At 41.1% G+C, this 61,560-nt stretch overlaps 1 protein-coding gene across 2 annotated transcripts; it reads left to right on the plus strand.

The window, feature by feature from the left end:
• Positions 1 to 11,717: 11,717 nt before the first annotated feature.
• cyp39a1 (cytochrome P450, family 39, subfamily A, polypeptide 1) lies at positions 11,718 to 59,042 on the plus strand. 2 transcript variants are annotated; one of them, XM_043682803.2, is made up of 12 exons: positions 11,718 to 13,013; positions 21,050 to 21,185; positions 23,721 to 23,895; positions 24,811 to 24,960; positions 34,806 to 34,899; positions 38,576 to 38,671; positions 40,349 to 40,439; positions 48,828 to 48,961; positions 51,381 to 51,476; positions 52,368 to 52,456; positions 56,670 to 56,757; positions 58,793 to 59,042. In XM_043682803.2, exons 1-12 carry the CDS (start codon positions 12,825 to 12,827, stop codon positions 58,859 to 58,861), a joined length of 1,407 nt encoding a protein of 468 aa, XP_043538738.2. In that variant the 5' UTR covers positions 11,718 to 12,824; the 3' UTR covers positions 58,862 to 59,042. The 2 variants fall into 2 exon arrangements, with proteins under 2 accessions (XP_043538738.2, XP_043538749.2); XM_043682814.2 differs by lacking the exon at positions 38,576 to 38,671.
• The last annotated feature ends 2,518 nt before the right edge of the window (positions 59,043 to 61,560 follow it).

The following is a 61,560-nucleotide window of genomic DNA, read 5'->3' on the forward strand; positions in this document are numbered from 1 at the left end:
ATATCTTTCCCCTCTCACCCTAAACCTATGCCGTCTAGTTCTGGACTCCCAGACTATCCATGCCCCTCATAATTTTGTAAACCTCTATAAGGTCACCCCTCAGTCTCCGACGCTCCAGGGAAAACAGCCGCAGCCTGTTCAGCCTCTCCCTGTAGCTCAGATCTTCCAACCCTGGCAACATACTTGTACATCTTTTCTGAACCCTTTCAAATTTCACAATATCTTTCTGATAGAAAGGAGACCAGAATTGCACGCAATATTCCAACAATGGCCTAACCAATGTCCTGTACAGCCGCAACAAGACCTCCCAACTCCTGTACTCAATACTCTGACCCATAAAGGAAAGCATACCAGACGCCTTCTTCACTATCCTATCTACCTGCGACTCCACTTTCAAGGAGCTATGAACCTGCACTCCAAGGTCTCTTTGTTCAGCAACACTCCCGAGGACCTTACTATTAAGTGTATAAGTCCTGCTAATATTTGCTTTCTCAAGATACAGCACCTCGCATTTATCTGAATTAAACTCCATCTGCCACTTCTCAGCCCATTGGCCCATCTGGTCCAGATCCTGTTGTAATCTTAGGTAACCCTCTTCGCTGTCCACTACACCTCCAATTTTGGTGTCATCTGCAAACTTACTAACTGTGTACCTGTTATGCTCGCATCCAATCATTTATGTAAATGACAAAAAGCAGAGGGCCCAGCACAGATCCTTGTGGCACTCCACTGGTCACAGGCCTCCAGTCTGAAAAACAACCCTCTACCACCGCTCTCCGTCTTCTACCTTTGAGCCAGTTCTGTATCCAATTTGCTAGTTCTCCCTGTATTCCATGAGATCTAACCTTGCTAATCAGTCTCCCATGGGGAACCTTGTCAAACGCCTTACTGAAGTCCATATAGATCACATCTACTGCTCTGCCCTCATCAATCTTCTTTGTTACTTCTTCAAAAAACTCAATCAAGTTTGTGAGACATGATTTCTCATGCACAAAGCCATGTTGACTATCCCTAATCAGCCCTTGCCTTTCAAAATACGTGTACATCCTGTCCCTCAGGATTCCCTCCAACAACTTGCCCACCACCAAGATCAGGCTCACTGGTCTATAGTTCCCTGGCTTGTCCTTACTACCCTTTTTAAATAGTGGCACTGCGTGAGGCAACCTCCAGTCTTCCGGCACCTCACCTGTGCCTATCGATGATACAAATATCTCAGCAAGAGGCCTAGCAATCACTTCTCTAGCTCACCACAGAGTTCTCGGGTACACCTGATCAGGTCCTGGGGATTTATCCACTTTTAACCGTTTCAATGTTGAATGTTGTTAAATGGCTCCAATAAATCTGACCTAATGGATTTCTTTTAAAACTGGATTTCAAAGAATTTCTTTTTTTGTAAACAGAAGTGTTTTTACATGATAGTGCAGCTTCTACTTCAAACTTATGTGAAAGTCCCAATTTTTATTTCATTTTCTGTAATATTTTTAAGAAATAGTTTGTTTGCTTTTTTCATTTCTTGGTTGGCTGTCTGCTAAAATTCTTAAATGTGATTGTCTGCTTGGCAAGCTTGAAATATCACTTTAGCCCTATACTAAGATAAATAAGTTTACAATCAAAAGCACAGAGATGGGTGATCGCCATAAATATCACATTTCCAATTTGTTCTTCAGATTTTGCAATTTTTATTTTTATTCTCTGGATGATTTTAACTTTTGCTTGTGTATGGCAGTATCTGGTGGTAGCAATTGATTACTACAATAATAAATGCAACGTCTTTTACCATTGAAAGCTTTTTTTCCCAAAGTGCTAAGATTTAGGTATTCGAGTAATGGCATATAAACCCATTTCATATACATTCACTTCCATTTATAGCTGGTATATTCCTGTGAAAGTCATATTTCCACTATACACAATATCTGGCATATCTGACCCTCCCCTATCTCATTTTTTCACACTTCCTTCAAAGCACAATCATTGAACACCTACAGTGTTGAAACCGGCCATTTGGCCCATCAAGTCCACACTGACCATCCAAAGAGTGTCCCATGAGACACGTGCTTATCCTTCCCTGTAACCCCCATGGCTAATCTACCTAAGCCTACACGTCCCTCAACACTGCAGAGCATTTTAGCATGGCTAATCCACCTAACCTGCACATCCTTGGACTGTGGGAGGAAACCCACACAGACACTGAGAGAATGTACAAACTCCACACAGACAGTTGCCCAAGAGTGGAATCAAACCTGGGTACTGTGCCACCTAGATTTCCATCTTCTATCATTTCTCCTCTTCTTCCCCACCCCAGCTTCCCATTTAGCTTATTCCAAATGCTCTTTTCTTTTTTGTACAATCTCTCTCTATATTGTCCTTAAAATCACTGACTAACTTTTCTTCCTTCCATCCCCATTTTGCGCGGTCCAACTTCTCCAGACTCTCCGCCTCTTTTTGTTCTCAACTGCTCCTTCTACCATTCACTCTCCTTTTCGCCCTTCCTCTCCCATTACCATTCTTTCCTCCCTTCCACTTTACAAAATTGGCTTGATGCCAGGAGACAGGGTGGTGGTAGAGGATATTTCTTGGACTGGGTGTTCTGCAGAGATTGGTTCTGGGTCCATTGTTGTTTATCACTTATATTAACGATTTGAACGAGAATATAGGAAGCATGGTTAGTAAATTTGTGGATGACACCAAACTTGGTGGTATAGCAGACAGTGAAGAAAGGTATCCAAAAGTAAAATGAGATCTTGAATAGCTAGGCCAATGGGCTGAGGAGTGGCAGATGGAGTTTAATTTGGATAAATGTGAGTGTTACATTTTTGTCAGACAAGCCAGACAGGTAGGGTCCTGGTGTGTGTTGTTAAATAGAAAGACCTAGAGGTTCAGGTACATATTTCCCTGAAAGTGGCATCACAGGTAGACAGGGTGACAAAGAAAGCATTAGGCATGCTTGCCTTCATTAGTCAAAGCATTGCATATAGGAGTTGGGGTATCCTGTTGTGGCTGTACAGGACATGGGTGAGGCCAATTTTGGAGTATTGCATAAGTTCTGGCTGCCCTGCTATAAGAACGATATTGTTAAATTGGGAAGGGTACAGAAAAGATTTATAAGGATGTTACTGGAGGGTTTGAGTTATAAGCAGAGGCTGGATAGATAGGCTGGAACTTCTTTCCGTGGAGCCTAGGAGGTTAAGTGGTGACCTTATAGAGGTTTATAAAACGATGAGGAGCACAGATAAGGTGATTGGCAAGGTCTTTTCCCGAGGAGAGAGGAATTCAAAACTTGAGGGCATAGTTTTATGGTGAGAGGGGAAAATTTTAAAACAAACCTGAGGGGCAACCTTTTTTACACAGAGTGTATAGAATGAGCTGTCAGTGGAAGTGTAGATGCAGGTACAGTTGCGACATCTAGAAGACTTAGGGACAAGTACAAGAATAGGAAAGGTGTAGAAAGACATGGGCCAAACACAGGCAAATGTGACTAGTTGTTTGGGATACCTGGTCGGCATGGATGAGTTGGACCAAAGGCTCTGTTTCTTTGTTGTATGACTTTTACTTAGCTCTCCTAACCTTGTTTTTCTGTCAACATCTCCTTAAAGGTACCTCACTTCCACCTTGTTCTCCTTCTTCCCCTCTTTCGTTCCTTTTCTTTCTGTTCTATTATGTTCTTGTGCAGTGTCCATATTAAATAAAACAGTTCCACAGTTAGAACTTACCCAAATCAACCTGCGCCCGATGACCTGTTCTCTATTGAAAATGTGGTCCTTTTTATATTACCAATAATTCTGAATGTAGCACTCTTGATCATTAAACTAAGTACAACAGCCCAACATCATCAATCATTTGTTGTTGCCACCAGAAATAGTTTCAGATGGGCTTGGGGATATTCTTTTTTTACAAAGAGAAGATCCGACTATTTTAAAAAAAAATCAAAAAACACTTCAAAATGTGAGAAATTAGAAATGAAGGTGGAAAATTCTAGGAGCACACAGGACAGCGAGCATTCTTGGAGAAAGTAGTCAGTTAGCACAACACTTAAAATTGCGTATTTACTTCAAATTGGAAATTGAAAAAAAAAATCAAATTGAATTGGTGAATCAAGAAAAAGAAGCAGGGTATAGTAGGAAATATTGGAATACAGATTTTCAGGGTTAAAATCAACATCATTGTTTCAATCCAGCAATGGGAAAAGAATTTGAGTAAAGTACATGAATACCTTAGACAATGAGGCGTATTAAAAAAAGATAAATTGAAAACACAGGGACAATAGGTCAGAACTGAAATTTTAAAAGGTTGGTAATATATGTGTGGGTCTGCCAGTTCTGTGAAATAGGAAGCACAAGAGTTTACAGTTCCCCAAATCCACACTGGTATTTCAAAATTCAACATGCACCTTTCCAAACCCCTTCCACATCTCACTGCCCAGCTGCCTTCATCTATCACCAATATCCTCTCTTTTTAAAGAAGATGATTAGTACTAAACTCAGTACTTAGTCCAGACTGTGATGCTGGAAACGCACAGCTGGTCAGGCAGCATCCAACAAGCAGGAGAATGGATGTTTTGGGCAAAAGCACTTCATCAGGAATGAGGCTTGGGAGCCGAGGGGGTGTAGAAATAAATGGGGAGGGGGGATGGGACTCGGGGGGAAGGTAGCTGAGAGTGCGATAGATAGATGTAGGTGGGGGTAATGGTGATAGGTCAGAGAGGAGGGTGGAGCGGATAGGTGTGAAGTAAAATAGACAGGTAGGACAGGTCATGGTGGCGGTGCTGAGTTGGAAGGTTGGATCTTGGGTAAGGGGAAATGAGGAAACTGGTGAAATCCACATTGATCCAACGTGATTGGAGGGTTGCAAAGTAGAAGATGAGGGTGTTCTTACTCCAGGCGTCGGGTATTAGGGTTTGGCAATGGACTTAGTCCAGGTGGCTGAAGAATACCCAGAGACAGACTGGCCTGAATCTTCTGAGCTGGATTGGAATCCTTATTTCTATCCAAAATCAATTGCCCATGTACCTTCAGAAGATTTTTCAAACTGGACTTCCGATGTAAAACACAAAAAACAGTCCAATAAACCATATAGACACGAGAGTCATAGAGATGTACAGCAGGGACCCTTCGGTCAAACCCTTCCATGCTGACCAGATATCCCAACCCAATCTAGTCCCACCTGCCAGCACCCGGCCCATATCCCTCCAAACCCTTCCTATTCATATACCCATCCAAATGCCTCTTAAATGTTGCAATTGTACCAGCCTCCACCACTTCCTCTGGCAGCTCATTCCATACACGTACCACCCTCTGTGTGAAAAGGTTGCCCCTTAGATCTCTTTTATATCTTTCCCCTCTCACCTTAAACCTATGCCCTCTAGTTCTGGACTCCCCGACTCCAGGCAAAAGACTTTGTCTATTTATCCTATCCACACCCCTCATAATTTTGTAAACCTCTATAAGGTCACCCTCAGTCTCCGACACTCCAGGGAAAACAGCTCCAGCCCGTTCAGCCTCTCCCTGTAGCTCAGATCCTCCAACCCTGGCAACATTCTTTTAATCTTTTCTGAGCCCTTTCAAGTTTCAGAACATCTTTCTGCTAGGAAGGAGACCAGAATTGCACGCAATATTCCAACAGTGGCCTAACCAATGTCCTGTACAGCCACAACATGACCTCCCAACTCCTGTACTCAATACTCTGACCAATAAAGGAAAGCATACCAAACGCTTTCTTCACCATCCTATCTACCTGCGACTCCACTTTCAAGGAGCTATGAACCTGCACTCCAAAGTCTCTTTGTTCAGCAACACTCCTGAGGACCTTACTATTAAGTGTATAAGTCCTGCTAATATTTGCTTTCCCAAAATGCAGCACCTCGCATTTATCTGAATTAAGCTCCATCTGCCACTTCTCAGCCCATTGGCCCATCTGGTCCAGATCCTATTGTAATCTGAGGTAACCCTCTTCGCTGTCCACTACACCTCTAATTTTGGTGTCATCTGCAAACTTACTAACTGTACCTCTTATGCTTGCATCCAAATCATTTATGTAAATGACAAAAAGCAGAGGGCCCAGCGCCGATCCTTGTGGCACTCCACTGGTCACAGGCCTCCAGTCTGAAAAACAACCCTCTACCACCACCCTCAGTCTTCTACCTTTGAGCCAGTTCTGTATCCAAATTGCTAGTTCTCCCTGTATTCCATGAGATCTAACCTTGCTAATCAGTCTCCCATGGAGAACCTTGTCGAACGCCTTACTGAAGTCCATATAGATCACATCTACTGCTCTGCCCTCATCAATCTTCTTTGTTACTTTTTCAAAAAACTCAATCAAGTTTGTGAGACGATTTCCCACGCACAAAGCCATGTTGACTATCCCTAATCAGTCTTTGCCTTTCCAAATACATGTACATCCTGTCCCTCAGGATTCCCTCCAACAACCTGCCCACCACCGAGATCAGGCTCACTGGTCTATAGTTCCCTGGCTTGTCCTTACTGGAATGGGCCTTCACAGAAATCATGTTTCTTTTCCAGCAATAATTGCTTTATTCCAGTGGGGTATAATTTTTAAGTGTTCCAAAGATACTGAGGGAAAGAACGTATATAAGGTTGGGGGGGTGGGGGAAGAGTGGCAAGTACGTGGGATGATGAGGTGGTTGAGGATGTAGCATGGCAAACAAAGGGGTGTGAGGTTAGGGTGCCTGGTGGGTAAGGTGCCAGAAGGATAAAAGGGTAGGTTGGGTCAGGTATCTAGGGATTGTCAAATGTCCATGAGAGGGTTTGTCAATTATCTATCCATGGCGGGTAGCCAATTGGTTGGATGCATTGGCCCGGAGGGTCAGTTATTCGTCCATGGAGTGGAGAAATGACAGCTGAATGGGATACGGGACCAGTTAGAGTCATTGGGAGCTGTTTTTAATCACTCTAAACGAGTTGTTAGTTAATTTTCCGAAACGTCGATTTTTCCTGCTCCTCAGATGCTGCCTGACCTGCTGTGCTTTTCCAGCACCACTAATCCAGAATCTGGTTTCCAGTATCTGCAGTCCTTGTTTTTACCTAGTTGATTTTAACCCTACTGCGAATCCTCTTGCAAAGATGCCTGCCTTGAAGAAGTTTTCCTCCTCTCTCTACAAACATCTCAGTGAGTCTCTCTCTCACTGCAACCCCCAGGTCATCTCCTCTGACTCTATGCTACTTTCTCCCCACCCCCACCCCCCTCTCATTTATCTCTCCACCCTGCAGGCTCCTTGCCTCTATTCCTGATGTAGGGCTTTTGCCCGAAACGTCGATTTTCCTGCTCCTCGGATGCTGCCTGACCTGCTGTGCTTTTTAGATTAGATTACTTACAGTGTGGAAACAGGCCCTTCAGCCCAACAAGTCCACACCGACCCGCCAAAGCGCAACCCACCCAGACCCATTCCCCTACATTTACCCCTTCACCTAACACTACGGGCAATTTAGCATGGCCAATTCACCTAACCTGCACATTTTTGGATTGTGGGAGGAAACCGGAGCACCCGGAGGAAACCCACGCAGACACGGGGAGAATGTGCAAACTCCACACAGTCACCTGAGATGGGAATTGAACCCGGGTCTCTGGCGCTGTCAGGCAGCAGTACTAACCACCGTGCTGCCCACACCACTTTTCCAGCACCACTCTAATCAGACTCTGGTTTTCAGCATCTGCAGTCCTTGTTTTTAACCTAATAATTTAGGTAAGTCAGTCAGAACTCACTGAAGTCTCCAATTCTCAGAATTGGGGCTTTTCTGGAGGGATCCAGATGCTGGATATTTGCCCCTCAGAAGTTGAATTAGTATAATCATTGTAGTCATTGTGCTGGGCCCTCTGTGAGGATCAGATGCAGCTTTCAGGGTATGTCTGGTCTCTGATTATCTGGACAGCTGGAGGTCAAGTTTGCTTCCTACAGGCTTAAGTGTCTATGTGATTGGAAAAATCAAAAAGTGTCTCACAGGGCAGTGTTTGCCCTGTATTTGGTAAAATAGTTACCTTTTTGGTATTCCCCATAGAGGTGTGGGATATAGGTAGTGTTACTTCTGCAATCATAATTACTTATGCAAGGTAAATGAACTCACACTAGTGTATAATTGTTTCAGCCAAGAGCTGAGTCAACAAGAATGAAAACTAAGTGAAGGAAATACATAATTGTTTTTGTATTAGCTAAAATGTGCATACAAGAATGAAATGTGTCTGCAAATAATGGTAGATGTTACAGACAAATAGATAAGGTGCTGTGAGGGGACGGGGTTAAGCTATATGCCTGTACAAACAGTAGTTATAAGCAGCTATTTCCCGCTTCTGCAAAAACAAGAACAAACCACAATCAAGAAGTCATGAGGTCATAAGGTCATAACAAGTAAGGGAAACAGATGGCAGTAAAGGAGGATATACCTAACAATGGACCACAGCAGGATGTGGTCAAATGGCCTTGTGAGGCCAGAATAAGCATTTTGTCACAGATAAGGCCAGTTAAGGCAAGAGATAAACAAGAGTAATAGGCGCCGGTCTTAGAGAAATGGGAGATGTAAACAGGGGAGAAGCAATGGGAGGAGAGAAGAGAAACAAATTACATAAATATTGTGTACTAGTTGAATTCAGTGTGTGTGTGTAACTGCCTTTGTACACAGTAGACACCACACCCCTCTTGCAAGAGCGAAATAAATGACACTACTGATTCAGATCTTGTCTCGGACTGAAATTATTGAAGTGAGCAAGCTTCATTTCTCACAATTGGGGGCTCGTCCGGGATATTCTTCCATCACTGGGGGGAGTGGCTGGCCCTGGACACTGGGAAGACGCATCCCGTTCCCGATTGAGGAGCGGTCTCGTGTCCCGGTTTGGCCTGCTCCCTTGGGCAACTGGTATGAATCCCACAAGAGAGACATCTGAATCACACAGTGAAAGGAGGTTGATAGGAAATATGGCAAAAAGGGGCCAGGCAACTCTGTGCACAGACCAAGGTAAGAAAATTGACTTTTAAGTACTGCCTTGGTGACTGGGATTGAGTTTTAGTAGTTAATAAGGGACTAACAAAGGAACCCAATATCGGCTGTGCTGTGGGTAACACTCACAGGAAAACAAAAGAAGAAAAAGGCAATGGAAATGGAGGCGGGGTCCCTTACAACATATCTCCAGAAAGTCCGTTGGGCAGGATGTTGTGGAATTGGAAAAATAATACTTGTACAAGGGAGAAAGATAGGAAAAAGATGATTAAATATTGTTGCTTTGTATGGACTAAGGAATCCATTCTTCATCCCGCTGTCTTCTGGCCAAAGTACGGGTCGGACAAAGACTGGGTTTGTAAATACTTGAATTTATATGTCAATAAAAAACAGCTTTACAGTCAGGAGGAATCAGATTATGCTTCAAGTCGGAAGGGCTAGTAGCTGAAGGGCTACTGAGGGTACACTTTGTAACTAAATCATGGCCAGATATCCAGAAAAATATTCAAAAGATAGAGGGGTGAAGCAAGGAGCACCTAGAGATGTTGTTGCAGCAAGCTCAGAAAGTGTCTGTGAGATATGGTGTGTGAGAGAGAGAGAGAAAGAAAAGAGCTGTACAGCTGGTAGAAAGCTTAACTCTTTGTGATTCGGTTTGAATGCACATTTGTTTGTTGGTGATTGAGTGTTTGTGCTTTGTTCCCTGGAGCTTGAGATCCAGGACTGTTTTGAATCTGATTTTTATTATGGAAATTTAACATAATTTCTTTTAAGGTTAAGGATTTTACAGTGATTATGAAATAAAATGTTAACTCATGTTCTTTTTACAGGTCATGACTGCCTTACTATCAGTTTCTGACTAAGCTCTTTTATCCTTCCATAAAAGCGATTTATGGAGGACAGTTGAAGTTTCAGTTCAACATTAGATTGTAATATTAAAAAAAATCCTATGGTTAATATCTGTGACCTTGGATTCGGCCATTATTCATGTGTTAGAAGTTATTTTTTCTAACTTGAATAGACAAATAAGGCAGCTCCGATTATTTCACGACCTATAGCATTGTAATTGAGCAATGATTGGTCAGGACTACTTAAGAAACATAATTTTGGATTTAAATTAAGGGACTAAAACTGGGGTAATTATAGTGGATTTCAAAGTTGGGAACTGTATGCATTTTACATTTTAAATATTGAATACTGAATAAGTGAATTTATAATATATAAATATATTTACAAGTTAGGAACAGGCTTTAAAGTTAGACAAGCATAAATTGATGAATTGGTATTTGAAGTTATCGGGAGCAAGAAATATTGCAATATTTCTTAAAAAAAATTTCAAGGTCTAAATAAAACATTGGGTGATGAAGAATGGCCATTAGGTGGCCCTAAGGCTGTTCAGTTGGTTAAATCGGGTCAGCAATTGATCTGGCAACGTAACATAAGAAGTAGAAACAAAAGGCAAAAATAATGATAGCCACAATTGATGAGATAATAAAGAAAAGGGACAAAACTAAAAGGAGAAAGAAACCGGCATGGTCGAGGAGGAGATGTTAAGGGGTCTGGTGGACAGGAACAAGGATCAAAGTGGAAATCCCCACAGGCCGGATGTTGTTACTGTGGAAAGACAGGTCACTTTAAGAGAACGTGTCCAGATTTGAAAAAGGAAGTAAAGGCAGTACCGTTTATGAACCTTGATGAAAATTGGAGGTGTCAGGGGTTCCTGCCCCCGGGGACCCACCAGGAACCCTTGATAAATTTAAAGGTGGGACTTTATAAAGAGGATGTAGTTTTCCTAGTCGATACGGGGGCAGCAAGGTCATCCTTAAAATTTAAGCCCAAGGCAGCGGGAACGAAAGAGTTAATTGGATTATGGCGACAGTTTTGTAATGAGAGGCACGAAGAATCAGTTTTGCACTCATGACAAAATACTGCCACCAAATTGGGATTGAATTAACTGCAAATGGTGCTATGAAATCTGTTGAGGTTCTTAAAAATGAATGTGCTCGAGCAAAACAATGACAGAAACAGAATGAGAAGTCACAAGTGACTAGTAAACAAACAGAACTGTGCAATTACAGTTTTGAAAATGTTTTAGTCATTTGTTGCATTTCCACCCTGAATTACAGATAATGATTTTTATATTTATATAATATATAATTAATAATTAATATTTATAATCGATTGTGCTATCCTGAATCAATATTAATTGGCAGGATCCCTTCACACAGTCTCAGTGACCTGTCATATTGATTCATGGTTAATTTAAAACATGACTGCATTAATTCATTAATTTTAACCCTACTGCGAATCCTCTTGCAAGGATGCCTGCCTTGAAGAAGTTTTCCTCCTCTCTCTACAAGAATCTCAGGGAGTCTCTCTCTCACTGCAACTCCCAGGTCATTTCCTCAGACTCTCTCCCCACCCCCACCCTCCTCTAGCTTATCTCTCCATGCTTCAGGCTCTCTGCCTTTATTCCTGATGAAGGGCTTTTGCCCGAAACGTCGATTTTGCCTGTCCTCGGATGCTGCCTGAATTGCTGTGCTCTTCCAGCACCACTAATCCAGAATCTGGTTTCCAGCATCTGCAGTCATTGTTTTTACCTCGTTGATTTTAACCCTACTGCGAATCCTCTTGCAAGGATGCCTGCCTTGAAGAAGTTTTCCCCCTCTCTCTACAGGAATCTCAGGGAGTCTCTCTCTCACTGCAACTCCCAGGTCATTTCCTCAGACTCTCTCCCCACCCCCACCCTCCTCTAGCTTATCTCTCCATGCTTCAGGCTCTCTGCCTTTATTCCTGATGAAGGGCTTTTGCCCGAAACGTCGATTTTGCCTGTCCTCGGATGCTGCCTGAATTGCTGTGCTCTTCCAGCACCACTAATCCAGAATGCATTAATTCATTGTTAATTAAAGAATGGAAAGCTACATTACTGGCTGATGAGGTAACTAAAGAAACAGCTCTGAATCCACAGGAAGCGGTGGTTTATTCCTCAATACCTACTGTCCCAAGTCCTTGGGAAGCTCCTATCTCTGGCCACTGCTAATCCCAGAAACTAAAGATTTGTTGTTAAAAAAGTATAAACTGGGCTTGTCCTCCTCTTTGCCTTTCCTCAGGAAACAGGGTTTATTGGCACAGACTCCACCCCTTGAATTCACTGTTCATCCGATTCGACCGGGAGATTGGGTCTTAGTTAAATCATAGACAGAGACTAAATTGCAACCGGACTGGGAAGGGCCATACCAGGCTCTTTTGACCACTGAAACAGCGATAAGAACAGCAGAAAAAGGCTGGACTCACTACAGTAGACACCACACCCCTCTTGCAAGAGCACACTACTGATTCAGATCTTGTCTTGGACTGAAATTATTGAAGTGAGTGAGCTTCGTTTCTCACAGAGGGCACACACGTCTGAACGTATTATCATAAATATATGTGGCAGATAGCACTTGAACTCGAAACTGTAGTTTAAGATACAGTTGTTTATACAGGGTTGTTTATATTTGCTAAACACAGTGTACACGTTATCCCTGCAAAGACACTACTTCAATCCCGAGAGTTTAGGTCATTTTGGTAGCATGAAGGTTTGGAGACAGTGCCAATGTGGATCGGGGATTTTGCTGGCTAACAATCGGGTGAAATTGAGACTATTTGGTCATTTGATTATATATGACAATAAAATGACACATTTGGAATATCTTTCCGAATTCAGTAATATGTCCTAATGGTGCTGTGTAATGGTATGCAGTAGACTGCTTTTTCAGCTGGAGGCTGGCTCTGCAGAATCTGGTTGGTTTCCTTCCACAAGTACTCCACTCTCCCGTCAATCATTTGCTGTGGGCGGCTCGGCCCTAAACTCGCTCTGGGTCTTTGCAAACTGCTGGCGTCGCAATGGCGAGTGTGAGTTGTGTTTTGTTCTTGCTTCCCATTCTGCTGGCTCTACTGCACTGGCTGTTGAAGCAGAGGGAGACAGGCAAGCATTCGGCTCCTCCGTGCATTAGCGGCTGGATTCCCTGGATCAGGGCTTCTATCCGCTTCGGAAAAGCTCCGCTTGAATTTATCGAACAAGCCAGAGCACAGGTAAAAATCCCAAGTATCACCATTTAAACAAAATGTCTCCATCAATATATAAACAATAATCACATTGTTGACTGTAGATGTCGCCGCCAATCCGGTTAAACTTGGATGAGAAGATTGCATTTGCTACTTTTAATTTCTAATGATACAAGCAGCTTGATTTCTGATATAAAACATCGTCAAGAATCTCACTTAGACAAACTATAATTTTGTTTCAGTTAATCTTACCAAAACGGAGCCTAACATTTGTACATAGATTTGTTGTTTACTGCGCCTCACAAGTCCCTCTGCTGGGTCAATTAATAATGACATTGCTTCACGCGGACGTGTCCAAAATCACGAAGGTACCAACTTTTATGTTCCCATGTTTTCTAAATAACCTGTCCAGAAATGTTACTGAACACCTCTGTATAACCCTGTCCTCCTGGATCAGCAGTAGGGACACTACTACTGTGCCACAAGAGCGTCCACGTTTGTATATTGCTCCTACTGCCAACTAACCAAATAAATTCCAGAGGACAGTACAGCAGCGCTTTACAAGAGGCCACAAAGCGCTGAAGATGTCACCTACAGAGAGGGTGAAACGTCTGCAAATCTACTTCTCAGCTTGGAGAACATCCCCACAACCACAACAACTGGCACCCAAGCTACAGATCTTTACACAGACCCAGAAACATTTTTAATCAGTAAGAGAATCATTGAGAAAGAGTAGGAAAGTGGAGTTGAGGATGATTAGGTTAACCATGATCTCATTGAATAGAAGAGCTGATTTGATGGCCTATTTCTGTTCTGTTTCTTCTGGTCTCTTATGGTCCAGATCACCTTGTCTCTGGATCATCAATATGGCATGTCTGACCCAACATGTGCGCTGGATAAGACCCACACACTGACTTTGTGGGAATTGTGATGTGGAGGTGCTAGTGTTGGACTGGAGAGAACAAAGTCAGAAGTCACACAACATAGGTTGCAGTCCAACAGGTTTATTTGATAATCACAAGCTTTCAGATTGCTGCTCCTTCGTCACTTCACCTGACAAACAAGCAACGTTCTGAAAGCTTATGCTTTCAAATAAACTTGTTGGACTCTGGATGTAGGTTTGCTTGCTGAGCTGGAAGGTTCATTTCCAGATGTTCGTCACCCTATTTATATGTTTGGGTTTCTTTGGGTTGATGTTGTCATTTCCTGTGGTGATGTCATTTCTGTTCTTTTTCTGAGGGAGTGGTAGATGGGGTCTAACTCAGTGTGTCTGTTGATAGAGTTCTGACTGGAATGCCATGCTTCTAGGAATTCTCATGCATGTCTCTATTTGGCTTGACCTAAGATGGATGTGTTGTCCCAGTCGAAGTGGTGTCCTTCCTTATCTGTATGTAAGGATACTAGTGAGAAAGGGTCATGTCATTTTGTGGCTCGTTGATGTTTATGTATCCTGGTGGCTAGTTTTCTGCCTATTTGTCCAATGTCGTATTTGTTACAGTTCTTGCATGGTATTTTGTAAATGACATTTGTTTTGCTTGTCTGTATAGGGTCTTTCAAGTTCATTAGCTGCTATTTTAGTTAGTGGATTTGTGGGCTACCATGATGCCAAGGGGTCTGAGTAGTCTGGCAGTCATTTCCAAGATGTCTTTGATGTAGGGGAGAGTGGCTAGGGTTCTGGACGTGTTTTGTCTGCTTGTTTGGGTTTGGTGCTGAGAAATCAGTGGACCGTGTTCATTGGGTACTCATTCTTTTTGAATACAGAGTATAGGTGATTTTCCCCTGCTCTGCGTAGTTCCTTTGTGCTGCAGTGTGTGTTGGCTCGTTGAAATAATGTTCTGATGCAGCTTCGTTTGTGGATGTCGGGATGATTGATTAGATTAGATTAGATTACAGTGTGGAAACAGGCCCTTCGGCCCAACAAGTCCACACCGACCCGCCGAAGCGCAACCCACCCATACCCCTACATTTACCCCTTACCTAACACTACGGGCAATTTAGCATGGCCAATTCACCTGACCTGCACATCTTTGGACTGTGGGAGGAAACCGGAGCACCCAGAGGAAACCCACGCAGACACGGGGAGAACGTGCAAACTCCACACAGTCAGTCGCCTGAGGCGGGAATTGAACCCGTGTCTCCGGCGCTGTGAGGCAGCAGTGCTAACCACTGTGCCACCGTGCCGCCCACAGATTGCTTCTGTAGTTCAATATTTGGTCCAGTAAATGCTGGTTTGAAGTTCCCATTGGCTGTTCACTCTATTGTGACATCTAGGAATGGCAGTTTATTGTTGTCTTCCTCCTTTTTAGTGAATTTTATGCCACCAAGGGTATTATTGATGGTCTTGAATGCAGCAATGCAGAGACTCTAACAAACAGCTCTGCCAACCATCCAACCCAAACTTTGGGTCCGCTGCATGGATAACACCTTGGTCATCACTAAACGAAACAAATTAGTGGAAACATTCAAGGTCAATAAGACTTTGTGGGAATTGCCCATAAAGTTTGAACCTCTGACAGGTGATTCCCTGGGACCCTTCACTTTGGACAGTTAATTTCATGGGACTTAACAGACAGTTACATGTTAGGTTCAAACTTTGATAACTGCAGAACTGATTCACCACGCTGCCTTCGTCAATCTTCTTGATCACTTCAAAAAAAAACTCAAATCAAGTTAGTGAGACATGATTTCCTTTACACAATGTCATGTTGACTCTCCCTAATCGGTCCTTGCCTTTCCGAATAAGTGTACAGAGGAAACTCGATTATGCAAATACTGATTATCCGAAAATTGGATTATCTGAAGAAGATGGAGGTCCCAATAGAAACATTACATCAAAGACATGTTTCCAGCAGTGATCGTGTCATTTGTTTACAGTGATTAAACAGGCAGAGTCTCCAAATGACTGACCTCTCACCCTCTCTCAACACTTTCCCTGGGGTTCTACAGAGGAGTGTACCCCTAACGCCCCCTCCATGCTTCCCAGGAATAATCTCTCCAACATTATCCGGTACAGGGGAAACATAGAACCTGTGAAAAATTTGCAGCAAAAAGTTGTTTGTGGCTGTGTGTGTGCATCTTTGTGCTATTTGGAGACTTACCCCACAAAGGCAGCAGCGTTGTTGTTGGTGTGCAGTCCAGATGCCCCGGAGAGGGGTGGGGGTGGACAGGGGGCTCAGAGGGGTGGGGGACAGGGTTGAACCGGGTTGGGGGAGCGGGTTTGGACCGGGTTGGGGGATGGGTTTGGGAGCGGGGTACGGGGTTGAACAGAGTTGGGAGGTGGGGTTAGGAGCAAGGGGCGGGTTTGGACTGGGTTGGGGGTGGGTACTCGCGTGCTTTGTGCTGGGGAACAGGGCGGTGTTGGATCAGGTTGCGGGGCGGGGTCTCACGTGCTGTGCTGTTGCAGTCTCCTGAGTAGGGAGCAGACTTTAAAACTTTGAGCCCCAGAAGAAAGGCATTTAATCGATTTTCCGAATAATCGATTATCCTAACGAAATAGTGCCCGCCCATCACGTTTGGATAACTGAGTTTCCACTGTAAATCCTATCACTCAGAATCACCTCCAATAACTTAACCACTGACGTCAGGCTCACTGGTCAATAGTTCCCTGGCTTTTCCTTACCACCTTTCTTAAATAGTAACATTGCATTTGTCAGCCTCCAGTCTTCTGCCAATTCACTTGTGGCTGTTGATGAATCAAATATCTCAGCAAGGGGCCCAGCAAACACTTTCCTAACTTCCCCCAAAGTTCCTGGGTACACCTGATCAGATCCTGGAGATTTATCTACCTTTGTGCATTTTCAAAAGTCCAGCAGCTCCTCCTCTGTAATGTGGACAGTATTCAAGATATCACTATTTATTCCCCCAAGTTCTCTAGCTTCTATGTCCTTTCCAACTGTAAACATTAATGCAAAATACTCATTTAGTATCTCACTGATCTCCTACTGTTCCACACATAGGTGGCCTTGCTGATCTTTAAAGGGTCTTATTCTCTCCCTTGTTATTCTTTTGTCCTTAATGTATTCTCAAAACAGTTCTTGCACCCGAGGAATCAACCTAGTGAACCTGAGTTGCCTTTCATGCAAGTAGATCTTTCTTTAAAGAGACTAAAACTGTATGCAGTACTCCAGGAAGGCCCCACCAATGCCCTCTACAGTTGTAACAACACTTTCATATTTCATTCCCCTTGCAAAAAAGATCATAGTGTCACTTTGATTGGGCTTCACTTTCCTCTCCTGCACCATTATCTCTATTGTCCCCTAAGGATTCATCCTGAACCCCTCATATTTCTCTTGCACATTGTCCCTCAGCAACATCATCAGGATTCACAAGATTGGTTTTCAGATGTATATTGATGATACCCAGTTCTATCTCACCACCACCTATCTCTACTGCACTGTTATCAGTCTGTTTACCCCAATTCAGTACTGACAGAGCTGAAATTTGCAGCTGTTAAGTATTGGGAATTTTGAACCATATTTTAGGCCTTGCTCCAAATTCTTACTTCTTCACTTCTACTTGCATCTTTCTTTCCGACAGTTGTCTAAGGGTAAAACAGCCTATTTGCACTCTTGGTGTTATATGTAATGGGGAATTTTTTGCACATGTATTCATGCCACCACCTATTTTGACTTCCATAACATTATCCTGTGCCTCACCTCATCATCTGCTCAAATCCTCAATCATGTTTCTGTTTTCTCTTCACTGGAGTCTCCCATGTTATACTCATATCAAGTCTAATTCTCCCTTATTTAATTGGCAGAGTTACATTCCTGTCAAGCAATATTTTGATTTTAAAATTATCCTTCTTGCTTACAAATCCATCTTGGGCCTGTCCCTTGTTCTATTTGTAATCTTCTCCAGCCCCAGAATAATGTGAGGTACTTGTAGTGGTCTAATCCTGGCCTCTTGAATATCTCTGATTGCAATTGTGGTACCATCGGTGGTTATGACCTCTTCACCCCAGGCATCAAGCTCTGGATTCCCTCCCAAAGCCTCTCTGCCTGTTTACCTCACTTTTCTCCTGTAAAACATTTCTCAAAATCTAGCTTTTGATCTTCTAACCTAAATCTCCTTATTGTCATATTATGATATGTAACGCTCATGTTATGTGGCTTGGGATGTTTGATTACATTAAAGGTACTGCATGAATTTATATTGTTATTGTTAAACTGCAGAATTTCATTAAAGATCCTCAGATAGCACCTTCGAAACTCACGACCACTTCCATCTAGAAGGACAAGGGCAGCAGATACATGGGAACACCATCACCTGTAAGGTCCCCTCCAAGCCACTCACCATCCTGGTTTGAAACTATATCACCATTCCTTCACTGTCACCAGGTCAAAATCCTGGAATTCCTTCCCTAATAGCATTGTGGGTCAACCCACAAAAGATGGACTGTAGTGGTTCAAGAAGGCAGCTCATCACCACCATCCCTAGGGCAACTAGGGATGAGCCGACAAGAGGGGAGGTCACACTGTATCTGGTGCTTGGTAATGAACCAAACCAGGTATTTGATTTAGTTATAGGTGAGCACTTTGGAGAGAGTGACCATAATTCAATTACGTTTAGTTTAGCGATGGAAGAGATAGGTACATACCACAATTATGGATGGGGCAAGGACAATTAAAATGTGATTAGGCAAGAATTAGGATGTATAGAATGGAGTAGCAAAATGCAGGAGGTGCGGACAATGGAAATGTGGAGCTGGTTTAAGGAACAGATATTGCATGTCCTTGATACATATGTCCCTGTCAGGCAGGGAGGAAGTGATAAGGTAAGGGAACCGTGGTTTACTGCAGAAATTGCATCTCTTGTTAAGAAGAAAGAGGCTTATGTGTTGATGAGGCAAGATGGTACAGATGAGGCGATGGAGAGTTACAGATCAGGTGGGAAAGATTTAAAGAGAGAGTTAAGAAGAGCAAAGAGAGGATACGAGCAGTCTTTAGCAAATAGAATAAAGGAGCACCCTAAAGCTTTCTATAGGTATGTGAGGAATAAAAGGATGATTAGGGTAGGAATAGGGCCAATCAAAGAGAAGTGGGAAGTTGAGTGTGGACCCTGTAGAGATCTGAGAGGTGCTAAATGAACATTTCTCATCGGTGTTCAGTCAGGAAGAGGAGAATATTATAGAGGAGAAGGATGAGGTACGAGATATTAGACTAGAAAAGGATGGAGATTAGTTACGCACAGGTGTTATCAATTCTAGAAGGAGTGAAAGTAGACAAGTCCCCTGGGCTAGGTGGGATTTATCCTCTGGGAAGAGATAGCAGAGCCTTTGGCTTTGATATTTGAGTCATCATTGTCTACAGGATTAGTACCAGAGGACTGGAGGATTGAAAATGTTGTGCCCTTGTTCAAGAAGGGCAGTAGAGATGACCCAGGTAATTATAGACCAGTGAGCCTTACTTCTGTTTGGAAAGGATTGTGAGAGATAAGATTTATAATCATCTAGCAAGCAACAATTTGATTTCAGATATTCAACATGGTTTCGTCAAGGACAGGTCGTGTCTCACAAACCTCATTGAGTTTTTTGAGAAGGTGACCATGCATGTAGATGAGGGTAGGGCAGTTGACATGGTATACTTGGACTTTAATAAAGCCTTTGATAAGGTTCCACATGGTAGGCTGTTGGAGAAAATGCAGAGGCATGGAATGGAGGGTGATTTAGCAGTTTGGATTAGAAACTGGCTTTCTTGAAGAAGGCAGTGAGTGGTGGTTGATGGAAAATATTCACAGCCTGGAGTCTGGTTACTAGTGGTGTGCCACAAGGATCTGTTTTGGGACCACTGCTGTTTGTCATTTTTATAAATGATTTAGACGCAGGCATAGGTGGATGAATTAGTAAATTTGCAGATGACACTAAATTCAGTGGAGTAGTGGACAGTTTGGAAGAATGCTACAGGTTGCAGGGGGACTTGGATAAACTGCAGAATTGGGTTGAGAGGTGGCAAATGGAGTTCAATGCCACGAAATGTGAGGTGATGCACTTTGGGAAGAATAAGAGGAAGGCAGAGTACTGGGTCAATGGAAAGATTCTTGTTAGTGTGGATGTGCAGAGGGATCTTGGAGTCCATGTACATAGATCCCTGAAAGTTGCCACCCAGGTGGATAGTGCTGTTAAGAAGGCATACAGCATGTTAGGTTTCATTGGTAGAGGGATTGAGTTCTGGAGCCACAATTATACAAAACACTGGTGCGGCCACACTTGGAATATTGTGTACAGTTCTGGTCGCCCCATTACAGAAAGGATGTGGAAGCATTGGAGAAGGTGCAGAGGAGATTTACCAGGATGTTGTCTGGTCTGGAGGGAAGTTCTTATGAGGTAAGGCTAAGAGACTTGGGTCTGTTCTCATTGCAAAGAAGGCGGCGAAGGGGAGATTTGATAGAGATACAAGATGATCAGAGGATTAGAAAGGGTAGACAGTGAAAGACTTTTTCCTAGGATGATGACGTCAGCTTGTACGAGCGGGCATAACTACAAATTGAGGGGCGATAGATTTAAGACAGATGTCAGAGGCAAGTTCTTTATGCAGAGAATGGTAAGGGCGTGGAATGCCCTACCTGCTAAGGTAGTCAACTCAGCCACATTAGGGAGATTTAAACAATCCTTAGATAATCAAATGGATGATTTTGGGTAGTGTAGGGGGGCAAGCTGAGAATAGTTCACAGGTCGGTGCAACATCAAGGGCTGAAGGGCCTGTTCTGTGCTGTATTGTTCTATGTTCTAAATGCTGGCCAGCCAATGACACCCACATCCTACAAAGGAATTTTTTTAAAAATGCTATATTATCCTCTGCAAGCCTGGGCTAGAAAGGCAATAATCAAAATTAACCAGGATTTCTGCTTTCAGGAAAACAGAAGGCTCAGTTTAAATTCATGGCTCGGATCGTGAACTGAGCAACAACCTTCTTGCATGTGTTGAATTAGTTCGCAAAGTCCTAAAAGACAGGATAAGTTAAAGGAAATTTTCCTGTTGTATATCTATTAATTGTAATTGTACAATATGAAGAAAGTTTTCAGATGGTGTTCATTCATTACTTATAAAATGCTTTAATTCCTAGTACGGAGCAGTTTTTACTGTGGTAGCTGCTGGGAAGAGACTCACTTTTATTACAGAGGAGGAAGATTTTGAGATATTCTTTAAATCTAAAGATGTTGATTTCCAAGAGGCAGTACAAGAAGCTGTATGGCGTACCGGTAAGGAATAAGTTGGAAAGTGTAACTAAGCGTTCAAGATTTCTGTAATCAGAATATGCATTTCAGTCACTCAAAACTTTCAGATTCTATTAGAGCAGTTTAACCCAAGTTCTACCACATTCTTTGTGTGTAGCAAGGAGGAAGAGGAAATTGGGCCAGATTGTGTTATAGAGGCCAACAGGAAGGTGCAAACATGGGGTCGTATTAACACTTTTTCTGATAATACTCCTTCTGAATTATATATGTCCTCATCTCTCAACAAAGATTGATTTACTCCCATATCTCAACATTTTAAATTTCTTTACTTCCTTCTTCTGTCATACATGAGTAAACCAGGTAAGCACATTCTTTCAAGAGATCTGGCACTTACTTCTCAACCAAGATCTGACCAGGTTGTACATTCTTTTGCAGCTTTTTAGCTTCTACTGTGCCTTCCTTTACCACCAAAAAGGTTCAGTTGCTTACCCTGTTTTCCCACATCCATCTTATCAGTGCTTTTTCAAAACCACCAACACTGCAACTTCAAGTAGCCTACTTTATTCCAGTGAAACACCTGAGCTTCTTTAATTCTCTTGCCCCCCCACCATGAGTTCTCTTTTTACCCTGCGGTGTACCATCTTTAATATCTGCAATGAGATCTCATTTTTCCTTACCATCGGAGGATTTCTTTCCCCCAAATTTCTATTCATTACGGATTGAAATTGATGTTGGAAGCCAAACTTTGATTTATGAACCAACTCAATCAGCTGCCATTTCTGCTGTTAATATTGCCGTCTTAACTCTCTGCTCTTGCGCAAGTCCTCATTACTTCAGGAAGTAAATTTTTTTGAACTTCTCCAAAATAAGCTGTTCTTTAAGTGTTTGATCTAATATCAATGCCTTTATTCACCTATTAAAATTACACTGACCCTTTCTCACAATGTACATTTGACCACATTCCTTCCTTAGATTCCTAAGGCATTGTCTGTAGGCTTCTGGCACTAGTTCATACACATTTAAGATGGTTTCTTTCAGCTCATCATACTCCCCAGATACCTCTTCTGATAGTGATGCAAATGCCTCACCAGCTGTACCTTCTAACTTTGTTTGGATCAATAATGCCCGCATGGTCGCTGGCCACTTCATTTGTTTAGCAATTTTCTCAAATTAAATGAAAAAAGGCTTAAATACATCCAAGCATTGTCAAACTTAGGCAGTGCTTGGACAGGATTTAAAAAGATTCCCTAGGAGACAGTGAGCCCTACAGATGCTGGAGATCAGAGTGCAGAGTGTGTTGCTGGAAAAGCACAGCAGGTCAGGTAGCATCCCAGGAGCAGGGAAAAAAAAACGATGTTTCGGGCCGGAGCCCTTTGTCAGGAATGATTCCTGACGAAGGGCTCCAGCCCAAAACACTGATTTTTTTTTTCCCTCCTGCTCCTCGGATGCTGCCTGACCTGCTGTGCTTTTCCAGCAACACACAACTTTAAACAGATTCCCACCAGGCCTTTGACTATGATGGGATTACTCTCCATCGCTGTTCCTACCTTTCATCTCTACTTCTGCCATTTTAAGTCAACTTTGAATTTTAAGTTCTAACTTCCGAAGTTCAAAAACTCTCACTTTCTCCATTTTGGCTGCTAGGGCTTTCCTTTCCTCCTTCTGCTAGAAAAAAAAATCTTTTTCCCTTGCTATTCCCTCTAATTAAAGCTGCTTAATTTGCAGTTGAATTTTAGCAATTTCCAGTGATTATGATCACATTTCTGGCCATCATAAATATCAAGCTATTGCTGCAATATACCTCCCGTTTTTGCACAGACAAAGGCAATCCCAACTCCAACTTATCTGCCAATTCCAAAAGCTTTGCCTCCCTCACTTTCTGTAAAAGTCTCAAAGTGACTTCTTCTACCTCCAGTAAACTCTAAGTGACTGAAAGAGACATTACGACAATAGGCACACTATTTAAACCAACCGAATGCAATAGCTAAAAAAAAAATACACCAACACTTGCCACTCGCTATCTTTAAGTCCACTAACTCTAAACCTAGCCTGGACTTGGAGATTTTTGATCCTGACAAGAGCCCCCACTTTGTTATGGGCCAGACCAAACTACCTCAAAATATATTAAGGATAGCCTAGACCCCAATTTCTTCTTGTTTTTAAAGGCAAGTGTATTCCAGATGCAACTCAATTGGTCAAACTATCAAGTTTTAAGCAAAACAGGTGATTAATATACATTGGTGAGAGCAATGGTCCTCCTATTGATCCCCAGGGGACACTACTGTATATTTCATTCTAGTCTGAGAAATGACTATTCACCATTAGTCTCTTCCTTTTCCTTTTGTATATAAGCTGATTTTGTATTTAATCACTCTCCATGTACTCCCATGGTCTTCAATTTTTCTAATAACTCTATTAGGTAGATAATATTTTTAAAAAGACTTCGTGAAAGCCCATACAAAAAACATCTACTACATTATCTTGACCAAACCTTCCTAATACTTAATAAATAGAATGAACATGCCAAGTTTAATGGTTGTTTATATTATTTATTGACAGCTTCAATTAGCAGAAAGAATTTTTATAAGACCCATACACCAGTTCATGACATGTTGAAAGCGAGACTGGCTCCACCCAGATTGCATTTGTTCTCAGCTAATCTCTATAACGAATTTTGTGAACGTCTTCTGTACCTTGGAGCCAAAGGCATCGATAATTTGTATGACCTTATCTGGTAGGTGATTGCAACCACAATTTGGTGTTAAAAAATGTCTTGTAAAGTTTGTATATTACAATTACTTCCATATTTTTTGTATCTTAATATCATAAAATTCATTTTTTTAAATAAATATTACACTAACTTTCCTCCCAATTGGAGATACTTTTATATTTTTTCAAACAAAATGTTGTGTTGTTGAGAGTCTGTACACTGTGAGGGATGGCAACTGAGTTAAAACCATTCCATATTTTGTCATAACAGTAGAAACAGCTTAACCTTGAAATTGATCATTTACAGCCATATTAAATACAAAATCATCATTGTGACTACTCTTTGTAAACTCTGTCTAGTGCAACAATACTTTTGAGGACACGAGATGGTGAAAGAGCCAGAGGGAGAAAGTGAGGACTGCAGATGCTGGAGATGAGAGTGAAGAAGTGTGTCACTAGAAAAGCACAGCAGGTCAGGAAGCATTTGAGCAGCAGAAGAATTGACATTTCGGGCATAAGCCCTTCCTGTTACATTCCTGATGAAGGGCTTATGCTCGAAACGTCAACTCTCCTGCACCTCGGATGCTGCCTGATCTGCTGTGCTTTTCCAGTGCCATATTTTTCGACACTGAAAGAGCCACAGCCCAGAGAAAATACTTTTGACTTATTTTGTCAACAAGTAGTTGAATACCTTTGATAATATCTTCTTCATGAAGGGCATTTTCCCTTGTTTTACCACGTAATATACAAAAAGCCAGTAGTACCTTAATAGGAGAGTTGCAAGATGTTATAGTCTGTTCACTAAATTTCTGTGAAATCACACCAAATCCAACCCTTGATTGCTTTCAATGAAAAAGAGGATGTTATTCACATTTTACATTTTTTGGGGAGCTAAATACTGTAATCTTTGTACAAAAAATTCTCCTTCTTTTATTTTCAGGCACAGTATGTTTCCTGCAGTGGTGAACAACCTGTTTGGAAGAGACATCTGTCCCACTAATAGATGTACATTTAGGGAGATGGAGAAGTACTTCCAGAAGTTTGATAGAGATTTTGAATTTGGTTCCCAGTTGCCAGAATTTTTACTGAGGTAAATTATCCATTCTATAAGATGTATGTGTTTAGAGTTTGAGTTGAAAGTGGTAAACTTAGTTACTTAATCCCTGCAACTTTGGCTGCAAACTTGGAAAAATGGTAATTGACATGTTTAAATTATGAGGGGCATAGTTAGGGTGTACAGGAAGAAACATTTTCCCTTGGAGGGATCAGTGACCACAGGATATAGATTTAAGATAAGAGGCAGGAGGTTTAGGTGCAATGTATGAAAAAGAATCTTTCACCGAGAGTGTGATGAGAATCTGGAACTCACTGCTTGTAGGGGAGGTAGAGACAGAAACACTCATGATATTTAAGAAATATTTTGATGTGCACTTGTGATGCCAAGGTGTGTAATGATATGGGCCAGGTGCTGGCAAATAGGATTAGAATAATTAGGTGGTTGCTTTTGACCAGCACAGACTTAAAGTCATAGAGTTGTAGAAATGTACAGCACAGAAACAGACTCTTCAGTCCAACTTGTCCATCTGCGTGGAGGCGGAGACGCATGCGGTGTGGTCGTTGTGCTGGTGAGTGACGTCTCTGAGGGCGGAAGTAGATGCGGCGACGGCAACTCTGGGAGCGTCGCCCCCACGCCGATCCCCGCCTCGGCACCGATCCCCGCCCCCGCGCCGATCTCCACCCCCATGCCTAACCCCGCCCCCACTCCCAGCTCCAGCCCCACACCAGGTCCTAGGTCCTGGCTCCCTGCCCTGCCGTATTTTCACCATCCCTCCAGACCTCCCCCTCTCTGAGGATGAAAGATCAGTCCTCAGCAGAGGCCTCACCTTCATCCCCCTACGCTTCCGGATTAACGAGTTCAACACACGGCGAGACATCGAACAATTCTTCCGCCGCCTTCGCCTCCACGCCTACTTCTTCGCCCGCCCTCTGACGACCCCTTCTCCCGTCTCCAACACACCCCATCCACCTGGACACCCCGTGCTGGCCTCTTACCCGCCCTCGATCTCGTCATAGCCAACTGCCGCCGCGACATTGACCGCCTCAACCTGTCCATCCCTCTCACCCACTCCACCCTCTCACCCTCGCAACGTGCACCCCTCCATTCCCTCCGCTCCAACCCCAACCTCACTATAAAACCAGCAGATAAGGGAGGCGCGGTGGTAGTTTGGCGCACCGATCTTTACATTGCTGAGGCTAAACACCAGCTCCTGGACACCACCTCCTACTGCCCCCTTGACCATGACCCCACCCCCCACCGCCAAACCATCATCTCCCAGACCATCCATAACCTCATCACCTCAGGGGATCTCCCAGCCACTGCCTACAACCTCATAGTCCCACAACCCTGCACCGCCCGTTTCTACCTCCTGCCCAAAATCCACAAATCTGACCCATTGTCTCAGCCTGACCGGCTGACCCATTGTCTCAGCCTGCTCCTGCCCCACCAAACTCATCTCTGCATACCTCGACACGGTCCTGTCCCCCTTAGTCCAAGAACTCCCCACCTATGTTCGGGACACCACCCACGCCCTCCACCTCCTCCATGATTTTCACTTCCCTGGCTCCCAATGCCTTATCTTCACCATGGACATCCAGTCCCGATACACCTCCATCCCCCATCACAAAGGACTCAAAGCCCTCCGCTTCTTCCTTTCCCGCCGAACCAACCAGTACCCGTCCACTGACACCCTCCTTCGACTGACTGAACTGGTCCTCACTCTGAACAACTTCTCTTTCCAATCCTCCCACTTCCTCCAAACCAAAGGAGTAGCCATGGGCACCCGCATGGGCCCCAGCTATGCCTGCCTCTTTGTCAGATATGTGGAACAGTCCATCTTCACAGCTACACTGGCACCACCCCCCACCTTTTCCTTTGCTACATCAATGACTGTATCGGCGCTACCTCGTGCTCCCACGAGGAGGTTGAACAGTTCATCCACTTTACTAACACCTTCCACCCGACCTCAAATTTACCTGGACCGTCTCAGACTCCTCCCTCCCCTTCCTAGACCTCTCCATTTCTATCTCGGGCGACCGAATCAACACGGACATTTACTATAAACCGACTGACTCCCACAGCTACCTAGATTACACCTCCTTCCACCCTGCCCCCTGTAAAAACGCCATCCCATAATCCCAATTCCTTCGCCTCCACCGCATCTGCTCCCAGGAGGACCAGTTCCAATACCGTACAACCCAGAGGGCTTCCTTCTTCAAAGACCGCAATTTTCCCTCTGCATGCTCTCCACCGCATCACCTCCACTTCCCGCTCCTCTGCCCTTGAACCCTGCCCCTCCAATCACCACCAGGACAGAACCCCACTGGTCCTCACCTACCACACCACCAACCTCCAGATACATAGTATCATCCTTTGTCATTTCCGCCACCTCCAAACAGACTCCACCACCAAGGATATATTTCCCTCCCCTCCCCTATCAGCGTTCCGGAAAGACCACTCCCTCTGCGACTCCCTCGTCAGGTCCACACCCCCCACCAACCCAACCTGCACTCCCGGCACCTTCCCCTGCAACCGCAAGAAATGCAAAACTTGCGCCCACACCTCCCCCTTCACTTCCCTCCAAGGCCCCAAGGGATCCTTCCATATCCATCACAAATTCACCTGCACCTCCGCACACATCATTTACTGCATCCGCTGCACCCGATGTGGCCTCCTCTACATTGGGGAGACAGGCCGCCTACTTGCGGAACGTTTCAGAGAACACCTCTGGGACACCCACACTAACCAACCCAACCACCCCGTGGCTGAACACTTTAACTCTCCCTCCCACTTCGCCAAGGACATGCAGGTCCTTGGCCTCCTCCATCTCCAGACCATGGCAACACGATGCCTGGAGGAAGAGCGCCTCATCTTCCGCCTAGGAACCCTCCAACCACAAGGGATGAATGCAGATTTCTCCAACTTCCTCATTTCCCCTCCCCCCACCTTATCTCAGTCCCAACCCTCAGACTCAGCACCGCCCTCTTGACCTGCAATCTTCTTCCCGACCTCTCCGCCCCCACCCCCTTTCTGGCCTATCACCCTCACCTTAACCTCCTTCCACCTATCGCATTCCCAATGCCCCTCCCCCAAGTCCCTCCTCCCTACCCTTTATCTTAGCCTGCTTGGCACACCCTCCTCGTTCCTGAAAAAGGGCTTATGCCCGAAACGCGATTCTCGTCCTCCTTGGATGCTGCCTGACCTGCTGCGCATTTCCAGCAACACATTTTTCAGCTCTGATCTCCAGCATCTGCAGTCCTCACTTTCTCCTAGTTGATTTTAACCCTTCTGGAATGGCCATGATTCTACAGGAATTGGTATCAATATCTTTGTGGCCAAAGAAAGTATTCTGGGATACTGTAAAACAATATCCTAAACAAATCAGTTACACAATTTGTCATCTATAAGCACCAAGGAGATGAAGAAACTACAGTTTCCATCATGAGGCTTTTCTACACAGTGACATCAGATTTGGCACGGTCAGCCTATTCAAGTTTAAATGTTGAACCAAAAAATAGTCCACAAAGACTCTGGTTTGGATTTTGATGGATTGTGATTTGGATTGGTTTGAATTTCATTGAGGGAGTATACATAGGCAGCAAGCATCGATCCGAGCGTATTCAGCGGCAATGGTGGTTCATAGAAACATAGGAATAGCAGTAGGCCATTCAGCCCCTCAAGCTGCTCCAACATTCTAGTCCATCATAGCTGATGGAATACTTCAATACCTCTGTATTCCACTGGAAATCAGAAATTTATGAATCTCTGCCCAAAATATACAGAAAGACTCGAGTTTTTGCAACCGTCTGTAATAGAAAATTCCAAAGGTTTGCCCATTATTTTTAAATTTAAAAATAACAGACATCTTACCTGTCAGTTTCTTTAAGTATTTTGTAAGATTCAATGAGATCACCCCTCATTCTTCAAAACTCTAGTGAATACAGATCGTTTATCCAATCTCTCTTCATAGGATAGTCCCACAATCTCAGGAACAAATCTGGTGAACCTTCCTTGCACTCCCTTTATAGCAATCATATCTTTCTTGAGATGAGATCAGAAATGCACTCAGTACTCCACGTCTGGTCTAAACAAGCTCCCGTACAATTTGAAACAAGACTTCACTACCCCTGTAATCAAATCCTCTTACAATTAAGGTTAGTATTCTATTACCCTTCCTACTAGCTTGTTGCAACCATGTCACCTTCAATTACTTATCGACAAGGAGACCTAGATCCTTTACTACATCTACATTTTCCAATCTGTTACAATTTGAAAAATACTTTGCACAACTATTTCTCCAAAAAATGGATATCCTTACATTTTTCCACAATATGTGCCATTTTCCATGTTCTTGTCCACTTACTAAGCCTGTCTGAAACCCCCTGATATCACCTTATATTTTTCTCATAACACACTTAGCTTTGTATTATCCACAAATTCAAAATATTACCTTTGGTCCTCAACTTAAAATCATTGATATATTTTGTGAACAGTCAACGTCCAAGTACTGAACTTTGCAGTAACCCACTAGGTCACAACTAATCGGTGTGAGACTGACCATTTATTTGTATTGCTTTCTGTCTGTTAGCCAATCATTTATCCATGCCAGTACATTGCATTCTATAGCATGTTCTTTATTTTTTTATAACCAGCCTCCTCTGTGGAACTTTATCAAAAGAATGCTGAAAATCTTAGTATCCTATGTCAATCAGCTGTCCTTTATCAATTTTGTGAATAAATTCTTCAAAAAAAAATCCAAAATATTTGTCAAATATGATTTCCATGTGCAAACCCATGTTGGCTATGCCCAATCAGATTGTTATCAGCCAGGTGTCTATTTATTCTATTCTTTATAATAAATCCTAGCATTTTTCCTATTACTAATGTAAAGCTAACAGGTCTGTAGTTCCCTATTTTCTCTTTCTCATTCCCTTCTTAAATAGTGGGGTGACATTTGATACCTTCCAATCTGCAGGAATTATTCCAGAATCTGTAGAACTTTGAAGACAATCATCAACAAATTGAATTTATATAGCCAACTCCTTCAACAATCTCAAATATAGACCATTAAGGCCGAGTGATTTATTCAATTTTCAATCCATTCATTTCTCCAGAATAATATTCTTACTAATATTAACTTTCTTCGACTTCTATTTCTACCTAGCCTCTTGGATCTCTAATTCTGGGAGATGTCTAGTGTCTTCTATGACATTAGACATAAAGTATTAATTTAGCTTCTGTGCCATTTCTCTATTTCCCATTATAAATTCTCCTGTTTCTGCCTGTAATTGACCCACATTTGTTTTAACCAAACATTCCTTTTTTACATATTTTTCAAGGATCTTACGGTCCCTTTTGTGTATTTTCCTAGATATCATCCATATTCTACACTCCCTTTCTTTATCAGTTTCTTGATACTCCTTTATATTCTGTAAACCTCCCAGTCCTCAGAATTACTGCTATTTCTGGCAACTTTATTGGTCTCCCCTTTTAATCTTGTCAATTCTAAATTTCTTTGTTAGTTAGAATTGACTGCATTTTTTGAGTTTTTGTGCTTTGACAGACTACGTAGTTCATGTAAGTCATATAATTTTTAAAGAATATCCATTGCTTATACATTGTCATGCTATTTAATATAATCTTGCAATCACCTCAGCCATTTTGTGCCTCATGCTTTCAATAATTTCGCTTGTTCAAATTTAATATCTTTTGCTTCAGAATGAATGACTTTACTTGGAAAAGTGTAATGTAAATTGTTTTCATATTATGGTCACTCATCCCTCAAGACTTTTTTACAAGATTGTTAATTAGCCTTTTTCATTTCATAACACTAGATCTAAAATAGCATGTCCTTAGTTAGCTCATAGAGATACTGACCTAGAAAACCATTCTTAGCACACTCCAGAAACTCATCCTCCAGAGCTTATTGCTGAATTGATTAAAATGTGGTGATTCCATTCTCTGTCACTCAGGGATATCACAGTCCCCTCCTGCCCGGTGTAAGCACAATGTTTGAAGGGTTCAAATCAGATTATTATAATTAGTGGCCAATGACACATACCTTCTACCCAGTTCTTATTGCCATTTTAACTGCATGCAAGTCTCAGTCAATCGAAGCTGCTGTTTCAAGACGTGTGGAACGGTTTAGCAAGCAGTTTCTCAATGCTCCCTATCAATATTCAAATATGTAGAAACAGAACAGTTACAGAAGAGCTCCTGTTGCTGAACTAGAAAAAAATCTCAAGTGACCTTGAGCGCATGGAAGTCAGAGATTGTTATTCAGATTTTGCTGACTTTGGCAAATCAAATAAAGAAGGCTTTAGAGAGGGCTTTGAACTAATTGGGGGGATCATTTCAGAGAGCGGAAATGTAGGCTCACAAAGCAAGAGGATATGACAGCATTACAGAGCAGCTACTTGGATAGTGATGCCTAGAGTTGGACAGGAAGAGTCATAGAAAAATATCAAGAAATGGGAACAAAGGGGGAAAAATAACAAAAATGCAAAATTAATGGGTCTTTACTTGAAATCATGTAGAATTTGGAATAAAATAAATGAACTAACTGCATAAATACAGGTAAATGGGTAAGGTCCTCTAGCAATTATGGAGACATGGTTATAAGAAATTAAAACTGGGAACTAACTATGGTTTTCTGAAAGGACTGGCAGCAAAGAGAGCATGGTATGGTGGTATTGCTTGTACCAGATGGAATAAGTACAACAGCAAGAAATGATTTTGAATCAGAAGATTCATTATGAGTGGAGGTAAGAAATGGAAAGGGGAAGATGACATTAGTAGAAGTAGTATAAAGACCTTGAAAAGTAGCTATTTAGTAGGATTCAGAATAAATTAGGAGATAATAAGGGCATGTAACAAAAGTGGTACATTATTCATGGGACAATTTGATCTTCATATAAATTGGGATAATCAAATTGGCAAAGGTAGCGCCTGAGGTGGAATTCATAGTGTGTGTTTTGGACAATTTTCTAGAACCATATGTAGTGGATACAACCAGGGATTGAGCTATTTCAGATTTGGTGTTATATGATGAGGCAGATTTAATAATGATGTCAGAGTGAAAGATCCCCTACGAAATGTGTGTAGAATGTAGCATTCAGTTTGAGAAGGAGGAATTTTGGACAGAAACAACTGTGCTAAGCTTAAATGAGGGAAATTTATAAAGAACAAGCATAGAACTTGCTGGAATGGACTGAGAAATGAGGTTGGCAACAAAGATTATTGAGGAAAAATGACAGAAGTTTCAGACAATAGTTACTTGTAGACAGCAAATATATATCCCAGTGAAAAAGAAGGATTCTAGAAAAGGGGATAAACCAGCCATGGTAAACTAGGAAAGTTAAGGGTATCATCATAAGACCATAAGAAATAGGAACATGAGAAGGCTTGACAGGATGAAATTGAAAGAAAAACACAAAGCATGTGGCAAAGGATGTTTAAAAAACCAACAGATGGAGGATTGGATTAATAGAAAGTATAGAGTTGGAATGGGGCACATTTTCAAAATGGCATTCTGTAATGAGTAGAGTACCACAGGAATCAGTACCGAGGCCATATACAAGATCTAAGTTTGTGGATATCACAAAAGTAGGTGGGAAATTATGTAGTGAGGATGACAGAGCCTACAGATGTGTTATTGACAGTTAAATGAATGGACAAAAACTTGGCAGTTCGAATACAAGGTGGGAAAATATGAGGTTATGTACTTTGACGGGAAGAAAAGGGGAGCTGGTTGTTATTTAAATGGAGAAAGTGATAGTACAAAGGCATCTGGCAGTCTTTATGTATAACTTTAAAAAACAAGCATGTAATAAATAAGGAAGGTAAATGAAATTTAGGCTTTTATTCATAGGAAATGGAGTGTAAAATTAGGGAAACTTTGCTTAAATAATACAAGACGTTAGTCAGAAAGCTGGAATATGGTGAACAGTTTGTTCCCTTATCTAAGCAAATACTGGTATTATAGACAGTTCAGAGAAAGCTTCCTAGCTTGAACTCAGGTTTGGAGAGTGTTAGGAAGAGAGGTTGAGTAGTTTGGACCAGTACTTGTCGGAATATACAAGATTCTTAGGCTACTTGACTGGAAAGATGCAGAAAGGTTATTTCTCCTTGCAGGAGAGTCTAAGACCAGAGGGCATAATCTCAAAAACGGGTTGCCCTTAGAAGTTCATAAATTCATAACATGTAGGAGCAGAATTAAGCCATTTGGCTCATTGAGTCTGCTCCGCCATTCAATCATGGCTGATATGCTCCTTACCCCCATTTTCCTGTCTTCTGCTCATATCCCATCAACCCATTACCAATTAAAAACCTGTGTAACTCCTCCTTAAATTTATTCACTGTCCTAGCAAGTTCCACAGATTCACAATCCTTTGGGAGAAGTAGTTTCTCCTCAACTCTGTTTTAAATTTGCTACCTCTTATCCTAAGAACGTAAGTCAGAGAAAATTGAATTATTGTTATGTATATCGAGGCACAGTGAAAAGCTTTGTCTTGCAAGCAATACAGGCAGATCACAGAGTTAAGTAGTATCGATAAATAAATAATAGGTAAACAGCGGCAAAAAACAAAAACACAGATTCAGACGAATGTTAAGTGTTTGTGAGTCCATTCAGTATTCTAACAACGGTAGGATAGAAACTATTACGAAACCGCCTGGTGCGTGTGTTCAGGCTTCTGTACCTTCTCCCCGATGGTAGAGGTTGTAGAAAAGCATTGCCAGGGTGGGATGGATCTTTAAGAATTCTGGTGGCCTTTCTTTGACTGCAGGCCTGGTAGATGGATTCCATAGATGGGAGGTTGGCCTTTGTGATTGTCCGGGCCGAGTTCACCACTCTCTGTAACCGTCTCCGATCTTGAATGGTACAGTTACCATACCGGGTAGTGGTACATCCAGACAGAATGCCTTCGATGGCGCACCTATAAAAATTGGCAAGGGTATTCGCCGACATGCCAAATTTCCTCAGCTGCTTGAGGAAGAAGAGGTGTTGTTGGGCCTTTGTAACCAGTGCGTCCACATGAAGAGTCCAAGAAAGCTTGTTGTGGATGACCACTCCCAAGAGCTGGACACTCTCCACTCGTTCCATCTCTGTGCTGTTAATGTGTAGGGGGACATGAGTAACATCTTTGAAGGAATAATTTCTTATCTGCAAGCAATGAATTTATGGAATTCTTTACTACAGAAAGCTGCCAAGACTGGATATTTAGGTATATTCAAAGCTGAGAAAGGCATGACTAATCAGTGAGGGTATTGAGTGATATGGGGAAAAGACAGGAAATTAGAGTTGAGGATTATCAGATTAGCCATCATTTCATTGAATGGCAGAACAGACTCAATGAGCTGAATGGTCCGCTCCTACTCCTATGTCTTATGGAATGTGGGCAGCACAATCCAATGACAGCATTTTGTGTTAGTCTCAAAATTATTTAATTGTAAAGTTAAAAGTTGAGTGAAATATTTACAATTGTTTTGGCAAAGTTCTGACCTTCAAAACTGACTGACCTCAAAGTGATTGAGCAGAGTACATGATCATCCCATTGCCACATTGACCTACTGCTGCTTGTGTACATGACATCATCTCCGTCAAACCTCCTTTTAGCTTCTGTTGCAAAGAAAATTATCCTGCCATCTTTCCTTACAGCTACAGTTTTCCAGCCCTGGCAACAGATTCAAAAATCCCCTTTTACCCTCTCTATTACAATCACATCCTAGTTTCTGGTAGACATTTAGTCATTACCTTATTAATAATTATTTTAGTATAAAGACGTTCAAGATAAACATAGAGTCATAGCACGTACAGTGCTTCTTCATCTCAGTAAGTAAAGCTTTGACCTATTTATTATTTCATCTTGTATCTGCAGAGACTGGTCTAAATCAAAGCACTGGCTTCTGTCTCTATTTGGAAGTATTGTCTCCAATGCTGCAAAGTTGAAACCTGCAGATGACCACTCCAAGGTAATAGTTATGCTCACACAATCTTAGAGTAAAGACCACTAAAATTATACGTGTTTGGATTAATGTAGTAACCGTGTTAAAACATTGAAATACGAATCAGGCTGAATTATTTTTTAAATGAATTAGTGAGGTGAAATAAACTTGTAGGATCATTTATTATATTGAATCAAATTTCTCCACTAATTTCAAATTTAAGAAATTGTTATATGTTGTATTTACTGAGCTATACTTCAATGTTATATAAATTGATCAACCAATTAGCCACTATTCTTCTGGGAATTAATAATATAACACTTTCACTGTAGTAAGAATACAAGCTTTCTCTATTTCTTAGACCTTTTCAAACCTTCTATGGATTTTCCCTTGTCACTTTTTAATGCAGAATTTTTATTTCATTTTTACTGACTTTGATTAAAACAGAAACATGAAATATGCTATGCTGGTAAAGCAGGTAATGAAATGTTGGAAAGAGTTGATTGAACATTTGATTAGATTACTTACAATGTGGAAACAGGCTCTTCGGCCCAACAAGTCCACACCAACCCTCCGAAGAGAACCCACACAGACCCTTCCCCTACATTTACCCCTTCACCTAACGCTACGGGCAATTTAGCATGGCCAGTTCACCTAACCTGCACATTTTTGGACTGTGGGAGGAAACTCATGCAGACACAGGGAGAATGTGAAAACTCCATACAGCAGTTGCCTGAGGTGGAAATTGAACCCGGGTCTCTGGCACTGGGAGGCAGCAGTGCTAACCACTGTGCCACCATGCTGCCCGATGCCACCCTGCCACCCGTAACATCTTACTTGAAATGAATTTGAGGGCTATTATAACAGTATTGTTGGAGCATACACATTATTTGATTTCTGAAATTATTCTTGAGTTTCTTAGAGCTTGGAAATTTCACACCAAAGAATGAATGAATCAAGTACAATATTGGGTTAGTTGAGTAATCATTTGAAACTTCTATTTTTTATTCATTCATGGGATGAGGACGTTGCTGGCTATGCTAATAATTATTGTCCATCCCTAAATGGCAAGAGTCAATTACATTGCTGTGAGTCTGCAGTCACATGTAGGCCAGACTAGGTAAGGGTGGCAGTTTACTTCCCTTAAGAGCATTAGTGAAACAGATGTGTTTTTCTGACAATTGGCAGTGGATTCACGGTCATCATTAGCCTCTCAATTCCAGATTTTGTTTTTTGTTATTGAATTCAAATTCCACCATCTGCTGTTCCTTGGTCTCAAGATTCGCAGTCCAGTGATAATAGTACTAAAGTCCCATTACCTCCCCATTTTTTTGGAATAGGAGTAACTTTTAAAAATCATGTGTACATGTTTGGTCCATGGAATAAATGGGTTTTCTAGTTTTGTGCTTTTTGATGTTATTATCTGCTTTATTGCTAGGATCATTTCAACAGTTTTATCTCTGGATCATATTTACTTCATAAGTGTAAGCTAGCTCAGTTGGTAGCACTCCTGCCTCTGAGCACAGGTTCAATTCCTACTCTGATTTGTATGTGAATGGAACAAAGGCCATGATTAAATTATTGAACTCTATTTAGCTCCTAATTCTGTATGCAGTTATAATAGACACCAAAACTGGAATTGAGTAGGAATGGAGTTGCTGGGGGAATATTTGTGAAAAATATTTCTGCCATGGGTAAAGTCAATATGTATTAATTTGTTTGGTAAATATTTTAAAAATGTAGAACTGTGCCAGTGTGACCACATTGTAATAAATTGTTTTTTTCTGCTAGCCAAGATTTAAAGACATTATTAACTAAAATTAAAAATGCACTTTGGCTATTTAGCTTGTGCAGACTTGTTAATATTTATGTTACACCTTTTTGATGTGTTGGAATATATTTATATAATGTTTTCACATGATTTGGTCTTACAATTCAATTTTTTAAGAAATATGTTTTTGAAGTTTCACACATTCTAGTTGTGTTTAATTCATTCATATGATATGGGTCTCACTGGCTACACCAGCATTTATAGCCCATCCCTAGTTTATCTTGAGAAGGTGATGAGCTGTCTCCTTGAACATCTACAGTCTATTTATTGCAGGTATACCCACAATGATATGAGGAAAGGAGTTCCAGAATGTTGGCCCAGCAATAGTGAAGGAAAGGTAATATATTTCCAAGTCAGATGGTACTTAGTTTGGAGGAGAACTTGTATATAGTGGTGTTCCCATGTACTGTATCTGCTGCCCTTGTTCTTTCAGATGGTAGTGATGCTGTCTAAGGAGCCTTGGAGAAATTAGTTAGCTTAATACAGTTGAATCGAACATCAATAATTTGGATTCCTCTGACAGCATTACCAGCCTGATAACTGAACTCTGATTCTTTCCTTTTTTTTAGTGATATAGTGTCAAGGAATGTAAACATATCAGTGGGTTTTGTAATGGGTTTGCTATTGACACTTGTTGCATTATTAGCTAGATAGCAAATAATTAAACAGTCAGTTGATCAGGCAGTGAGACAGTGGCATAGTGGCAATGTCACTAGCCTTGGTATTCAGAACTTCAGGTTAATGTTTAAATCATATCCCGACAGATTGATCAAAACTTGAATTTAGTAAAACTCTGGAATAAGAAGTTCATCTCATGACCGCTGTTGATTGTTGTACACATCCATCTGGCGGGAAGGAAATCTATCATCCTAACCAGGTCTGGCCTATGTGTGACTTCAGACCTACTGTTATGTGACCTACAGACTCAGTGCACTCTGGTAAATTAGTTAGGCAATAAATGCTGGCCAAACCAGTGACTCCCACATCCAAAGAGTCAAAAAAGACTCTCCCATGCTACTATGTAGGTAGATGAATTGCATTTAACATCAAAGTCCATGAAGGTTAATATGATTCATCAAATTTCAAAATGTTTGGAGGGAAGAGGATACCTTTGTAGGGAGTGGAGAGGCAAATAATTTAATCTCAAAGTGTCTTGAAGACATTTCAATGTTCACCATCTTGCAATTCCTAAACTAAAATACACTTACACTTTCTAATTTTGTCGTCCAGTTGTGTGCCATGATGACAGTTCGTTAGTTCTTGCACATAAGATGAAAAGACTTATAAGAAATCATATAATTTAAAATCTTATTTGATTTAAGTGTTTTCTGTGATTAATCTGTCATCAAGCTGCATTCACCCTGCAGTAATATTTGGAGCTTAAATATTGAAAACATGAAGGTATAGGTGTGGTAGTGGTACCTAGTATTCTGATACTACAGACCTACAATAGATGATGCAATTCGTCTTTTGGGAAATGTTACTTTAACTTTTTTTCATCAGAGTTCATAAATTATTTTAAAATGAATACAATCATAGAGATGTGCAGCATGGAAGCAGACCCTTTGGTCCAACTCGTCCATGCCAACCAATTATCTTAACCGAACCTAGTCCCATTTGCCAGCACTTGGCCCATATCCCTTTAACCCCTTCCTATTGATATACCCATCCAGATGTCTTTTAAATGTTGTAATTGTACCAACCTCCATCACTTCCTCTCATTGTAGCTGTAGTGTGATTCTGTATTTATGATTGGGGATGCATTTTACAGGGATGAAAGTTTCTATTCCTCTTTAGAGGATCTTTCATTTGCAGTTCAAAATACTAAATTACTTAAATAATGTTAATACCATTAATTTATATCCTTTCCAGACATTGTTTCAGCATCTTTTAGACACTTTGAATGGGAACTCTACTGCTAATTACAGTTTATTGTTACTCTGGGCTTCCCAAGCAAATGCACTTCCTGTAAGTACCTAATTCAAATATTAGCTGACATTTGCCTGTCCAAATAAACTAATTAAAATGGTAACAATTGTGAAATAATTCAGACTTTGGGATTTCTGTGACTTGTATTTCTATTACTTGATCTTTGGAAAATCAGAACTTTTTTAGACATAATGTTCTGCATTTTATGTGGAAAAGACTTTTCAGTTACACACACTTTTGATACTAAAAGCAGTCTTTCCTTTAAAATAGTCTTTAAGAGATCCTGTCGTTCGATTTTGTTGTGTGTGTTGGATTAGGAATATCTTTTGACGATAACAGTATTTATTCCCCAAGTCTAATTTGCTCTTTAGAAAGTGTTGAAAAGCGGTCTTCTTGAACTGCTGCAGTCCATGCAGTATTGACACAATACAATGCTAATTGAGGAGAATTCCCTAGATTTTGATACAGCAGCATTGAAAATTTATTTCCACAAGAGCACAGGAGACTTGATGGAAAAATGGAAGGTGTCACTGTTTCTATTAATCAGCTTCCTTTGTTCTTTTAACTGGCAGTGGTTGTGGGCTTGAAAGGTACTGTTGACGAGTTGCTGCAGTGGGCATTATTGAAGTTACACACCACCACTGTCATGCTTTGCTGGTGCAGGGAATGAATATTTAATATTGTGTTTGGTTCATTAATCAGGTGGACTGCTTTGTTCTGGATGTTGGTGAGTTTCTTAAATGTTGTTTGGAGCTGTAGTCATTCAGGAAATTGGAGAGTATTCCATCATGCATCTGACCTGAGTTTTGTAGTTGGCGGACAGGCTTTGGAGGTGACTAATCACCACAAAATTGCTGGCTTTGAACCTGCTCTTGTAGCCACACAATTTTATAACTGGTCCCATTCAGTTTCTGGTCAATGGCCACCCTGAGGATGTTGACAGTGGAGTATTTAGCAATATTAATGTGCTGGGGTCGCACAGTGGCTCAGTAGCTCAGTAGTTAGCACTACTGCCTCATGTCGCCAGAAACCCGCGTTCGATTCCATCCTCGGGCGACTGTCTGTGTGGAGTTTGCACATTCTCCTCGTGTCTGTGTGGGTTTCTGCTGGGTGCTCCGATTTCCTCCCACAATCCAAAGATGTGCAGGTTAGGTAAACTGGCTATGCTAAATTGCCCATAGTGTTCAGGGATGTGTAGGTTAGTTAGGGGTAAATGTAGAGTGATAGGGTAGGGGAATGTGTCTGGCTGGGTTACTCTTCGGAGGTTTGGTGTGACATTTTGGGCCGAAGGGCCTGTTTCAACACTGTAGGGATTCTATATTACTCTGCAACCTTTGGTGAATGTCCTCACTGCGAACATTATGTTGGAGGGAAAATCATTAATGAGGTAGACGGAGATGAATGGTCTTAGAAAACCATAGTGAGGAGTTCCTGAATTTATAATTTTGAAACTGAGATTAGACTACAACGTTCACAGCTTTCTTCCTTTGGGCTACATTATGATTCAACCAGGAGAGAATTTTGTCCCAATTCTCATGAACTTTAATTGATAACCTTAGGTTAATCAGTTTTGCTTATGTCTAATCTAATAAAAGATGCTTTGCAGCTTTCGCTCCAGTTATTCCACAAGTTTAATAGTGCACCTCCAGTCGATTAGTTTAAAGAAGTGAACATTGTGAATATATTGTATAATTGCTATTGTTTCTCTTTTTTCAGATCACATTCTGGACTCTTGCATTTATTATTTCGAATCCATTTGTTTATCAGACTGTTATGAAGGAACTAGGTTCTGTCATGGATGACAAAAGTAATTGTTTTAAAATCTTTTACTAGTGGATAAAATGTTTTGGTTATCATTGATAATAAGATGTAATGAATAGAAGTCAGTTTATTTTCCAAAAATGCTATCCTGATTACAAGGGTACAGATTTTCCTGCGATTTCCCCACAACACATATCAAATATGCTGCATCTCTGGTATTCATATGAACATATGAAATAGAAGCAGAAGTAGACCATTCAGCCCCATGAGCTAAATAAAGAAACCATTTCATTCAGGTCATGGCTTATTTGTTTGTGTTTCACATTTCCATATTCCCATCTATCCCGATAACCCTGCCCACTAAGAATTTATCGACTTCTGTCTTAAAAATTTTCAATAGCCACACCACTACTATCTTCTGAGGCAGAGTACCAGTATCTCTCAACCCATTGAGAGATCCAATTTCTTCTCATCTCTATCCTGATGTGGCAGCCCCTAATTTTGAAACTGTGGCCCCTAGATAGTAGTAAGGAGGGTCAACAAGGTTGTTTTTGGCATTGTTATTTCCAGTGCCTAAATTGATGCCAATGACTTTGGTGAAGAATATATGCACACAGCCTTAAGCTAAATAAAAATGTTTGGGGAAGGAGAAAATTCCTGGGTGGTTTTGAGTCAGAATCTTTTAGAAGGGATTCACGTAGTCTGTTGTGTCAGTGTTATTTAATTGAAAAAGAAATCCAGTTGAGTTTCATATCCAGGTGGAGGGGAGTCAGTGGCCTAGTGGTATTATCGCTAGGTTATTAATCCAGAAACTCAGCTAATATTCTGGGTTCAAATCCAGCCATGAAATATGGGGGAATTTGAATTCAGTTAAAAAAAATCCAGTATTAAGAATCTTCTGATAACCATGTAATCATTGTTGATCGCTAGAAAAACCCATCTTGTTCACTAATGTTCTTCAGGGAGGGAAATCTGCCATCCTCACCTGGCTTGACCTACATGTTACTCCACGTCACAGAAATGTGATTGACTCTCAACTGCCCTCTGAAGTGACCTAGCAAGCCATTCTGTTTTACCAGTCACCACACAGTCTCAAGAAAGAAATGAAACTGGACAGATCACTCACGATCAACCTAGAAACTAGAACAACATTTGGAGGAAGCACTGAGGGTGGCATGAACACAAATTGCACTCTGAGTGGGAGGATTTCAATATCCATCACCAAGAGCGGCTTGGTAACAATACTACTGATCGAGCTGGTCGTATCCTCAAGGATATAGCTGCAAGACTGGGTCTGTGCCAAGTGGTAAGGGAACCAACAAGAGGGAAAAACATACTTGACCTCATCCATACCAGTCTACCAGCATGCAGATACATCTGTCCATGACAGTGTAATTGGGGGGTAGGGGGGGCGGCATGGTGACTCATTGGTTAGTGCTGCTGCCTCACAGTGCCAGAGACCCAGGGTTTGATTCCAGCCTCGGGTGACTGTCTGGGTGGAGTTTTCACAATCTCCCTGTGACTGCATGGGTTTCCTCTGGGTTCTTCAGTTTCCTCCCATAATCCAAAGATGTGCAGTTTAGGTAAATGGCCATCCTAAATTGCCCGTAGTGTCCTGGGATTTGCATACCAAGTGGACTAGCCATGAGAAATGTATGGTTACAGTGATAGGGTGGGGGCTGGGTCTGGTGGGATGCTCTTCAGAAGGTCAGTGTGACTCAATGGGTTGAATGGCCTGCTTCCATACTCTAGGAATTCTATGAGTATCAGTAAGCGTTATAATGGTAATGAAGTTGAATATTGAGAATACCCTTCTTCATATTGAGAATACCCTCCTTCGGGTTGTGTGGCACTATCACCTGTGCTAAGTGGGTCAGAATCTAGCATCTCAAGACTGGGCATCCATGAGCCACTTTGGGCCATTAACAGTGGCAGAATCGTACTCCAATACAATCTGCAAACTCATGGTCTGGCATATTCACGACTCAACTATTCCCATCAAACCAAGTTCATTTGAGAGTACAGGAGGGTGTGTAAGGAGCAGCACCAACAATGCCTAAAACCTGGTGAAGCTACCAAATAGGTAAACTCACATAATGAGCAACTTAAGCAGCAAGTAGACAGAGCTAAGCAATCCCACAATCAACAGATCAGATCTAAGCTTTGCAGTCCTGCCACATCCAGTCGTAATTGGTGGTGGACAATTGAACATCTCACTGGAATTGCCATATAAATACAATGGCAGGTCAAAGGCTAGGAATACTGCAATGATTACTCAAAGCCTGTCCAATCTGCAAGGCACAAGTCAGGACTGTGGTGGAATACTCCCCACTTGCCTGGATGAGTGCAGCTGTAACAACATTCAAGACTCTTGATACCATCCAGGACAAAGCAATCTGTTTGATTGGCACCACATCCACAAACATCCACTCATTCCACCACTAATGCTCAGTAGCACCAGTGCACATTATCTATAAAATGTACTGCAGAAATTCACCAAAGATATTTAGATAGCACTTTCTAAACCCATGAACATTTCCATCTAGAAAGACTAGAGCAACAGATAGATAGGAACAGTACCAACTATAAATTTCCCTCCAAGACACTCATCATCCTGACTTGGAAATCTGTAACCGTCACTGGGTCAGAATCCTGGAATTTCCTCCCTTGGAGTGATTTGGGTCTACATACAACATATGGCCTGCAGTGGGTCAAAAAGGCAGCTCACCATCATTTGCTTAAGGGCACTTAGGGACAGGCAATAAATGCAGGCCAGCCAGTGATGCCCATGTCCTACAAATGAATAAAGAAACGTTTTCTCCCTAGAACTCTTCAAACGCACCCACTTGCATTTCAGAGCTTCCTATGTAATCTAATTCCAACAGCTTTTCAGGTAATGTTCAAAAACTTCTTATTTGAAAAAGGGGTCTTAATTTCTGTTTTAAGTTAAAAATCACACAACACCAGGTTATAGTCCAACCTGTTGTTATGTGATTTTTAACTTTGTCCACCCCAGTCTAAAACCAGCACCTCCACATCATTTCTGTTTTAGTTCTTATGCCAATTAATTTAAATTATGACCTATTATTATTGGTCTCCTTGCCAGAGAAAGCGATTTCTTCCTACTAATTCCTATCAAAACACCTTGGAAGTTGAATCCCTCCATTAGATCTTTCTTAACATTTTCTGAGTACAATCTCAACTTCTCCATCTATTTAGATTACTGTAGAGCCTCATTCCGAACATCATCCTGGTAAACCCTTCTATTCTCTTCATGATCTTGACAACCTTCCTGAAGGCAATATCTAAAACTATAAACAATAGTCCCGCTAAGTTGAAAGCAACTTAATCTAAAGCAGTGATCTGCAAAAGCGTAACATGATTTTCTGTTCAGGGGTCCTGTCTATAAAGTCACATATTAATTTTATTAATTGTCTTCTTAAATTGTCTTGCCACCTTCATGGATTTGTGAGTATGACCCCCTCCCTCAAAACGGTACCATTAGATTTTATATTTCTTCCTGCTGTTTCTCAAAGTTCATCACTCCGCACTTAATTACCTAAATTTTATCTACCATGTTTCTGCTCATTTCACCTATCTGTAATATCTTTCTAAAATCTACTGCCATTTCGCATTATTTACTATTTTATCAAGTTTTTCTTATCATCTGTAAACTTTGAAATTGTACTCCGAAATCAAAGTTGAATGTGTTATGGTTTCAGATGAAGGTAATACTGGACAAGTCGGCATCCAAGGTGAAACCTGACTTGATAGATCAGCAGTTTTATTTTTGTAGTTGGTTACTCACTGAAATATTCACATGAGGCTACCAATACTTCTTTCAAACAAAAGTGCATTGCACAAGAACAAAAGCACAAATAAAAGCATATCTGCATATTTACGTCAATTTGAAAGGATCTAAATACGAAGAGCAAAAACATAGATTCAACCTTGTTCCTAGCAGTATCCTTTTCACTCAATCTCAGAGAAATATCATTACTGGCTTAACTCTCTTTACTTTATTATTTAATTGACCCTTGAAAAAGTTTAAAGGCTCTTTCTATTTTTAATGACCTCTATGGTCTTTCAGTCCTAAGGTTGCAATTCCTCTTCAGTTCTGACAGCCAAGACTTCTAGAAACTTTCATAACCCAGAGATTTTCTGAATCTAACAATCATGTCTGCTGTTAGGATGAAACTGAAAGCAAAGTACTGCAGATGCTGGAGATATGAAATAAAATTTGAAGTCCTAGAGACACTAAACAGGTCGGGCAGCATCTGTGGGGAGAGAAAGAGAGTTAATGTTTGAGTTTTTTAAGTGATTGGCTCGCTAGGCTACTTCACAGGACAGTTACAAATCAAGCAGATTGCTGTGTTTTTGGAGTCATATATTGGACTGACCAGGTAAGAATGGCGTTTTTCCTTTCTAAAGGATATTTAAAATAGTTGAGTTTTAAAACAAAAATCAACATTAATTACACAGCTGCTATTAGCCCAGCTCTTATTGAATTCAAATTACTCTGACTGCCATGGCAGGATTTGAGCTCACATCCCTACAACATTAGTCTGGGGTTCTGACCAGTCCAGTAGCATTACCACTATGCCACCACCCATCTATACACAAGGTCAAATTAGATGGCTGCAGTAAAGTATCAATGCAATAACTTTGGCATCATGAGCCAGGCAAAGAAATCTGAAGAAATATAGCAACCTGCTCTAGGAAATACAGAAGTAGGGAGGTTATACTTAGATGTAAAGGTAGTTCAGGTAGAGGCAGGTACTTTTAAAAGGTATTTGGACAGGTACATGGATAGGAAAGGTTTAGAGGGAAATGGGCTAAACACAAGCAAATGGGACTAGTTCAATTTAGGAAACCTGATCAGCATGGATGAGTTGGGCTGTTTCCATGCTGTATGACTCTAACTGTAGTTATACAAGGTGATACTGCATTCATATACTGTACACAATATTGGTTACCTTCATAAATGAAGGATGTAAATGTGTTGAAGAAAGTTCAGAGAACGTTTAATAGACTGTTACCTGGAATTGGATGGGTTACCTTAGGCAAATATCGACAGCCTGACTTTGTATCCATTAGAGTTTAGAAGATTAAGAAGTAATTGATTGAAACAATCAGGTTCTGAGGCAACTTAACAGGGTATACGTAAATCAATGTTATGTCCAATGTAGGAATCTAGAACAGGTGTCACTCATTAAAAAAAAATAGAGATGAGGTGAAATTGTTTTCTCTGGTCTTTAGAAATTGCTTCTTGAGTAGGTGCTGGAAGGAGAGTTCTTGAATATTTTTCAGGCAGAGGTAGATAGATTTTTGTTAAGGGAGTGAAACATTATCAAGGAGTAGGCAGAAATGTGAATTTGAGATTACAAACAGTTTGGTCAAATCTTATTGCAAGTTGGAGCAGGCTCAAGGGGTTGAATGGCCTATTTCTGCTCCTAATTTGCGGTTCATAGGAAAACATTATTTCAAATCCAAAGTTTCAGTCCACAACCAGAGCCCCTCAGAGAGATATGTGGCTGTATCCTCTCTAGAGATTTCCATATCTATGAAGAGACAAGTGTAAGAATTGCCAAAATGGTGCCCAATGGGTGAGATGGCATTGTGATAATGTCACTTCACTTGTAATCTAGGGGGGTTAGGCTAGTTTTCTGGAGACATAGGTTCAATTTCCACCATGGCAGCTGGTGGAATTTAAATTAATAAATTTGTTTCACTAGTGGTGACAATGAAACAATATTGATGGTTGTAAAACCCCATCTGCTTCACTAATGTACTATAAGAAAGGAAATCTGCCATTCTTACAATGGCCTACATATGACTGCAAAGAGAAGAATATTTGAAGACTAGGGTCTTCAACTCAAAACTAAGATCACAAGTGTTTTACTAGATAGGTGGTGGATTTTGCACTTTTGCAAAATCTTTCATATCCAGTGGCAAGAAAGATGGAACACAGCAACATATATTTCTGAGCCAAGATGCCCAAGATAATAATCATGTAAAATCAGCCCCACAGGACAGAATGTATTATATTTGTGTCAACTATTCTATTCACAACTCCGTTATAGTGAGAGACTGCAGGAGACCAGCAGAAACAAGTTAGGAAAGTCCTCAATTCATCCCTAAAGAGATCAAACATTGAAAACCATTGACAGGTTCTGGCTTGTCACCAACCAAAATGGAGAATGCCGATTTGGGAAGATACCAGACACATTGAGAGCTCTCATTGGGAATAAGCAAGGCAAAGTCAAGATGTTGGAAGGGGCACCCTAAACCTCAAAACAACCCATCTACCCAACCCTTCAAACATCACCACCCCACACCCAAAACACTGCATATCAATCACCTCAGATGAAATCTTTTTCTGTGAAGGTCAGGAGCCTTCAGAAATTGCTTCTTGAGTAGGTGTTGGAGGGAGAGTATTTGTATATTCTTCAGGCAGAGCTAGATAGATTTTTGTTAAGAAAGAGAATTAAAGATTATCAAGGGATGGGCAGGAATGTGAATTTTAGGTTACAAACCAATCGGAGCAGGCTGAAGGGGCTCAAGTTATCCTTGATCCCAAAGACAGCCTAAGAAGGAAAGGAAGCACTTTCAACTGACCTCATTCATTAGACTGAGAACAAAGGAGTGAGATGGCCTTCCAAACTGAGAGTCTATAGAGGTTTTGTCCATTCTGTCCTACACATGATTTAGAACATGTACCTACATCATGCTGGGAAACTCAGTGACTTTCAAATGAGTTTCCTTCAGAAGCTTTGGAAGATCAGATGACAGGACAAAATACCAGGTACTGAGATACTCTTCTGAACTGATATGCCAAGGTAAGACAGTTAGGACTGAGTTGAACTGATCATGCAGCCAAAATACATAACAATAGGTTCAAAGCGAACCTTCTAAGGACAGTTCGAGTCTGGGGTGCACAGTCAACATGGTCACACTCTGAAGTATCCATTTGGGACTTTTAAGATCAACTTCATCGGATGCTGCCTGAATTGCTGTGCTCTTCCAGCACCACTGATCCAGAATCTGGTTTCCAGCATCTGCAGTCATTGTTTTTACCTTCAAGACCTAGAAGCTTACCCAGATCATTGCATCTGGTATATCCAGATAAAAACAAAGGTGTGACTTTGTTTTAAAGCAGGCATGTAGGAGAGGCAGAAAAAAAGTGCAAAGAGATGAATTCTCAAACTAGTAACCTTTCTAGAAGTCAGTCATAAGTAGTATCTTCTGCTATTTGCAATCTTCTAATAGTCTTAATAGTCATCACTATGCCCATCAGAATCCTACAAACACTCCATATGATGAGCATGTTGTCTTTTGAGACAAAGATGACCAAGAAATCAATTAAGTATACAATTGAAACCAAGGTCAACAGATATAAATATTCAAAAACTGAAAGAACTGAGGATGCTGTAAATCAGAAACTGAAGTTGCTGGGAAAGCTCAGCAGGTCTAGTAGCACATGTGAAGAGAAATCCATTAACATTTGGGTCCAGTGATCCTTCCTCAGAACTGATGGTAGCTAAGAAAATATTGCTTTATGTGCAGAAGATAGGGTTCGGGGAGGGGGTAAACAGTAAACAATAGGTAGGGATAGAGTACAAAGAGAAAAGAACAGCTGGACAGATAGAGGAGTCGATAACGATCTTGCAGGGAGGATGAATAGCTATTAACAGCCATCCATTAACGCCTGCCCCACCCTGGCTTCAACTTCAGCACAACTGTTCTTTCCAATTTTGGAGTTAGACTACCATTGTTCTACCATTCTCACATTCTGATAATTTAATCTGAGCTGTCAACACCTTTTCTCCCCCAACACTATTGCATAAATGCTGCCTCCTCGACACTTCACTCTGAAGAGTCATCTCGATATGAAACGGTAGCTTGCTCTCTCTCCATGGATGTTGTCCAACCTGCTGCGGTTTCAATCATTTTTTGTTTTCAGTACAGATTCCAGCATCTACAGTAATTTGCTTCTAGGCTGTATGGTTACTCGTCTTGATTATGAAAATTGTTGTTTGATCAAATATGGTACAATAATATTTAATCTGTTAATTGGGGCTGCAAATTTTACATGATTAATTTGTATTATGTAATTAGATATTTATAACTAAACAAATTCAAGTGTACAAAACATTGAACAGTATAAGAGTGACATGACTCGTGCAGTTACGATACAACTATCATATTAGTTTGCACTATTTGGTTGGATAGGTTGTACAAACTAGTGACTCTTTTGAACCCATGCTTACCCTCCCTTCCCCAGAACATGACAGGTGCTGCCATTAGTATACAGTTGGATGACTTTTAACGTTCAAATGAAAATGGATGTGATATTACTGCTGGATTCAGAAGACGAGGTAATAGAACAGTCTAGCTGCTGATTCATGCTCCCCTTTTTTTCTTATCTCTTCAGGTAATAAAAAGATCAGATTGAAGGAAAGTGATCTACAGAAGCTTCCATACTTAAAATGTTGCATTTTAGAGGCAATTCGTTTGCGAGCTCCAGGGGTTATATGTAGAAAAGTGATGCAACCTTTAAAAATTAAAGTGAGTTATCTATGCTTATGCTGCTTTCATCTAGGGGATACAAAAGCAGATATAAATTGTGGGCTATACTGTGAATAAGTGTCAAACGTATTGTAAGTGCTGCAGGATCAACCACTACCAGGTAATGGTTGGGGTACAGGGCGGTCATCTATCCTATTTTACTTTAGGTTCAGGGCCTGCTTGATTAACAATGATAGAGGAAGCATCATGAGTAAGTGAGAAGAGGCTCATGTTTTAATGAGATGTAGTTTATTGCATGATACCAATTAGTACAAGTTTCATTGGCTAGTTAAACATAATACCCCTACATAACACTATCAGCATCCAAGGAGTACACATATCATTATCTTCATGGGTATCTTAGGATAGACTCATATTCTCCCACAACCAAGATTATATGGCATGTTATGGAGCTAAATGCAGTCACCAATATCAATCCTTTATAACCATTCTCTTGTACACCAAAAAGAACAGCAGACACCTAATGAAGTTGAATAAGTGGTAGTTAAAACCAATGTTATAGAGTCACAAAATGTCTTTGTAGATTTGTGAGCTTGGAATTAAGGTATTGAGCCATTAAAAGAGCAACAGGGAACAATAAAGGGATTACTTAATGTATTTTGGAAAGGCAAAACAGGGCAGAACTTATACATTTAATGGTAAGATCCTGGGTAGTGTTGCTGAACAAAGAGATCTTGGAGTGCAGGTTCATAGTTCCTTGAAAGTGGAATCCTAGGTAGACAGAATAGTGAAGAAGGTGTTTGGTATCCTTGCCTTTAATCCGCCACCTCCAAACGGGCCCCACCATCAGAGATATATTTCCCTCCCCACCCCTTTCCGCAAAGACCGTTCCCTCCATGAGTCAGGTCCACGCCTCCCAACAACTCACCCACCTGTCCTGGCACCTCCCCCTGCCACCGCAGGAATTGCAAAACCTGCGCCCACACCTCCTCCTTCACCTTCATTCACGGCCCCAAAGGAGCCTTCCATGTCCATCAAAGTTTCACCTGCACATCCACCAATGTCATTTATTGTATCTGTTGCTCCTGAGGCAGTCTCCTCGCGGGAGACCAGACGCCTCCTCACGGAGCATTTTAGGGAACATCTCCGGGACACCCGCACCTAATCAACCACCCCGCCCTGTGGCCCAACATTTCAACTTGCCCTCCCACTCCGCCGAGGACATGCAGATCCTGGGCCGCCTCCTCCGCCTCTCCCTCACCACCTGACGCCTGGAGGAAGAATGCCTCATCTTCTGCCTCGGAACACTTCAACCCCAGGGCATTAATGTGGACTTCACCAGTTTCCTCATTTCCTCTCCCCCCCCACCTTACCCCAGTTCCAACCTTCCAGCTCAGTACCGTCCCCATGACCTGTCCTACCTGCCAATCTCCCTTCCCACCTTTCCGTTCCACCCTCCCCTCTGACCTATCACCTTCATCTCCACCTTCATCCACCCATTGTACTCTTTGCTACCTTCCCTCACCCTCCTCTCTGACTTATCACCTCCATCCCCAAGCCCATTCACCTATTGTACTCTTTGCTATCTTCTCCCCAGCTCCCCACCCCCACCCCCAACCCCCACATTTATCCCTCCATGCTGCCTCCATTCCTGATGAAGGGCTTTTGCCCACAATGTCGATTTTCCTGCTTCTCTGATGCTGCCTGACCTGCTGTGCTTTTCCAGCACCACTCTAATCTAGACTGTCCTTGCCTTTATGGTCAGTGCATTGAGTATACAAGTTGTGACTGTACTGGACATTGGTTAGGTCACTTTTGGAATGCTGCATTCAATTCTTTGACAATCATATGAGCCAGATGAGAAATCCATCAGCAATTCAAAAGAAATACTGCTGAAATATCTCTGATGTCCCCAATTCAATGGATGTCAGAAATGCAAATTACACGTTTGAATGTCCTAAAACTAAACTTTGCAGGATTTGACCTAATAGTTCAATGAATTCATACAGTGAGAAGCTGCTTAGAAAAGAATAAGGAAATCTCGATGTGTGGCCCCACTTTTGTTTGAACAGTGATTTCAACTAATGTGAGGATAGGTTGGTCTCATTATCTTTGAATTAGTAATAGTAGAGTCAGTCAAATATCCTGCTCTTAATGACCATCTAATAATTCCTTGCAGAAATAAGCTAGAGTAGAATTTGACTAGGAAATGTATCTGGCTTAGCCATAGAAATTTAATATCCTAATAACAATCTTCACCTTATATAAAGGTCAGTTTGACAAGATAGTGAATGATGACCTGGCACAATTCAATTATTATCCAACACAATGCTCTTCTTTGGAACCTGGTTAAGTATCTTCAGGGAGAGGAAAGGAAAATGTCAAAACTAGGTTTTTTTAAAAAATGCATCTGTAAACAACACAGGAATTATTTAATGGTAATATTTCCTTACTCTAGAATTACATTGTTCCTTCGGGAGACATGCTCATGTTGTCCATTTACTGGGCACACCGGAATCCCAAAAGATTTCCTGATCCTGAAAAATTTATTCCTGTGAGTATATTTGAGTAAAAGCATTTTATTACTGTTTACCTTTGGATTATGTGTAGATCCTTGGTACCTCACATCTACACAGCAGATACAATTTTGAATCTTTTCAAATGATAGTAACATTTTCGTATTAAAGCAGGAAAGATTCCTTGACTGCAACAAAACAAATTGTAACTTGATGTGAGATTAACAAACAGAAATGAAGACTGACGGTATAGTATGATATAAATTTCTGTTATTTTATGAAAATGTCTTTAATTATTTAACATGTTTTATTAAAATCATCTAATAAAGTCTTAAAGTGAGGAGAATGTTTGCGATGGGACAAGTGGCAAGAACCTGTATTTGGAGTCTTTTAGATTGGAGAAGATTTAGCCCTGTTGTTATCATACTGTTCTGGCTGACCAGCAGGTCTCCTACTCTTATCACCTGGCAGAGGTATGCTGGGGCAATTTGTATGTCGTTAGTCAAACCTTTTGGCCTAATTATGAATGCCAGTCCAGTCCTGGCAGAGATGCTACCATTGCACCACAATACCTCCCTCTATTCCCAAACTGAGATCATGTTGCTTGGGAATATGCTGGAAAAATATGATGTTTAAAACAGGATCAGAGATATTGCGGCATGGCACTAATTAATATACTGCATTTGTGCTTTTTTTAACTTCCAGTGTATTATTACTCTGCCATACCTTGTATCTTCTGCACTGCCCCCTAAAATATCCCAGTATGAGTACTCTCAGGGTCTTGGTAATCTTTGTAATCTCCCAGTGTAGTATCCAAATAGTACTTGTCTCCTTTTGTTATTTTACCACTCTAAACTGTATTGACTGTGTATATCGTGCCATCGTTTATGTCCACAGCAATGATGTAGAAAAATGTTGTCTTCCTACAGGAACGATGGAAGAAGGCAGATATAGAAAAACATGTCTTCTTAGATGGTTTCCTAGCTTTTGGAGGAGGCAGGTATCAGTGTCCAGGAAGGTAGGGGCTACCTCATTATCATCTGTTTTTCAGTTTTTGCAATGTTATATTTAATATTTTAGTCAATGCATCTCTAAATGAAACTAATGCACTAATTCTGCAGAGAATTAGGAAAGGAATGGCTGCATTCCTGATGAAGGGCTTCTGCATGAATCGTCGATTCTCCTGCTCCTCAGATGCTGCCTGACCAGCTGTGCTTTTCCACACTTTTTGACTCTGATCTCCAGCATTTGCAGTCCTCACTTTCTCCTAGGAATGGATGGTTAGGTCATTGTGAAAAATTGTCGTTGATCTATTTAATAAAATCTGTTGTGTGTAAATTTTTGAGAAGAAAACAAATTTAATATTGTTTGCATTATATACTTCAAGTAAAAGTCTGCTTTTTCACACCAAAGTGACACTTCCATTACAAGCACTTTTGAAGTTCTTCTAGTAATATTGAAATATAAATAACTACAAGTTTTGAATATGAAAATAATGTTGTATTCTGTGAAAATGTGCTCACCCAGACCTGGACTAAACAGTCCATGTTAATTTAGCATCTCAAAAATGTTGCACCCCAAGAGTTCCCTTATACATTACACGAATCTTGAAGATTCAGTCACTTTTCCTGGAACCAATCAATAGCCTCCTGGGAATAACTTTGATTTTTCTCAGTGTTCCAGCTATTTGCTGATGTATGCAAATTATTCCATTAAATTTTGGCTAACTTATCCTCAGAAATACTCTTCAAAATCTATGCTTGTGGACTTCTCCGGTCAAACTTAGACTCTGCAGCATTTTTGCTTAAGCATTCAAACATCAGGAACACCCTAGTTCCTAATGACCCACAATGCTGCCACAGCTTCTTTACTGTTGCTGGTGCTGTAGCTGATTCCTAGTTTCTAGTAGATGTTTTATTTCTTCCTAGTCCAAGATGATTGACCCAGCTGTGTTTCCACAGCATTTGTGTTTCCAAATGTAAAGTTTCCTCTGCCACAGGGCTCTGTGAGAACAACTGTAGATTTCTTTCTCTAAACATGAACTTGGCAAATATTCTAGTCATTTTCCTTCCCTCATAAATTACAATCTGAATTTGAACCTCACCCACATATGCACAATGAATAGTAAAGTGAGCATTTTCTCTGCTTAAAAAGCAGGTTTGACTAACAGTGATTTCATTTGGCTCTCTCTACTCAATGAGCTGCAGAATCAAAACTGTAACAACTTCTGAAAGAAGCATCTAGCTAAATTTTAAAAACGGAATTATCTAAACCCCATAGCCTGGCTGTATGACAATGCATGCTTGGGATGTCCTCAGTTATGGAAACGAATTATTCTACCTTTAAACACAACGTTCGAATCTATAACTGATATGAACAGTTCAAATCTGTAAAACGTTTTTTGACTCTTTTTCTGGAATTTCTATCTTTAAGCTTCTTCTTTGGAAGTAATAATTCAGTACGAAAATTGGAAGTACGAAAATGGGACATCCATTGTTCAGTATTTACATTTTTCACTTTGACATGGAAAGATAAATGTAGGTTAGCTTTAAATTGTAATTAATTCCAATCTTGTTGAATTGTATTTACTTCAAGATTACTTATCAGTTTAACACAGATGGTCCAAGTAATTCATAGAACTAATATATTCTACAACATATAAATTATGAAATAGATATTCAGAACAGCATTGCACTGGACTATTTGCCAGTGTTAACTTATTGAAATGATATACATTTATTACCCAACAATCTTGAGGCAGCATACTTTCCCTACCATATATGTTTCATTTTGTGCACCACACTTCCTGACTCTTATATTAGATTTGACACTAAAGACAACACAATTGTGGCTTAGGTTTTATAATCATGAAACGCCAATGAATATGAACTGAGTAGCTATGGAATATAAGATATTTTCTAATCAACCTGTTCAAAGCTGTTACTATACGCTGCTAGAGCAGATATGACTGGAACCCTGGTCTGTTGGCTTAGGGGTAGGGACATCATAACTGTGTCATAGGAATCATAGAAACCCTACAATGTGGAAAGAGGCCCTTTGGCCCAACAAGTCCACACCGACCCTCCAAAGAGTAACCCACCCAGACCCATTCCTCCTACCCTATTACCCCACATTTACCCTTGACTAATGCACACATCCCTGAACACTATGGGCAATTTAGCACAGCAAATCACCTAATCTGCACACCTTTGGATTGGTGGAGGAAACTAGAACAAACCCACACAGACGCTGGGAAAATGTGCAAACTCCACACCGAAAGTTGCCCAAGGTTAGAATCAAACCGAGTCCCTGGTACTGGCAGTGCTAACCACTGAGCCACCGTGCCTCCCTGAACCCTTAACATGAAACAACTGGGCTAGCATATATTAAGGACACGTGAAATCAATTAATCAAACGGACGATGCCAGAAGAATACACCAAAGAAAAAGGTGTTCCAAAAAAAATAAATTAACTCTTTGTAAATTAGGTTTGAGCCACCATCATCGATTTCTCTTGTTGAAAATTTGCAGGAACTAAAAGACCAGAGCTTTGAGTCCACACTAACATGAAGTAAGAGTTTGACAGGCATTTGTGGCTGCAACTGAATTTGTATGAATGCAAGCCATGCTGCACCCTTGACATATGCATTTCCTTCCTCAACCCATCACTGCTGACTCACATGTATTGATGTTCTGAAGTATTCAATGGCGAGTGCAAGAGGTCATGTCAGGAGCAGCACCTGGCATACCTGAAAATGAGGTGTTAACCTGGTGAAGCTACTTACATGCTAAACAGCACAAGCAACAAGTGATAGACAGAGCTAAGCGATTCCACAACCAATGCATCAGATCTAAGCTTGGCAGTCCTGCCACTCTCAGTCACGAATGTCCTAGGCCCAACCACCTTCAGCTGCTTCCTCAGTGACTTCCCTCCATAAGGTCAGAAGTGGGAATGTTTATTGATTGCACAATGTTCAGCACCATTTGCGATTCCTCAGACACTGAAGCAGTCCATTTTCAAAAGCAACAAGGTGTGGACAATATACAGGATTGGGCTGACAAGCAACATTCGTGCCACACAAATGCCAGGCTATGACCATCGCCAATAAGAGACAATCTAACCACCACCCCTTGATATTCAATAGTGTTACCATCACTGAAACCCCCCCCAGCAACATCCTGGAGGTTATCATTGACCAGAAACTCAACTAGACTCTCCACATAAACAATGGCTACAAGACCAAGTCAGAGGTTAGGAATTCTGCAGCGAGTAACACGCCTCCTGATTCCCCAAAACCTTTCCATCATCTACAAAGCACGTGTCAGGAGTGTGATGGAATACTTCCCTCTTCCCTGGATGGCCCTAACTTCCAATAACACTCAAGAAGTTCGTCACCATCCACAAGTATCCACTCCCTCCACCACTGATGCTCAGTAGCAGCATTGTGTACTAGCTACAAGATGCACCACAGAAATTCACTGAAGATCCTCAGACAGCCAAACCCATGACACTTCCATCTAGAAGGATGAAGGATGGGAACACCACCACCTTGAAGTTCCCCTCCAAGCCACTCACCATCCTGACTTGGAACTATATCACCATTCCTTCACTGTTGCTGTCAAAATCCTGGAATTCCCTCCATAATGGCATTGTGGGTCTACCCACAGGAGATGGACTGCAGTGGTTCAAAAAGGCACCTCTCAGTGGCAGCTATGCAGAGGCAATAAATGCTGGCCAGCCAGTGATGTTCACAACTCCAAAGTTAGTTCTATTTTTCTCTGCCTAAATGCTGCCATAACGTACTGATTGTTGACAGCACTTTCATTTTAATGTGCTGATGTTAAATGAACCAGTGCTGCCATCTACTGTTTCCCTTTGGATATTATTTCTTTACCAATGATCTGAAGCATTTGTTTTAAAGGCTGTATATCTTATTTTTGCATGTCAGTGTAAACTTCAGTGGAGAGTAAAGGAATTTTGTGGTCTATGTATGGCATAATGAGCAAAGGCCATGTGAGCTGAATGAACTCCATGAAGTTCTTCTGACCATGACCTACAATAATAAAAATACAGTATTTACTCGTTCAAAGCTTTTCATGAAAAATAGAAGAAAATGCAAATATAGCGGTAATAATCTGATTGTTGTTGGCCTAATATAATTGATATTTTCAGTGTAACTATGTTGTTTTGGTTCTGGCTTCTTCATCAAACTGCTGTTTTGATTCTTCCAGATGGTTTGCACTGCTAGAAATTCAAATGTTTGCTGCTCTTATACTTCACAAGTATGAGTTTACTTTATTGGATCCTGTCCCAAAAGAGGTAAAAACAATATAAATGGCATGCAAAGGAGAATGAATGTGTCAATTTGTTTTGATAGAAGTGGGTGTGTTTAATTGTGAAAGTAGAGGGGTTGATGATAATTTAAAATTTGCTGTTCCACTGCTGATAACTGTGAACCAATTCAAAAAGTTGCAGCTGAATCACAGTCATACAGCTATACAGCATGGAAACAGACCCTTCAGTCCAACTCATCCACGCTGACCAGCTATCCTATATTAATCTAGTCCTATTTGTCAGCATTTGGCCCATATCCTTCTAAACCTTTCCTATTCATATACCCATCCAGATGTCTTGTAAATGCTGTAATTGTGCCAGCCTCCTCCATCTCCTCTGGCAGCTCATTCCATAAATGCTCTACCCTCTATGTGAAAAAGTTGCCCCTACAGTCCTTTTTAAATCTTTCCCTTCTCATCTTAAATCTACATCCTCTAGTTTTGGGGGAAAAGACCTTGGCTATTCAGCCTATCCATGCCCCTCATGATTTTATAAACTTTTATAACCTCCGACCGTCTAGCGAAAATAACCACAGTCTATTCAGTCTCTCCCTATGGCTTAAACCCTCCAACTCTGGTAACATCTTTGTAAATCTTTTCTGAACCATTTCAGGTTTCACAGCATTCTTCCTATAGCAGGGAGACCAGTACTAAATGCAATATTCCAAAAGTGGCCTAACTAATGTCATGTACAGCTGCAACATGACCTCTCAATTCTTATACCCAATGCTTTCTTCACTATCCTGTCTACCTGTGACTCTACTTTCAAGGAACCTTTGAACCTGCACTCCAAAGTCTCTTTCTTCAGCAACACTCCTCTAATGGCATTGTGGCATTGAGGCGGACTTCAGTGGTTCAAAAAGACAGCTCTCAATGGCAACTGTGGACAGGCAATAAATGCTGGCCAGCCAGTGATGTTTACATCCCACAAATGAATTTTTAAAAAGTATCATTTAATTCCAATTTTAATTCTATTTTTCACTCCATAAATGCTGCCATAATGTACTGATTGTTGACAACACTTTCATTTTTATGTGCTGATGTTGAATGAATAAGTTGCCATCTCCTTACCATTAAGTATTTAAGTCCTACCACCCTGATTTGCCTCCCAAAATGCATTTATCTAAATTAAACTCCATTTGCCGCTCGGCCCATTTAATCAATAGATGGAAATGTGTTGCTGGAAAAGTGCAGCAGGTCAGGCAGCATCTAGGGAACAGGAGAATCGACGTTTCGGGCATTAACCCTTCTTCAGGAATGGCCCGAAATGCCCGAAACGTCGATTCTCCTGTTCCCTAGATGCTGCCTGACCTGCTGCGCTTTTCCAGCAACACATTTCCATCTCTGATCTCCAGCATCTGCAGACCTCACTTTCTCCATTTAATCAATACTTTGTAGTTTCAAAAGACAACATCTGAAACATATTCCATTCCTGCATGTGGACCATCCTCGCGTGCAAGATCCATGAAATAATCAGTTTCAGTTTTTGAAAATTCACAACCATCTTCAAAATTGGACCAAAGCAGTCATCATTCTAATTTAGCACTAAAGGTTTCTTCACTGAAAAAGCTAAATGATGTGGGAAAGGGAAAAATGTCTGGTTCATTATGATCTTCTGGATCTGTCAAGCAATGCATAAAATATGGGAAGCTGTACTTAGCTTTTAACCATAAATACATGACTGAGTGTGTAATGTTAATCTAGTGAAGTTAAAGCTACATCTGACTTCTCAGTATTATTAACAAAATTAATTTGATTCTGTATTATCTGATTTTTAAAAAGAAAAGAATAGCCATTCTGGAAATGCAAGTTCAGTATTAGGCAGCAACACATTAGGAAAACAAAAGCAACACATTAGCTGGAATCCTAGTTCATTTTGCATTTCTAATCCTATTCTATCAATTGTAGATTGTATTTGTTATGCTTTTGTGCTAGCTTTGAAAAGTGCACCCCTTGATAATGTTGCATGTTAAGTTAGTTGTTGAAATGTGAGCACAAACTTTTCTTGCTGTCTTTTTCAGAGTCCACTTCATTTATTAGGAACCCAACAGCCAGCAGCTCCTTGCAGAGTTGAATATAAATTTCGATGACCAATACTTGCTGCAAACACAGTTGTGCTCAGCGTAACCAGTGTACTCAAAAGTAGATTTGATAATAATTAAAAATAAACTTTTTCTTTGTTTAATGTAAAATAATCATGTACCTGTATTGTATTTTGTAGGATTATGTATGTTGGACAATATTAATAAATAATCATTTGGTGTTACAGAAGTTGAATATTGCTATAAAATGACGCATTTTATCCAAACGTTTTGCTTTGCACCCATCAGGAAAATTCTTAAGGGGAATTCAAGGGGAAAACCAATACTTTTACTGCATGAGAAGAGAATGCTAATTGGCAAATGGACTGTGGTAGAGGCATTGCCATGGAGAATGCACCATTACCGCTGATTGACTGTTAACAATGATTTTTTTTTTCAATTTTTAAACAAGACAGGTTAGTTCTGATCTCTCAGGGCTATGCTCTGATCAATGAAACAGCAAACAACTGTCCCCTATTTCATGTCGTTGAAACAGGCATAGTGCATCAATATGTTCTCTCTTCAAAGAACAGGGCCTGGATATTAACAAATGTAGCTTCCAGTACACACAAGTGCACCATACTGTGAGCTCACTGACAATCTTAAATTGGTTGTCACCATAATTCTTTGCAGATACAGAATTATCCAGTAACTGTTGTCCATTTGCAGAATCACATCTAATGTTGGACATTGTTTCATCAGTTTTGCAAGCACATCCTTGTTGGGTAAGATCAACACCTTGCTTATTGAAAACAGTTGAAGGGATCTTCTATTTCATACAAACCTCAGTTTTAGGAATTTATGGCCTGCATACCTGGCATCACATCAAGACTGAAATTCATGTACAAAATTACTTGTGTGTGATAGGCAGAACATCTTTATGGAGGTGGGGATGAGGTGATAGGTTAGAGAGGAGGGTGGAGCGGATAGGTAGGAAGGAAGATTGGTAGGTAGGACAGGTTATGAGGATGGTGCTGAGCTGGAAAGTTGGAACTGGGGTAAGGTGGGGGGAGGGGAAATGAGAATACTGGTGAAGTCCACATTGATGCCCTGGGGTTGATCCCCACCTCCATCCACATTGTACTCTTGGCTACCTTCTCCCCAGTGCCACCCTCCACCCATTTATCTCTCCACCCCAGAGGCTCCCTGCCTTCATTCCTGATGAAGGGCTTTTGCCCAAAACGTCAATTTTCCTGCTCCTCGGATGCTGCCTGACCTGCTGTGCTTTTCCAGCACCACTCTAATCTAGGTGTCTCAAAACATTGAGCAACAGAGGGTGTACTTTTTAATTTGGGTTTTTGTTGTCATCTTCATTTGGCTCCCAGCTAGTAAATAAATATAACCTTTTCTCTCCTGCCTACAAAAGCATCTAATGACCTTTTCATCTTCACTGGTACCTTTTAGAAAGTTGCTGAGTATCACTCTGCACGTTTTATCCTTTTTTTTCTCTCTATGGCATTAATTTAGTTTGATTTTTCTCAAATCTAATTGGACATTAAATCAATGAATTGGAAGTGAAAGGGAGAGACATTCAAGGCAATTGTTTGAATAAATGTAGCAACAAGTAGGCTCCTAAAAACTAGTCAATAGAAATTGGGGAAACTTAAATACTGTCAGGAGACATAACTAACACAAAAGATGATGGTTATTGGAGGTTAATCATAAGTCTGAAGACGTTACTGCAAAAGTTTAGATTTTACTGTCAAGCACCATGTTGTCCTTTAGCTCCCAAAAAGTTTGAAATAACTATGCTGAAGACGCAAAGTGCTAGAGCATCATTTGAGTATTTTTCTCACATCTCTTCATGCGGCTAGTGGACTAATAAATATTATTACCCAGCACAGAAATGGCTGAAGGTACAGGCTATGGCAAAAGCTATGAGCCCTGACAACATTACAGCATTAGAATGAAGAATTCTGTATAACCATAATATTGGTCTCCATCTAAACTACATGGAAAATTGCCAATATTTGTCCTGTCCAAAATGTCAGAAGTCACATGGTACCAGAGTATCGTCTGGGTTCATAAGTTGAACTTCACCTGATGAAGGAGCAGTGCTCTGAAAGCCTGTGATTTCAAATAAACTTGTTGGATTACATCCTGGTGTTGTGTGACTTCTGACTTTGTCCACTCCAGTCTGACACCAGCACCTCTGCATTATGGCTGTCCAAAAATGCAGGACAAATCCAATCCAGTCAATTACGGCCTTATCAGACTACTCTCGATCATCAAAGTGATGAAAGGTCTCATCAACGATGTTGTCAAGCAGAACTTGCACAGCAAGTTCAGTTTCAGTTCTGCCATGGCTTCTAAGCTCCTGACGTTATTACAGCCATGGTCAAAACCTCAGGAAGTGAAAGGGAGAGACATTCAAGACAATTGTTTGAATAAATGTAGCAACAAGTAGGCTCCTAAAAACTAGTCAATAGAAATTGGGGAAACTTAAATACTGTCTAGAGACATAACTAACACAAAAGGTGATGGTAATGGTTATTGGAGGTTAATCATAAGTCTGAAGACGTTACTGCAAAAGTTCTAATCAACTTGTAGATATTATTGCACATATCTGGAGTAAGTGGGCCTCCTAACTCTCAGGGATACTCACTACACAAGAGTCCTCGGTTTCTCAGGCTAGTGACCAGCTCCTTCATCAATGACCTTCATGATGAAGTTGGAAGTGTTCACTGATGATCGCACTATTCAGTGCT

Source organism: Chiloscyllium plagiosum, unplaced genomic scaffold (genome assembly GCF_037043375.1).
Source record: "Chiloscyllium plagiosum isolate Xiang-an unplaced genomic scaffold, Cpla_swu_hap1 HiC_scaffold_3, whole genome shotgun sequence".
NCBI lineage: Eukaryota > Metazoa > Chordata > Chondrichthyes > Orectolobiformes > Hemiscylliidae > Chiloscyllium > Chiloscyllium plagiosum.

What these genes read in the sequence shown, in the direction of transcription:
- cyp39a1 (XM_043682803.2), top strand. Translation starts at nt 12,825, where the DNA reads ATGGCGAGTGTGAGTTGTGTTTTGTTCTTGCTTCCCATTCTGCTGGCT. An exon ending in AGGTATCAGTGTCCAGGAAG is followed by an intron (nt 52,457 to 56,669) that starts GTAGGGGCTACC and finishes TGATTCTTCCAG; the next exon opens with ATGGTTTGCACTGCTAGAAA. An exon ending in TGGATCCTGTCCCAAAAGAG is followed by an intron (nt 56,758 to 58,792) that starts GTAAAAACAATA and finishes TGTCTTTTTCAG; the next exon opens with AGTCCACTTCATTTATTAGG.